The sequence below is a fragment of the Ceratotherium simum genome, chromosome 21 (assembly GCF_057802395.1).
Source record: "Ceratotherium simum simum isolate JZ-2026a chromosome 21, ASM5780239v1, whole genome shotgun sequence".
Classification (NCBI taxonomy): domain Eukaryota; kingdom Metazoa; phylum Chordata; class Mammalia; order Perissodactyla; family Rhinocerotidae; genus Ceratotherium; species Ceratotherium simum.
In genome coordinates, this window is record NC_141920.1 from 30,529,321 (window position 1) to 30,597,958 (window position 68,638).

Sequence of the window (68,638 nt, forward strand, 5' to 3'; positions counted from 1 at the left end):
GGGCCAAAGGGTACCCAGATATTTGGTCAAACACTATTCTGAGTGTTTCTGTGAGGGTCTTTTTGGATGAGATTAACATGTAAATTGATAGACTGAGTAAAGCAGATGGCTCTCCCTAACGTGGGTGGGCCTCATCCAATCAGTTGAAGGCCTGAATAGAAAAAAAGACTGATCTTGCTGTCAGAGAGAACTCCTCCTGCCTGACTGCCTTCAAGCTGGGACATCGATTCTTTTCTGCCTTTGGGCTCAAACTGAAACATTAGCTCTTCTTGGGTCTCAAGCCTGCTGGCTTTCAGACTGGAATCAACCATTGGCTCTCCTAGGTTTCAGGCCTTCAGACTTGGACTGGAATTACATCCTTGGCTCTCCTGTGTCTCCAGCTTGCCAATGCACCCTGCTGATCTTGGGAGTTGTCAGCATCCATACGTGCATGAGCCAATTCCTTATAACAAATCTCTTTCTATAGATCGATCGATCGATTGATCTATCTATCATCTATGTACCTCTTATTGGTTCTGTTTTTCTGGAGAACCCTGACTAATACAACCACCAATGACCCTTGCCCTTATAAAATCCCCTTCTCTTGGAGTGTGGATAGAAACTGTGAATGTGATACCACTCCCATGATTCTGTTACATTATATAGCAAAAGGGAGATTATTCTGGGTGGGTCTGACCTAATCAGGTGAGCCCTTTGACAGCAAAGACATTTCTCTGCCTGGTCACAGTAGAGGAAATCAGAAAGACCTGCTCTGGCTGGCCTGGAAGAAAGCAAACAATCATGTTGTAAATTGTGTGTAGGGCCACTTGTCAAAAAACTGTGGATGGCTTCTAGGAGCTGAGAGCAGTCCCCAGCTGACAGCTAGCAAGAAAACAGGGACCACAGCTCCACAACTGCAGAATTCTGCCAATAAACCGAATGAGTTTGGAAGAAAATTCCAATCCTCAGATGAGAGAGCAGCCCTGGCTGACATCTTCATTTCAGCCCTGCAAGGCCCTCTGCCGAGTCCAGTTAAGCTAAGCCTAGATCTGCAGAAACTGTGAAATAATAGATGGGTGGGTCTTTCCATTTTGTTTTGGTTTGATTTTTTCAGAAACAGAGTTTCATTTCACATACACAAGGTCATAATCTCAGGATATTCCTCCCATACTGGAAAATACAGACTTGTTGTATTTTGTTACTACTCAAGTTAAAGGGGCCCAGCACATTTTCAAACACACCCCTTCCTCCATTCTTTAAAGGAAAGTGTACCCCTCCAATTTTTGGAATAGAATTAAATGGAAAAAGAGAATGGAACAGCCAAAAAAGAAAAAGAATAAAGAAAATAAGGTTATTTTTTTAATTAATTATTTTTTTTATTGAGGTAACGTTGGTTATAACTATATAAATTTCAAGTTGTACATCATTATATTTTGACTTTTGAATAGATTATATGGTGTTCATCACCAAAAGTCTAGTTACCATCCAAAAATAAGGTTATAACTCTACTTGTGGTAGGTTCTCTTCATCAGGTTAGTGGGCTGCTGCACACGCTAACCTAGAATTATACTATACAATTAGATTGTATAGGTTTTTTTTAATTGAGGTGAAATTCACATAACATAAAATTAACCACTTTAAGTGAACTATTCAGTGGCATTTAGTGTGTTCACAATATTGTGCAACCATCACCTCTATACAGTGCTAAAACATTTTCATCACCCAAAACAGGAAGCCCATACCCATTAAGCGGTCCCCCTCCCTCAGCCCTTGACATCTGTCAATCTACTTTCTGTCTCTCTGGTTTTACCCATTCTGGATATTTCATATGAAAGTAATCATGCAGTATGGGACCTTTTATGTCTGGCTTCTCCCCCTTAGCATAATGTTTTCAAGGCTCATCCATGTTGACCATGTATCAGTACTTCATTCCTTTTGATGGCTGAATAATATTCCACTGTACGCACATCCCACAATTTGTTTATCTATTCATCCGTTGCTGCACAGTTGGGTTGTTTCCCCCTTTCCACCACTGTGAATCATGCCGTCATGAATGTGGGTGCAGACATACTTGTTTGAGGATCTGTTTTCAATCTTTAGAATACACACCTAGGAGTGGAATTGCAGAATTGCAGAGTCGTATGGCAATTTTATGCTTAACTTTTTGAGGAGCCGCCCAACTGTTTCCCATGGATGTTGTTTTAAACTGCTGTTATGCAGAATTACAAAACAAATATAACTTTCTTTTACCTGAGTTTTTAAAAATTTACATTCATGTCTCCAGATAACATGCTCTCAATAATTCAATTATTGCTTCTTTATTTTTCAGAAATACTGTGACAATAGTCCAAGCACTTCCCACCATGGAAAAATGAGGATTAAGTCCTCTTAATTCCCAACAGCATCACCTGAGTACAGCCTTCCCATCCTCATCCTCCCCCAGATTATGTTGTAATTCGGGTTAGATTATTATGTGGTGCTTACAGTACAACGTCCATGTAGTTAAACCATGCTTACTTTTTTTTCCTGCACAGATTTTATTTTCTCTGGAGTTTTTGATTTAAAGTTTATGCTTTACTATTTACTGTTTCAAAAACTAAACAGTTTGCCAGTTGTTGAAGCAGCCTCTCAAGATTTTGAGACGCCCCAGGTAGTCTGTCCATCTTAACATGCTGGAGAAGTTTCTCTCAGTGCCTCTGACCTGCTGTCTCTGACTGGTTGCTCCTTATGCCCATTGCCCAGCTGGAGTCCTGGGGTTTCCCTTCTGGATCATGCTGGAATCTGCCTCTCATCTATGTTGGAACTCTGGTTTCCTGTATCACATATTTTCTTCTTACCTGGCTTCCTCCTTCTTTTATGTTGCAAGATATTCTCCAGTAATTTCCCAAGAAAGCATCCCCAGAGGTAAATCTTTTGAGATCTTGCCTATCTACAAATTTTGTTATTTTACCCTCAGATTTGGCTTATAGTTTGGCTGGGTAGAGAAAACGGGAAATTATTCTCCCTCAGAGTTTTCCGCAATCGAGTGTTATTTATTCATTTATTTTTAGTACATAATGACTATATTTAAAGACTTTGGTTCAAGCAAAAACTTGTACAAGAATGTTCAGATCAATATTTACAATAGCCAAAAAGTGGAAACAAACCAATGTCCGTCAAATAATGAATGGATAAACAAATACGGTAAATCCAAACGATGGAATGTTATTCAGCCATAAAAAGGAACGAAGTATTGATACATGCTACGACATAACGAAAACGTTCTGGAACTAGATAGTGGTGATGGTTGCACAACATTGTGAGTGTACTAAATGCCACTGAATTGTACCCTTTAAAATGGTTAAAATGATGAATTTTATGTTATGTGAATTTTACCTCAATTTAAAAAAAAAAAGACTTTGAGATGTTTTCCCAAGTTTGGGATGTTGCAGTCTAGTGTTACTGTTGAGAAAAGTGAAGCCACTTCCCTTCTCAGTTCTTTGTATGTGATCTACTGCTTTCCTCTGGAAGCACGTAAGACCTTCTCTTCGTCTCTAGTATTCTGTAATTTTACAGGGCTTGGCGAGTGTCTGTATTCATCTGTTATCCATTCTACTCGGCATTCAGTGAGTCCTTTTGGTCTGGAAAGTCATGTCCTTTGGTTCTGAGAAATTTTATTAAAATATTAGACTGATAATTTATCTCTCTCTCTCTCTCTTTATCTTTTTCTGAAGCTCCTATTGCTCAGATATTGGACTTTATGGACTGGCCTTCGAATTTTCTTTTCTTTTCTTTCTCACACATACTTGCTTATTTTTCTTTTTACACTATGTGCTTGCTAAGTAATATCTTCAGCTTTATTTTTCAAGACTCATATTCAAATTTTTCATTTTTACTCTCGTATTTGTAGTTTCCTACAGCCTTTTGTTTGTTTTGAACGTTTCTTTCTTTTTTTTGTCATACTTTTTTATTTCATGGTTGCAATGCCTTTTCACAGTGTTAAAGATATCATGAATAGTGTATTTTCCTGATATTTTTCCCCTCAAATAGGCTGTTTCCTCCAAGGTTCTTGTTTTAGTATGTTTATTTTTTCCCTCTCTCTTTCATGTTAGAAATTTTCTTAGATGCCTGTCAGTTCCTGTCTGTTCATTGTTAAGGGTGAAATAAAGCACTGGTTGGACTCAAGCACTGATCGGAAGCCCTGAGAGCCTAGGGGAGGCTTGTGGACTGAGGGCATCATGGTGGGGTGACTGCTCGGGGCTGTTTAGTTGGGGAAACTCCAACTCAGCATCTTTAGGTCTTTGGTTCTGAGCTGGTCAGACAGCTGAGAGGTGTCTCCTCCCGCTGCCAGTATCACGGGTAGGAAATGTGAGAAGAAGGTGGAGGTGGGTGGGCCAGCATCTCGGCATCCAGTATGTAAATAATCCCTCAGTATTTCTATTTTAAGTGCCCCAGCCCTCAACTGTGTGTGCTGTGTGTCAGTCTCTGCTGTATTTTCCCCAAAGAATAAAGCTTCAGAATTTACTGGGCAGGGGAAGGAGAAGTCTTTCAGCTCACAGAGTTGGGGAGGGGCCTGGGACTGACTCCTTCATAAACAGACTTTCAACCAAGTCTTATTTTATCACCACAAGCCCTTCCACCCCAACCTCCATTTACAGAGGTGTCTGGTCCTGTCAGTTCCAGGCCCTTTAGGGGACTCTGAAAGGACCGTTGGGTTGGTTTTCACCATTGCCTGGCTTTCTCCATTGCCAGGTTAGGAATAATGTTTTTCAAATCTGCTAGTTACTTGCCATTCTTCCCTCCGCTTTCCAGATTGCAAAGTTTTGCTGCCGTTAGAACCTTCTCCCTGGTTCTCCCATTCTTGTGCCTTTATGCTTTTTTTGCATGGAAACTCCTTCCTGCCATTCTGGTGAGGTTTCAGGAAATGACTGTTTGTATTCACTCCGACGTCTTTTCCTGAATGTCCTCTGCCGCCCCCCTCTCTGTTCCATGAAGCTCTCAGTGAGGTTTGGGGGAACATTCATGTCTGGCTTTCTGGAGGGACCAGCCTGAGGACCATCCAGAGTGTGCTGGCCTGGACACGGTCAGAGCCAGAAGACTCTCCCTCCTAGTTGTTCGTCGTCTTCTTCCTTTTCTGTCTCCCTTGAGAGTGGGAAGAATGCTTTGGGGCGGGAAAGACTGGGAATTAGGTTGTGAGAGTAGTTTTTCCAATGGGTTCTGTTTGAAATTTAATAAAAAAGCGCTCAAGATTCACAAAGGAACATCATTCTCCCAACAGAATTAAATTACTTTTATTGTCTTCCAGGAAACTTTTGCTGGAAATGGCCTCTCCCAGTTCTGAGCTAACCCATTCTCTATTTGTGCATTTCTTAGGAATCATCCGTTTCTACCATGCATTACAATTATTTTGTCTATTTGTGTTATCTTTCTTATAAACATTGAGTTGCTATAAGGCTAGAGACTCTGTCTTGTTCATTTTTATCTCTCCGCTGCCCCTTCTCCCCATTATCACTTTGTCAGGAGCAGGTGTTAAACATTTTATAAATGATTGAGTGAATGAATGAATGAATTGAGGGATTCTGAACAAGGTAACATTTGGTAGCAGGAGTGCATCTGACTCCTTAATCATCCACAGAGCCTTGCCCAACGTAGGCACTAATATGTCTTCTGCAGCTGGCAAGAAGAAGTGGGGAATCTTGAACAGTGATAACTAGACCAGAGAGGCAAGAGCATGGCAATCTGCTTGCACTCCTCCTGTACCTATCCTTGCCCAGTAAATAGCACTAGCTATCTACTGAAGAGATGTAGTAACAAAAGAATTGTCGTGAGGCTGGAAGTTAATTCACTGCAGAACACCATGGTTAAAGATAGAGGCTCTAAACTCAGGCTGCACAGGTTCAAATTTTGACTCCATCAGTATTTAACTCCTTGACCTTGAGAAGTATATGTACCCTTTGTAAGCCTCAGTTTCCTCCTCTGAAAAGTGGGGACAACATTGGTGCCTAACGATACATGAGAAGCAGATTAGATGAGTGGAACATAAGCACACAGTAAATGGTAGCTATTATAATTGCTCAAAAGGGTAAAGAAAATACGGCTTTTAAATTTTCTATCACTGATCTAATCTTCATGACCCCTGGTCCTGCTGAGTCATGGGAACAACACATTTTAAACTTGGGCCAATCATACCTTAGACTCTTCCAGTCTAAGTGGTGATGACCACTGATGACCTAGCCTCTGCTTGATGAATGCCCAGCCTCTCAGATCTCCTTCCCCTCTTCCTGTTCCTTTCCAGGACTGCATCTGGGGGTCCTGGGCTGGGGGCTTATTTGAGGGAGTCCTGTGTTTATAGAGAGGCTTATCTGGTCTGCTCCTTGACTGGTGATGGCTGACATCTACCTGATCCTATCTGGCCTTTGGGGAATTGGACTGGCTCCAGGACTGGAGGCTGTGGTCCCAGCCATGTGCCTCCAGTTGAGAAGTCCTTGCTCTCCATAGCTTCTGGTCAATCCTAGGCCACTGCGGGTCAATCAGCTCTTTCGCTATCCTCCTTGGTCCTCTCTGAGCGACTGAGATCTGTGGTTTGGTGTCTGACTAATTTGGGGAAATTCTCATTCATTATTGCTTCAAATATTTCTTCTGTTCCTTTCTCTCCTTCTTGTATTCTGATATTCCCATTGTATGTATGTTACACCTTTTGTAGTCGTCCCACAATTCTTGGATATTCTGTTCCGCTCTTTTTTCTCTTTGCTTTTCCGTTTTGGAAGTGTCCATAGACATAACATCAAGCTCACTGATTCTTTCCTCAGCCACGTCCAGTCTACTAATGAGCCCATCAAAGGCATTCTTCATCTCTCTTACAGTGTTTCCAACATTTCTTTTTGATTCTTTCCTAGGATTTACATCCTTCTGTTTATATTACCCATCTGTTCTTGCATATTGTCTACTTTTTCCAATAGAGATTTTAGCATATTAATCATAGTTATTTTAAATTCCCAATCTGATAATTTCAACATCTCCAACATATTTTAGTCTGGGTACAACGTTTTTCTGCCTTTTCAAACTGTGTTTTTGCCTTTTAGTATGGCTTGTAATTTTTTGTTGAAAGCTGGACTGGGTAAAATGAACTCCAATAAATAGGCCTTTAGCAATGCAATGGTAAGGTGTAGGGGGATGGGAAGCCTTTTATAGTCTTGTGATTGGGTCTCAGTCTTTTAGTGAGCCTGTGTCTCTGGGCTGTGACCTTCACAAGTGCTTCTTAGTACCACCCCCCCCAACCCCCACCACCTTTGGTGGATCAGGATGGCTAGAGTGGATATTTCCCTTGCCACAGATGAGTTAGGCTCTAATAAAATCCCAGTAGGTTAGGGTCTGCTAAAATAGTTTCTCTTAAGGACAGCCCTCATTAAGAACAGAATGCTCTAGTGTATTTCAAAATGGTTCCTTTTCCCGTCTTCCTGCCTGATGCAGGAGGGAATTTTCCTCCAATATTGACTGTGAGAATCTGGTAGGGCTCTTGGAGGTAAAACTCACACAAGTGTATGGGTCTCTCTACGACTGGGCCACCTGCAGTATTTAACCTCAGTCTTATCCACACTGAGCCTCCAGAAATTCGTCAGTCACAGTTTAGCTTTTCCTATCCCAGACTGGTTCCCATGGAGATTTCTACTCGTGGGTTTCTGCTCCTGTAAATTGTCATTCTCTGTATCTGGTTGTCTCTCCAACTAGGGGGGAAGTGGTTTGCCCCGTGACCTCACTTCTCTGACATATCTAAGAAGAGTTGTTGATTTTCAGTTGTTTACTTCTTGTTGGGACAGCATGAGGACTTCCAAGCTCCTTACATGCCAAACCTGGAACCTGAAGTCCTCCTCCACTAACCTTTCAGCTTCTCCACTTCCCTGGGGCATGTGGGGACATCTGGATCCCTTCATTACATAAAAGAGAGTTGGTTCAGGCCCACCTCTCAGGCCTCCTCTTTCTGCAACTGCTGTTTTCAACAGAAAATGAGCTTATTAAAAAATAAGGAGGACCCACAGAATCATCAGGAGCACTCAGCTTCCAGGAGTAATACCCAGAACCTCACAACTGGCCGGAAGAGGAAACAGCAGCTGCTACTGATGCTCCTGGCCCTGCCTTGCCAAAACCACCTCTGAGGCAGGAACTCATCCTTGCAATGTCTGGAAAAGCATAAGCACCATAGAAGCTGGTCTCTGCCACCACCCGTGCCAGCAAACACAGTTGTGCAAGGAGTGAGTGTCATCAGATTGCACACTTCTGTGCTAGAGTCTGGGTGCGATTTGCTGAGTGCAGTTCACAAGCCTGTATCCCAGCTGCAAAGGAGGCTGGGCTTTGAGTTTTCTGTGTTCTATCTTTGGATACTGGGACTCTTAAGGCTGGAAATTAACAAAACATAGCAAGGGCATTCAAAAGAGGCTTGGCAGTTAGACAAAATGACACCACATGGAGCAAAAACCCTTCTTCATTTTTTTACGAAAATTTTCAAACGTACAGTAAATTTAACAGAATTTTATAGAGAATACCATATACCCACTGCGTAGACTCTACCAATAACATTTTACTATACTGGTCTTATCATACATCTGTCCTTCTGTCCAACTTACCTTCTGGTGCATTTCAAAGTAAATTACAGATATTGGTACACTTCCTCCCAAATACTTGAGCATGCCTATCATTAACTAGAGTTTGAAATTTGCTTCCAGCTTTTTTTCTCTTGGATGTTAAATTCACATACAATGAAATATAAAATCTTAAGTGTACATTTGTTGAAGTTTAACAAATGCCTGTGGAACCATCACCCCAATCAAATTGTCACGTCGGAAAGTTCTTTCATGCCCCTTCCCAGTCAATCCCTGTCCCCCACTCACCCCTAAAGGCAATGACTGTTCTGATCTTTTCCCACCACAGGTTAGTTGGCAAAAAACCCTTTGATTTTGGCTTTTCCCTCAAACTATGTAGCTACCAACACCTCACCACGTGCCCTTTCGCCTCTCCAGAAATTTGGTCCAGAGGGATGAGGTCAGGTGGAGAAATCTGCCTGTTTCTCCTCCTTCCATCTCCCTTCTCCTTCCCACCATCAGCAGAGGTGGACTTCCTTCACTTTCCCGGATGGAAAGGATTTCTCTTAAATGGTATGTCCAGAGATCTCTGGCCCTGGCTTACAGTAACCTTGAGGGTCAAATCCATTAGGCCTGGTTCCTGATTGTTATTGGAAGTTTAGAGCTTACTAAGCTCTTTCTCCACAAAGCCTAGCTTTAAAGGTCCTGGTCTTGTGAGGGACAAAACAAAACAAACAGAAACCAGAACACCCAATTAGCAGCGAACGCTGGACAATAGCCCATTGTTCTTGCCTCCTCCATCCTTTCCCCAAAGCCCTAAATCTTTTGGATTCAGTGGGTGAGGCGTTCCAGGGCAACATAATTTACAGGAAATACAACTGAAAATACTTCGAAAACTCTATCCCTATTACAGAATCAGTGAACCAATATGAATACTGGGGAGGATTTAGAATCAGATGATATCTGGACATTGACAGGAAAAGTGTCGCAACCCCTGATGAGTCTGTAGGCTCCACAGTGATTTGTCCTTTAGTGGACACGAAGTAGTGTTTGTTGAATGAATTTTAGAAGGAGCGACTGGATGAAGAATGAGTGTAAAGGTATATGAAAGGATCATGAGCAGCCAAAACAAGAACACAGTAAGCTCTGAACGCTTTGTAGCTTCATAGCAGCTTCCAGGTCCTGATGTTTGATAGATGGGCAGGTGGATGAAGAGGGTGACATCTGGACACTAGGGGTGAGGATGAGGCTGCCTCTAGCCTCCTAGCTTGCCCCACGGCTTCTGGCCCACACACAGTGGACAATAACAAGGTCTGCTGACAACAGTAGAAGAGCGACTTGCCTTCTGGCTGGGCAAGCGCCTCCCTCCCAGAGTTTGAATGCTGTCTATGTCACCGTGTTGTTACTCTCAAAACGAGGTGATGTAGAGATGAGTTAGAGCTTCACAGTCTTTTATTAGTTGCCTAATAATTTCGCCCAGTGCGGGAAAGGGAGCAGTATCATCTTCCATTTTACAGCCCAGGTTAACAGAGTCCCAGAGAGGGGAAGGGACAGCCTGCCACCAGACCAGTTCAGTCAGGTCTAGCTTTGGTGGGTCCTTCTGACTCGTTGTCCTGTGAGGTTGAATCCTCAAGACAATGTAGGTGACTCCCAGCCCAAGGACATGGGAATCATATGTCCAGCTGGCTGCTCAGACTTTGGAATTCGCCATGGGCAGCATGAGGCCTGGGGATGCTGGAGCCACAGGGCTCTGGAAATGAGGGTTCCCAGCCCCGGAGGGCTCTATGGGCTGCCCTCTGCAGAGCACAGCTGCCCCTGGATTTTTCTGGCACATGACCTCATCTTTACTTGAGGCCACAGCCTTGGGCCCCCACCCCTGTGATCTGGATCAGCCTGTGGTTTTCTCTTGTGTAGACAGAACTGGAATTCTAGAGATGAAGCACATTCTAGGCCAGTTCTCAAACACTTCAGTCTCAAGACCTCTTTACACTCTTAAAAACTATTGAGAATCCCAAAGAGCACTTGGTCATATGGATTATAACTATGGATATTGATCAATTTGGAAATTAATACTGAGAAACTTACAAAATATTTATTCACTAACTCATTTAAAAACTAATAAACCCATTGCATCTTAACACAAATAACATATATTTATGAAAAATAATGACCTTTTCCAAAACAAAAAATAATATTAGTAAGCGTGGCATTGTTTTACCTTGTTTTTGCAAATCTCTTTAATTAAATAGAAGGCTTAATAGAAAAATAGCCGTATTCTTGTATCTGCTTTTGCATTCAAGTATTTGCAATATCACATATCATTTGGCCTCTGGAAAATGCCACTGTACACTCATGAGATAATGAAAGGCCGAAAAAAAAAGCATTGATAGTATTAGGAAAATAGTTTTGACCTCACAGTTTCCTTAAAAGAGTCTTGGGGACCCTGGACCTCCCGTTGAGAACTGCTGCCCTTCTCAAACTTTAAGGTGCATGCGAATCACCTGAGAAACCATTAAAATGCAGATCCTGGCTCAGGGGGTCTGGGGCCCAGGACTCTGCACTTCTAACCAGCTCCCAGGGGGTGCCGATGCTCCTGGTCCGAGGACCACAAACTCATGGGTTCATAGCTCTGCCCCTGACACTCTCCGAGGGCCAGAGAGATGCCCTGAGTCCTGAAAATGTCATGGTGCCCTCCCAATCCCTATAATTCAAACAAGAGTACATTTGAAATTACGAAAAACCAACAAAATTCTTATTTTTTCCCCAAGGTGATCACTTTGATTTTTTTTATTTTAAATTATTTTTTAAAATCATTTTTGGTGCCCACATTTTGCTGGTCTTAAGCATGTGAATAATCCATTACTGCCTAAAGTAATGAAACAACCTAAAATCCCATCGATTTGGGAAGGGTTAGCTAAATTATGTAAATTCACACAAGAGATGCTGCTACTGATGACAGTGCGTATCTATACTCTGTGATTTGAAAAGGGAACACAATATGTCACGATATGTGGTTAAGCACAAAGGGCAGGTTACAAACCAGCTTCTCCAGACAATGGGATTTACGTAAATTTATTTACATATATTTGCAGTGATACGCACGTGTACTTTCTTCTATCTCTATGTTGTCTGGATTTTCTACATAAGTGGGCATTATCTTTACAGTCAGAAAAACCATTAAACTATTTTTAAAGCATCTGTTTATTCCACAGGCTCGGATTCTAATTTGCGAGGCACCCACTGCACGCCGGGCATTGGCCCAGGTGCTGACATTGGAATGTCCCGAGTTTCTCCGGTCTTCAGCTCCCACCCACCATCTCTAGCCAGACCATTTAGAGTCAGACAATGCTGGGACCAGCAAGACCTAGTCCGCAACCTTATTAGGCACTGAGGCCCAGAGAAGGTAGGTGACTTGCCAAGGGTCACATAGCCAGTTTGGCCCAAAAGTAACAGAGTCCAGTCTCTTGGCTCTCATCCCAGGGTTCTACTGCCAGACTACACTGCTCTCCCCTAAATTTGAGTATGAATTGTTGTTTGGAATTGTTGGAGTGGGTGCTTTTGAATGCCCCATCTTCTGGGAGCACCAGTCCAGGCAAACCCAAGATGAAAGATAAAAGGGCCCAGAATGAGACTGTCATTAGTGGGGAGGAGGCAGGCAGAAAAGCAGCTTCAGTAGGGCCCAGGTCTGCCCGGCCACCAGGGCAGCCGGCTGCAGGGCAAGAGGGAAGGAGTGCCCTGGGCCGGTGCCAGGTGCCAGTAATTAAAGGCAATGCAGGCCTGCAGATAGCCCATTAAAGATGTTTGCCCTGCACCAAACCGGCAAGCAGAAGTCAACCCTATGCCACTTTCTATAAGAAATTCGACCACATCAAACACCTGGAGTTTTATACATTTTCCTGAATGCTTGTGGGGTGGGGTCCCAGGGAGCAGGGGTACACAGCACACACAACCGCCTGCCCCTCCTTGCCCCCGTCTGGGGAAGTCTAGCCCCTCCCACTCCCCTTTCCTCGCTGGCCCAGCCCCACCCAGCCTCGGATGGCCCCACGTCACCCCCTCAAGGAATTCCCCAACAGAGAGAAACTTCCCTCCCAGGTTCCGTGAAAATAAAATTCCCTCTATCTAGAAGCTTTGCAGTCCAGAGTCTTTGAGCTCTGGAATCTTAGACTTTGGGCTAGAAGGGCCCTTAAGAATACTTCAGCCTGGTCCTTTTAGTTCACAGGTGGAGAAGCAGGATTCTGAGAGGGGAGAGGTCTTGCCCAAGGTCACGGGGCACCAGGGGGCTTAGAGACCAGGGGGCTGCCAGGTCTCTAAGCTTCAGGCTGGAGCCAGCTCACAAAGTCGAGGGCTCACAAAGTCTTTGAACCAGAGAGCCATGCCTCCCTTTTTCTTATTCACCTCCTCCCAAGAACCTAGATTAACATCATTCCTGGCAGTTAGGTTGTCACAGGGAGGCCCTGCAAGAAGTTCAAAGGACAGAAGACCCCACAAGGAATCAGGCTGAGGGTGTCCTCCCAAATTGCAAGGTCTGAGTGATGGCAAAAGAGGAAGGACGGGTGAGTCAGCCTCCGTTGAGCAGCCAGGCTCTGTCCTTGAGCCATCCCAACCACCCCCTTAGTGGCCCTGTAAAGAGAGGTCACTATCTTCATTTTACTAAGGCTCAGGGAGGACCACAGACCTAGCCGGGGTCACAGGGCGACCAAGGGCAGGAGCTGGCCTTCAAACACAGGCCTGTGCAAGTCTAAGGTTTGTTCCTCTGAAACTCAGGGCTCCTCGTCCAAGGCCGAGCCCGCTGGTGGATATGCGCAGGTGCTCAGGGGAGGGTGGGGCGCAGTGGGGGCATGGCCCCAGAGAGGACCGTGGGCCTTTGCCCCTGTAGATGCCTCTGGAGCCCACAAAGAGGAGAGAACTGTGGTTCTCGGAACTTCTCATCTCATCTAGGAGGGGAGAAGACAGTCCCATACATATCTGGATGCTGTGAGACCTGGGTCCTAATCCTCACCCTGCAGCTTATAATCACGTACCTTCAAGGTCTCTTCTCTGAGCCTCCATCTTATCATCTGAGGGTGGCTGTGAGGGCTGAGAATGCCTGACCCTAAACCTGGTTCCCTCCTACTTTCCTCTCCTTCCTCCACTGCTTCTTACCAGGCTTGTCATCTTTCTGGGCCTCAGTTTCTCCCACAGCTCTCATGCCGGGCACCTTCTTCTGCCAACCAGGGCAATTACTGGGTGATTAGACGTCTTATAGGTGTCGCTGCTGGGGTGAGAAGGACCACGCCTCCCCTCGCTTCTGACTGCCCTGCCTAGGAGTGTCCAAGATTTGCCTTGTTGGCGCTGGTCTGGCTGGCTGCTCCCACATGCCGTCCTGAAAGTCCACACACCACCGTGCAGAGAAGCAAGGAGCCGGCCGGCCCAGACATGGCAGGTGAGTGGGCAGGGCCTGGAGACGTCGGGCACAAGGGACCCTGAGAGGAGCTTCAGGAAACGGGATGTCTGTGGAATGAAACTCGGATCATTGATTCTTAGGATTTTAGGGCTGCATGGTCCATGAGGTGTTCCCTCATGTTCATGAGAACATGGAGGCCCAGAGAGGGAACGAGCTGGCCCCAGACCACCCAGCAAGTCCGCTGCAGAGCCTTCCTGGGCGGGGCCGGGCCTTCCCCACATGCCTGGATGGACTGGAGGAGGGGGAGCAGAAAGGGAGGAAGAGAAGAATGGAAATTTTCTTGTACCCTGTGTATGTTATTACATGGATCCAGATGCCTTTCTGGGCAGAGTTGGGGATTGGGGGCGGGACAGGGGAATGGCGAGGAAGAAGCTCCATGGGCTGCATCCTCTTCTAATTCCCATACCAAAGACTCGAGGGCAAGAACAGTTCTGTCTGATGTGAAAAGAGCTGTGTGAACTTGAGCAAGAGAATGTGCCCTTGGTGCCTCCATTTTCCCATCCTAAAATGGGGACTATAATGCAAATCATCTCACAGGCCTGCTGTGAGGAATAATGAGACCAAGTGTGCTGAACCACCCACAGTATCTCATGTGGGGCCTTGTAACCAGTAGACTCAGAAAATGTGCCTCCCCCCGTGGCCCCAATACAGTGAGGGGCAATTCCCCTCCCACCCTGAGAAACTGTCCATTAGTAGACAATTACGTATTTCACACCCACTCTGTGCCAGGAGCCGGGGTCCAGTGATGAGCAAGTCAGCAGAAGCAGGGGTCCTGCTCTCACAAGTCTTTAAAGGATGTTTCTGATTCTGTACCTCCTATTGTCAATTGTCTGGCATCACGTGACAATTATATTAGTCAACTCTTGTTTATTTTTTGACTTTCAAAGGCAGGTATTTTAATTTCCGTGTCATGTTTGAACTCCCTTCTCTTACTCCCCCTGACAGTTCCTATCATTACTGAGTATCCTGGGCCCTGCTGGTGGGTCTGCTCCCTGAGGCCCAGGCCTTGCTGCCCCAGCTTACTCCCCAACTGCTGTTTCGAGAGCTGGGGTTGGTTCTCCCTGCTAGCCCGGGGTTAGAGACGGCTGGCTTTGCTTCCTTCAGATCTGCTCTTTAGGGCTCACCTAGAGGCCCCCTTCCCTAAGTATTTGATATACTATCAGTCTTAAACTTGACCAAGTTTGATTGCCAAGAAAGGATGCTTCTAGGAGCAAAGTCAGTGATGGAGGAGTTCCAATGTCAGGTCTGTTACTAATTTGCTGGGTGACCATTCCTCTCTCTGGACCCTCGATTTCTACATCTATAAAATGTCAGAGTTGGATCCAGCATGCTTAGCATATAAACCGACTATTAGTTAGGTTGAATTCAATTCCCCAGTCTTCTGGGTCTTCCTGGCTTCTTGCGGACCTACTCCTCAGAGGAGGAGACTACTATGCAATCTGTGCGTGAATGACTGAGACGTCAGCTCCAGGATGGAAAGTGTGTGGCCTGTGTGCTGTTCCCCTGCTCCTTTTCCCTCACAAGGTCCATGGCAGACATTGCTAATTGACCCCAGAGCTCTTCTCTACAGAGCCTAGATGTAGCCCCAGAATTCTCCCCAATATAGTTCTTCAAGTAGCCCCTACCAGTTGGTCAGTGTTAGCAAATGCAATGAGACCCTTTCGCCATTGTTGAATTATAATAATCTTTAAGATCAGAAATTCTGAGAATCAAGAATACTCTGTGCAGGGTTGGCTCTGGCTGGAACATTGTGTTAGAGTTGATGGACCACTGCCTGCTGGTGAGAGGGAGGCCAGCAGCTTCCAACAGGACCAGGCAGGAAAGAGAGATTGGGCAGTGGCTCCAGGCAGGCCCCAGAGGCAACTCCCCAATTAATCATTTAGCTGCGGAGGTCAGGCGCCCATGATACATGCTAAGGATAGAGTCATAATGGGATCCATTCAAAACCAATTACACCGAGTCCAGAGTCTGGGAGATGTTGCTGGCTTCAGCAGAGCCTCCTCCTGGGCTCGGCCCCACTGGGTGCCAACCCTGGGGCTGGGACAGAGAACTGGGGAGGAGAGCACCATCAGCTCTTTGGTGTCATCCAACGGCAGGAGGAGGAACAGCTGGGGTGAGCTAGGCTGGGGTGGGGAGGGTGGTGAAGAGTTGGGTGGGTGGGAGGCAATCTTCTGCACGGAGACCCTTCCCTCCAAGGACTCTTTCTTAGGCTGATCTCCAGGGCCAGCTAATGAGCAAGTGAGCCAAAAGGAGAAGAGGAGATTGGCAGGGAGGGGAGTGGTAGGCGGGGCCAGATTGTGAGGGACTTTGAATGGCAGCATAGTGGTTGTGGATCTGTCGGTTCTTGGGCAGGGGAAATGATGTGCTGACCCTCGTGCAGTTGGGAAAGTCTCTTCCCCCGGCTGAACCTGTTTCTCCGTAGTAATAGGATGGATTGAACAGGATGAGCTGAAAAATGTCCTGAGGCTCTTGGGGCCACGCAGTAATTTAAGGAAGAGATGAAAAGGGGAGAGTGAAAAGAAAAACCATGTGTGTAAGAATTGGGTGGAGAGGACAGGAGAGGGGAGGTAGGTTTGGGGAGAGGTGAGAGTGACGGTATAAACCCCCATCTATGGAGCTTGTGGCTGAGGACCTTACAAGTGGGGGGACCACTCGTGCTGGCTGAAGCTTGTTGTCCTGGAGTGTTCATTAATGGCTTGTCCTTTCACTCTCGGAATTTCCAGACTGAGAAATTTTCACATTTTCTCATCGCCCTGTTTATAACCATTGCCTCTTCCTCCCCAAAACTCTATGAGGAAGGTATTATTATTATTGCCACTTTTCCAGAAGGAAATCTGAACCTCAGAGGGCGCCACTAACTTATCCAGAGCCACACAGCCAATAAGTGGAAGATTCAGGATGGCATTAATTGGCAGAACACTGGAATGGCAGCCAGGAGTTCTTGTGCAAATACTGACGATAATAATATGATTAATAACATGCACATTTACTGAATACGTAATATGTGCCAGGTACTGTTCTAAGTACCCTATATGAATTGTTTCCTTTAATCCTCACAACTCGAGGAGGTGGCTACTATCATCACTCCCGTTTTCACCAGGAAAGTGAGGTTCAGAGAGATTCAGCCACTTGCCTCAGGTCACTCAGCCAACAAGCGACAAAGTCTGCATTTGAACTCAAGCGTGTGCCTCTGAAATCAGGCTCCCAGTCGCTGTGCAGGGTGGAAAGGAAGGCCAAGAGAGGAAAGTGGGAGGAGACGGGAAGGAGGGCAGCAAAGCTGGAGGGGCTGTGGGGCTTGGGGTGATAGAGTAGGTGGAGAGAATGCTCCTGCCACATCATCCCTCTTTCCCTGTGTCTGGTGGGCACAGCTTGAGGCCTCGGGTCCATGGGCCTTGAGCTCAGGGCTGGGAGCTCACCCCACATATCCCCAGGGTGGAGGGCAGGGGGCTGACACTGTCCTCAGGGTCCCAGGTGTGCTATCAACCAGAGGGGTCCCAGATGGGACACTGCCTCTCCCATCTCTTCCCTGGTGCCCACCACGTGCTGTGTGATAACCTTCATGTCAGTGCACTCTGGGGGTGGAGGGCAGGTGTTGTGAGGAGGGACCAAGAGGAGTCCTCGGAGTATCAGAGGTGCTTGATTCAGCAAACCACAGACTATCCAAACCCCAATAGTCCTTCTGGGTCATTTCACACACAAGAAAACTGAGGCCTAGAGAGAAGAAGTGACTTAGCCTGAGTCCCACAGGGAGCCAGTGGCAGGTTGGCCTGCCTGGATCAGAGGCCACACACTCCGCCCATCTCCTGGGCACCTGAGTGTGGAAGGAAGGAAGTCAGGAAGGAAGGGCAGGTTTTGAAACGTGACAGCTTGAGAGAGAGGGATTATGGGTGGGTAGGGAGGCTGGGGCGTGGGCGCTGATCCTCCAGGGCGCTCTGGGAAGCTGATGAGCATCAGCTCGCCTTTTCACACCTTCGTCCCAGCCAAGGGACAGGGAGGGACATTCAGTCAATCCATCCAACCAACATTCACGGAGCATCTACTATGCCCAGGGCCCTGAGCCAGGCTCTAACAACCCAGAGACTCATAGTCTAGTGGAGGAGGGAGACAGGGAAACAAACAACTGGAACCCGGCTTCCTTGATGACTGATTAGGGAAAGAGCCTTAGTCTCAGGGAGCAGAATTCAAGCTGGGCACATGGAGGAGGTGATATTGGGTTTATTTTGATAGGGGGTCCAGAACACATCCCACATGCACATCTATCTCCTGGCCTTGGGCTGCCCTAGCCATAGGCTACCCTCCCCTGTGCCATCAGTCCCCATCAGGGCAGGGGAGGATGCCAGCTGGGACAGAATTGGGCTGTAATCACCAGAATAGTTGCTTTCCCCCTGCAGGATCCTAGCCTCCAGCCCTGACCATCACCCTATAAACGCCAGGTCATGGGGGTGTGATGCTGACAAGTATAGTGACAGATCCCCAAAGGAGCAGCTCCGGGGAAGCTCCCACAGGGACCAGAGCAGTGACCTCCTGGGTTAGGGCGGGTGTAGAGATGGTGGCGGTGACAGGCTGGGATGTGCAGCTCTGCAAAACCATCAAGGGGCAAAAGGAACACGTGTTCTGTGAGGGTCACAGAGAGGCAGAGTGGGGACAAATGGGGAGAAGCTGCAAGAGAAAAAACCTTGGTTCAGTAAAAGGATGGACTTTTTAACATCTGGGAGGAGAAAGAGCTGTGTGTCTGCAGGTAAGCAGGCTGCGACTATGATCGAGTACCACTGAGAATGCGGCTGGAGGATTCGGCCCCGGGCAGGAAGTCGTGAGAGAGATGGTTCCCGAGATTTGGGGATAATGATGATAATGACAGTTTTGACTCATCGCACCCTCTCTTGACCGGCTGTGACAAGGCTACAGATGCCCAGAAGGTGGTGGGAGCTGGTTTGGGCTGTGACAGGGAAAGGGGAAGCCAAGGTAGAATCCTCAGGGTTGAACCCATGACCCAGGGTCCAAGAACCCTCATGACCTCCTAAACCCCCCTTCTAAGCAGCCCTGGGGCATGCCGAGGCTGAGATAATTACCACCCAATAACCTCATCCCCTCTCCTGACTCATCCCTAAAAGAAAACAGTTACATCCTGTCTGGCCTGCCCCCACATAGGTTGTGGCTTGACTTCGTGGGCTACAGACCCAGTGTGCCCGCAGGCAAGAAGTCCCTGTCTTCCCATTTCTGGATCTCAGTGTCTGTCAACAAAATGGAGACTTGGGCTTCTAATGGCCCTTTCAGCTCTGCGGCTCTCAGATTAGACAATCCTACGTACAAGTGGGGTTCCAGACTGTGTTTTCAGACTACACAGAGGTCGACTGAGCTCAAAGTTCTGGGACTTGAGAGGTCTGTTCCTGCCAAAGACCTACTGGGGCTAACTCGGTGTGAAGACTTTGGTTCTACTTTCAAATATGAGAATTAGCAAGCCAATGGGGACATACCCCTGGCACTATTGTTCTGGCTACTGCCACACAGGGTTGCTGTTGAACACTCGTCCTGCACAGTCTTTGTTTACCCACCACAGCAGTGGCTGTAGGGGCTCCCAAGCTTGGGACACATGTGTCAGCTGTGTAAGTTCCCATTCACGTGTTCAGCCATTATCCCCAAATCATGATGCCAGGCTAGGGCTTCCAGCCTAGGCCAAACTAAAAGTAGCCTTTTCCATGAATCTCAGGCCTGGGTATTGAGACCATGGTACCAGCCATCTCCTCACGAGTGGAGACCAGCTAGAAGGCTGTTGCAGTCCAGACAAGAGAGATGTCCGTAGCTTGGCCTAGGGTAACAGTGGAGATGGAGACGTGTAATGGATTGGGGGCAGGTTTTGGAGGTGGTGCCATTTGGACCTGATGATGGATTGGAAAAGGGATGTGAGAGCAAAGGGGAATCAAAGAACATTGCTTGGTTTGGGCCTGAGCACGAGGGTAGATGGGGCGCCATCTACCAAGATGGGGAAGAGCAGGGATTTGGAGCTGGGGTGGGGAAGAAATCGAGAGTTCTGCTTTGGGCACGTTAGGTTAGATTTGCCTAGAAGACCATCCAATGGAGATTTCAATTAGAGGGTTCAATATATTACTTGGATTTCAAAGGAGAAGTCAGAGGGGAGTTGTAAACCTGGGTGACAGCAGCAGCAGACCTCAGTCAAGGCCACTCCATCTTATCAAAAAACTTCCAGTAATTTTGGACGTTGAAAGGCAAGAGTTTAGGGGCCCCATTCTTTTCCTTCTGAGATGCTCCTTATATAAAAGTACCCACCTCTTTCCCAGTTCATATACCCAGCAGGACTTGGAGGAGCTGCCTTTGCCAGGCCACAAAGGTCCTGTTATTTCTCAGCCCAGAGAGTGGGCACCTAGTGTCCATGGACGTAGGTAAGTAAAGGATGCTACTCAAGGGATTTTTTCTCCAAATAAAATCTCTTCTAAGCTGACCTGCACTCTCTACCTCGTGAAGTAGAAGCTGGTATAATTTCTGAAATTCCACCTCACTGTGGCTGCATCAAAAAACCACCCCACGATGCTGACTTAAAGCAATAAGTCATTTATTATCATTATCACTGACAGTTCTGACACTGGAGTCGGCTCAGCCAGGCGGCTCCTGCCCGGGGTCTCCCCACCATTGCAGTCCAACTATGGCTGGGGCAGAATCATCGCACAGGTTTCTTCTTGCCCATGTCTGGTGCCCGGTGTCCTCAGACGTCTCTATCTCGGTCTTTCCTCATGGCCTCTCCAGCACGGTGGTTTCCATGTTGCCGCGCTTTATCAGAAAGACAGATAGATAAAGCTCAGGGCTCCAAAGTGCTTTTCCTGAGAGAGAAATAGCCAGGCAGAAGCTGTATCCTGTTTCTATCTTAGTGTCGGAAGGCACGTGGCAGTCACATTCTGCTGTATGTGTTGATCAGAAGAGTCCCAAGCTCCTGCCCGGAATCAAGGAGACATTACATAGACCCCACCCCTCAGTGGGAGGGGTTTCAATCATATTATAAGAAAAGCATGTAGGATGGAATCCGTCCATCTATCATCTATATAAATTAGTGAAGCCATCTTTGAAAACTACAATGTTCCACATTCACCTTGTGTATTAGTCAGGGTTTTCCAGAGAAACAGAACCAACAGCATGTGTGTGTATATAAATATATAAATAAGCAGTGGTCCCCCCTTATCTGCTGGGGATAGGGCCCAAGACCCCCAGGTGATGCCTGAAACCACAGATAGCATCAAGCCCTATGTTTTTTCCTGTACATATGTACCTATTATAAAATTCAATTGATAAATCAGGCACAGTAAGAGATTAATGACAATAACTAATAATAAAATAGAGTAATTATAATAATATATACTATAATAAAAGGTAGATCTTAGCAACCTCGGCATATGATTTTTTTTTTTTCCTTATTAAGTCGAGAACTTTCACCTTTTCACTTAAAGGAAGCACTTTACAGGTTCTCTTTGGCATATCCAAATTGCCAGTATTGTGCTTTGCGGCCATTATTAAGTGAAATAAGGGTTACTTGAACACAAGCACTGCAATACCTCAATAGTCGGTCTGATAACCCAGACGGCTGCTAAGTGACTAACAGGTGGGTAGCATATTCAGCGTGGATATGCTAGACAAAGGCATGATTCACGTCCCAGGTGGGACAGAGTGGGATGATGCGAGATTTCGTCACGCTTCTCACAACGGCGTGCAATTTAAAACTTATGAATTGTTTATTTCCAGAATTTTCCATTTAATATTTTTGGATCGCGGTTGACCGCAGGTAACTGAAACTGCAGAAAGCAAAACCGTGAATAACGGGGGACTACTGTGTGTGTATGTATATACTGTGTGTGTACATATATATATAGAGAGAGAGAGAAATTTGTTTTAAGTAATTGGCTCACGTAATTATGGAGGCTAGCAAGTACAAAATCTGCAGGGTAGAATGGCAGGTTGGAGACTCAGAGAAGAGTTGCAATTCAAATCCAAAGGCAGTCTGCTGGCAGAATTCCTTCTTGCTCAGGGGAGGTCAGTCCTTGTTCTCTTAAGGCCTTCAACTGATTGCATGAGGCCCACCCACGCTGTGGAGGGTAATCTGCTTTATTTAAAGTCCACCTGTTTAAACATTAATCTCATGCAAAAAACGCCTTCACAGAAACATCCAGAATAATATTTGACCAAATATCTGAGCACCATGGCCCAGCCAAGTTGACACATAAAATTAACCATCACACCATGTAACAGGAGAAAAAACAAAATGGACATTTAAGGAGCCAAGTGCTTTTCACACGTCATCTTATTCAGTCTCACTACCAACGCTGAGAGAAACCATTCTCAAACCTGTTTTATGGACAAGAGAGGTTAAGTAGTGCTGAAGGACACAGGAAGCGATGGCATATCTGGGATTCTGACCCAGGTCCAAGTGACTCCCAGATTTGCTCCTCTAGGATCCAGGGATGGGAAGATGAGAGGGAAGGTGGGTGAGTAACTGATTGGAAAGTGGGGCAAGCCTCCAAGTGGAGGCCTCAAGAACCAGGCTGAGGAGCTGAGACTTTTCCTTGGGGGAGAGAAACACCCCAAGGGGTCACGGAAGCCAACCCTATTTCCCAGGGTGGAGTGACTACATCTCCACCGTTAACAACCGACTGTGGCTGGTCCGTAATCGTCAGACACTGGTGAAGAATAGTCCTGGGGCCAATTCCAGCTATGGTGGAAGGCTGGGAAGAGTGAGTTACAGGGCCTTCCTCAGGGCTCCACCTGCACAGAGGACTTGGCCTTGGCCGTGGGAGGAGGCAGAGGTAAGCAGGAAAGGGGGCAGAAGTATATGGTGTCAGAGTGTGTGTCCCACCTCCCCAGAGAGATGAAAGAAAGGGACATTTGCTGAGTGCCTGCTATCTGCCAAATGCCACACCTCTGGATTTCACATAGGGGCAGACTTTTTAGTTGAATCCTCCCAAGAATCCTGTGAGATAGGTGCTATCATTATCTCTATATTTTAGATGAGGACACTGAGACCCGGGGAGGTGAGAGGACTTGTCCAAGGGCACACAAGAGATGGCACAACTGGGGTTAGGGTCCAGGAGCATCTGGCTCCAGAGCCTGTGTTTTCTCCATTCCACACCCCGACGACTCAAGATTTGTAGTCTTAGCCCATAATCATCAGAAAGGCAGGATAGCATAGAATGTTGGTACCGCCATTACTAGCTGTGTGACCTTCGTCAGGTTGCTTAACCTCTCTGTGCCTCAGGTTCCTCATCTGTAAAATAGGGAGCAGAGGGGACAGTGTGAGACTCATGGTAAGTATTATACATTAGCTATTCATCATATTATTCTTATTATCATAGTTGGTGGCAGGGCGGCTTTCACATCATCTGGGACAGCCTTACCCAGCCTCTGAGTTAGGGTTTGCATGTTGGAAGGAAGAGCGGAATGTTATTACTGGAGAAGGATCCTAAAGATTTATCCAGATATCAGAGTTTCACGTTGAAAAGTTTAGCAGGTATGAATTGACAACCCAAATTGGATGCAAAAGACGTGTCACATTTACTGATATTATTTAAATTAAATCTAACTTTGAGTCCTGAGCCCACTGGGCTTGTCAGAAAATTCCATCCCAGTTATTACTGGGGCTCCCTCCGTGGTTCAGTCATCTATCGCTGTGTAACAAACCTCCCCAACACTTAGTGGCTTAAAACAACAGCAACACTCTCTCACTCGCGAACCTGCAATTTGGGCACAGCTCGGCAGGGACAGCTTGTTTCTGCTTCATTTGGTCTCAGCTGAGGCAGCTTGACTGGGGGCTGGAGGATTCGCTTGCCAAACGGCTCATTCCCATGGCTGCCAAGTTGGTGCTGGCTGTCAGCTGGGAGCTCGGTGGGCTGTGGGTTGGGGGCCTTGGTTCCTCTGCACATGGGCCATTTAGGCTTCTTCATGGCATGGCAGCTGGATTCCAAGATCAAGCAACTCAAGGGAACCAAGCAGAAGCTGTATCAACTTTTATAATCTAGCCTTGGAAGTCACAAAATCTCACTCTGTTTTAGCTACAAGTCCTCCCAAATTCAGAAGGAGGGAATATATATCCCACTTCTCAATGAGAGGAGTATCAACGTCATGTTGTAAGAAGGGTATGTGGGATAGGAGATATTATTGCAACGTCTTTGGAAAATACCGTCTGCCACTCCCTTAACTAAAAGGTCCTACCTACGAAAATTCTAGAGTCTTTAAAAAGCCAAATATTTCGGACAGCTGTCTCTAGACCTCGGCCCAGACAAGCCACTGCTCTGATGTGCATGGTCCAAGCCCGTGTTGTGTTTTGGAGTCTGGGGGTTCTGGGTTTCTGACTCCTGTGGGGTCAAAGGTAAGGCAGCATAGCCTAAAGGTTCCATACAAGGACAGGCTCGGGAGCCAGACTCCCCACTCCGTCACTTACAGGCTGTGTGACTCTGGGCCTCAGTTTCCTCATCTGTGGAGTTGGGATAATAGTACCTTCCTCATATGGTTTATGAAGATTCAATGAGATAATATTTAGAAAATATTTAGAAAAGCGCTTGGTTCATAGGAAGTTTCTTTAAATAAAACCTATCCAATAGGCCAGCCAACAATTACTGAGCACTTCCTGTATGCTGGGCACCAAATAAAATAGAGCCAAGATACAGGATCACGTTAGTAACAAACTGCAGGATCACAGGATTGTTAGGAAGCATCAACATTTGAATACATGCAAAGCTTTTATTATTGTTATTTTTATTATTCCAAACCTAACAGTTGCTTAAAGAAAGGAGAGACGAACTCTGGTGCAAGAGCACAGATGCCTTCTCAGAGGTCGAGCTGAGGCACCCTGCCAGAAGGGGCCTCAGGAGAGACACAAGGCAGGAAAGTGATGCTCAGGGTGGGCGTGCTCAGGGGTGAGCAGGTTGGGGGCACAGCTCTAGGGAGGCAGCTCGAGCAAAAGGTAACAGAGCTGTGAGGGGGCAGTGAGCTGGAGGGGCGGGGCAGACAGCAGTGGGATCCTGCGGAGCCCTTTGTCCAAGACAAAAGAGTTTAGATGGGTTTGGCAGCAGATGTGTGACAAGATCAGAAAGCAGTGTGAGGAAGAGCATTCCTTCACATCCTGGAGCATCTTATCAGGTATCGATAATCATCCTCCACTCCGCACCAGGGCCATCTTCCCAAGGTGCCGATCTGACCGTCACGCCCCTGCTGACAACACTCTGTTGACTTCCCCCCGCCCCTTGGGATAAACGTCAGACTCCTCATCCCCCTCCAAGCTTGGTGGTCTGGCCCTGCGGATCCTCCAACTTCATTGCCTTCTCCATGCATCGGCTTTCTCTTAAACTTTTTTAGAAGTCACCAGGCTCCCTCCTGCCTCTGTGCGGCCATGGGTCCTGCCAGGGTCCAGGGCTGCACAAGCCCCGTGTTGCGTGCTCCTGGGGCTCCCTATGCCTCTCCTAAGGGAACTTTTCAAAGCTTGCTCTTAGACACTTGAAATATATCTGCTTAATGCCGACCACTGGACGGTCAACAGCCTGGCGGCAGGGCCGCAGTGTATTTCATGGACTTTGGGTCTGCAGCACCCAGCACAATGCCTGACACCTGAGACAATGAACCCCGAATAGATGGAGGGAGAGGATGCTTTGTTGAGGCTGGATATGCCCCCCACCTCTCCCTTGGCAACACCCCATCCAATTCAAGACTCAGCCTCAATGCCGCCTCTGGTCTGAAGCTGCTGGTCGCCCTTCAGGCCAGGCCAGCTCCTCTGTCATATGCTCCTTCAGCTCCGTGTACTTGTCTTTGACAGCACGTATCCAGGTGATAATTAGCTATTTGTGGCCTCATCTATTTAGGTGTCACCCTTGCTCGTCTGGAACATAATAACTAACACTTACTGGGTTCTCACGTTCTAAGGGCTCTAAATGATAGCCAGTTGTCCACAAGGTGTTATTATTCCCGCTCTTTGGAAGGGGAAACTGAAGGACAGCCAGTAGATGACCACGTCAGGATTTGAACCCACGTCAGCTGACCCGAGAGACTGAGCTCAGAACCACTGAGTCACCTGGCCTCACTGTGTGTCTCTTCAGGGCCAGCCCACATCTGTCTTGTTCACCAGTATATCCCAGGGCCAGACACCAGCCTGGTACAGAGAGTATATAGTCGATCTCAGTATTCACAGATTCTGTGTTTGCAAATTGGCCTACTTGCTAAAATTTATTTTAAACTCCAAATCAATACTCTTGGCACTTTTGTGGTCATTAGCAGTCAGGTACAGACAGGTGAAAAATAGAGTCGCCTAACACGCATGCTCCCAACGGAAGTCGAGCAAGGTGACACTCTGCTTTCTTGCTTCTGCTCTCAGATTGTAAACGTGTCCTCTCCCAGTCCCTTTAATGCCATGTTTTTTGCATTTTTGTCCTGTTTTTTGGTGATTTTGCTGTTTAAAATGGCCCCAAGCACAGTGCTGAAGTGCTGTCCACTGTTCCTAACCACAGGAAGGCCGTGATGTGCCTTACGGAGAAAACGTGTGTCAGATAAGCTTCATTCAGGCATGACTTGTAGTGCTGTTGTCCATAAGTTCAGTGTAAATGAACCAACAGTACATTAAATTAGGTGTCTTTAAGCAGAAACACACATAAAACAAGGTTACGTATTGATCTGTTGATGAAAATGGTGTGACCAGAGGCTCGTAGGAAGCCAGCCCTGTATTTCCCCTCGAAGCACTGGTTCAGTATTCGCTAATTCAGTGTTCACAGAGACTGTATAGAACATAACCACCACGAATAACCAGAATCCACTGTAAGGGGTAAACAGGGGCTGCATGAGCAAACGACCAGCAGGCTGAAGCAGGTGGGAGGGCAGCCAGGCGTGGATGAGAAGTGAGCCGAGGGCTTGGCCTCATCTCCCTGTCCTCTCTCTGCTCAGGGATCAGAGTCATCGAGGTGGACTGGCAGCGGCTGAGGAATGGTGCTGCCCACCACACCCAGGAGTACCCCAGCCCCGAGCTGGTGGTTCGCAGGGGCCAGATGTTCACCATCACGCTGGAGCTGAACAGATCCCTGGACAGTGAGGAGACCTTCATCTTCACTGTGGAGACAGGTAACTGGCTCGCCAGCGCCCTCCGCTGGTCTTCAGTCAGAAAGATGCCTTGTCACCAGTGACCTGAGGTCCTGTGGTCATCAGCGCAGACTTCAGGGGAAGCAAGACCCTGTAGGTGGGCTGAGCCCTGAACCCTGGAGGCTTTTGATGACAGCTTTCTGAGGATGGTTGGAAGGTGCTGCCAGCAGGCAATGGGACAGATGAGATGACAATTCTGGAATGCTAAGCATACCGAGGAATCTATGGCTCTGGAAGAGTATGGAAATTCATTAGGCACTTTTGGACCCCAGGCTTTTCTTTCCTGGCCATACATAAGGCAGACTTATGGTTTCAAAGGGTCCTGTCACTTTCTCCATGATCCAGAGTGAGTGGGAGTCACCCCCCTTCAGGGGGTGAAGGCTGGCCTTCCAGGCCTGTAGCTTTTTCACTTCTGTACGCTTAGGTTTCCTAGGGCGGCTAGGTCTCCTGATTCCCTCTCCCGTCCTCCAGGACCCCAGCCTTCTGAGGCCCTCCGCACCAAAGCTGTGTTCCAGACATCGACGTCGGAGCTGGAGGTAGGCAATGCCTGGTCAGCAGTGAAGGAGGCTCAGATGGAGAACACCCTGACCACCAGCCTCGCCAGCCCGCCCAGTGCCGTCATTGGCCGCTACCTACTGAGCGCCAGGGTTTCCTCTCGCCACAAACGCAGTGACTGGAAGCTGGGCAAGTTCGTTCTCCTGTTCAACCCATGGTGCCCAGGTAGGAGCTGCCAAGTCCAAGGCAGAGGTTTTCCCAAAAGCAGTCCTACAGGAGGGCCTGCCCTTAGATGGAGCCTGGGAGGCAGGTTAAGGGACAGGGAGGTGAATGCCAAGAGCTTGGCGAGAGCCGGGCCTAGGCGGAGGTGGGCACTGAGCTGAGGAGCCTGGTAGCAGGTGCTACAAAGGAGCCTGTGACAGAGAGGCAGGAATCAGTGGGTTCTGGTGTGCGGAGGCCAGGGGGCAGGGATGGAGCCTGACGGCAGGAGAGGCCCAGGAGTGGCTAAGAGCCGGGCTTTAGCCATCAGACAGCCTTGGTTAAGTCTCAGCTCTGCTAAGTTGCTTCCCTCTATCAGTCCGTTCTCTTGTCTGTAATGTGGGGATAATAATGTGCCTACCTCTTAGGGTTATGGCGAGAATTCATAGCACTTATGCTTGTAATGTACAAGGCACATCTCAAGGGGTCCTAGGGTCAGTACTCTTATTAAGGGGTAAGGAAGTGAGCAGTAGCCTGGGTTGGTATTCTTATTAATATTTAAGAAATATGAGGCTGCTGTTGGCATCAAGTAGAGTTACCCCTAGTGTCAGGACACCTAAAATCCCTCAGTCTTGGGCTTGGGGTCGGTCCCTGTCTGGGGAAAGACCACCAGGAGGAATGGGGCTTGGCCAGGAGGCAGCCTGGGAGCCCAGCAAGCCCCTCTTGCCCCCTCCTGCCCTTGGCAGACTCCAGGCACCATCCTGCAGCTGATCCCTGATGCAGCCCCTTCCCCAGGCCGGCAAGGCCAGAGCCCCAGCCCACACTGGGCCTGACAACTACTTTTCAGAGGACGACGTGTTTCTGGCCTTGGAGGAGGAGAGACAGGAGTACGTGCTCAGCGACAGTGGGATCATCTTCCGAGGCGTGGAGAAGCACATCCAAGCCCAAGGCTGGAACTTCGGGCAGGTCTCCAGAGGCACAGGCCAGAAGGGGGACGCGGGCTGGGGCATGGGAAAAGTCAGCTCGGGAGCCCTTCCATCTGCTCGCTTCTTCCCAGGAGGGACTGGCTGGGCTGACTCTTAGAGCAGACCCATTCATTCACTCACCTCCTGTTAGTCGTGCCAGGGCCTGTGCTAGGTCCATGGGAGGGAGGTGCTTTAGATATAGTTTGGAAACAGAGCAGGTGGGTTCTGTCGTGAAAGGGTAAATAGCTTAGATCAGGGGTTCTCAGTCTTGAGTGTGAACCGGAATCCCATGGAAAGCTCGTAAAAACACAGATAGCTGGGCCCCACCCCCAGAGTGGCTGATTCAGTGGGTCTGGGGTGGCGCCTGAGAATCTGCATTTCTGACAAGCCCCCAGGTGACGCTGATGCTGCTGGTCCACAGACCACACCGTGAGAGCCACTGGCTTAGATACATAGTCACAGTACAGGTGCGATGGGAGGAGGAAAGTCAGAGTGGTAGAGGCGGCAGCAGAGGGAGCTCAGAAGAGAGTGAAAGGAAACCCCACCTCCGGGATTGCGGGGGCTTCATGATATTGGGGCTGGGTGTCCAGAGTTGGGCAGGATCTGGACAGGCAGCAGGAAGTGCAGACAGAGCAGTGTGGAGGCAGGCAGTCAGGGAGTAGCTGAGGTTCTGCTAGAGGAGTTCTGTCTGCCTGGGCCACAGGGGCGCAGCCAGAAGAAGGTCTGCCAGGTGGGTTAAGGACCTTGACTGTCAGGCTGAGGAGCTGGGGGTGAGAAGCATTTGTGGCTCAGGGGCTGTGCAGGGATGACACACTGGAGGATTTAGGGCCCATCTAAGAGGTAACCGCTTCTCAGCACCCACCTCTTGTTGCCATGTGGCTCCCAGACCTTCCAAATATCTTAATTTGTATGTAAAACTCCCCTAGTTTTTAAGTGTTGTCAACTAATTTGAATGTATTTGAAAAAAATCATGTAAACCAAACGAGTATACCATGGGGTGGATGTGGCTCTGGTTTTCCACAATCTCTACTGTGGGTAGTGCGGAGCCATGGGGGACTAGTGAACAGGGGAGGGATGTGATTAAGGATGAGCTTCTGGTTCCTGGGTGACTCTTGAGGAAGGGTTTCTGAGACTTGGGGATGCTCTGTGGTGTCCCTGGGAGTTGGGGGGCAGGTGTAGGCAAACTCCCCTGCATGACACAAGGGACTGACGGGGTGAGGGTGGTGGGACGGTCTGGAATATGGGTGACACTCTGGCCTCTAAGTACAGCCTCTCTGGGGACAGTTTGAGGAGGACATCCTGAACATCTGCCTCTCCATCCTGGACCGAAGCCCCAGTCACCAAGATGACCCAGCCACCGACATGTCCCGCCGCCACGACCCCGTCTATGTCACCAGGGCCGTCAGCGCCATGGTGAGGAGCCCCACCATTCCTGCGTACACACTCCCTCGTGGATCCCCAGGCCAACACCAGGGCCATGCCCTATGATTTTTTGCCAAGTCATCTCTTGTTTTAATTCTGTATTTCTGCATAACAAACCACCCCAAAACTCAGTGGTGTAAAGCAACCATTTATTATGCTTATAATTTTGCAGATCAGGGACTTGAGCAGAGCACCATGAGGATGGCTTGTCTCTGCTCCAAGATGCTTCCACAGGGGGTGTCTGAATGGCTGCAGATGTCTGGGGTGGTTTGACGGGACCATATATCTGGGGCCTTGGTCCTGGCAGTCAATGGTTCCTTGGTTCTCTCCCATGCCATGTCTGCTAGAGCTGGAATGTCAAGATGGCTTGCTCACTCTCATGTCTGGCTCCTGGGCTGGGATGGTTGGAACAGCTGGGGCTGGCCAGTCATTGCTCTCTCTCTTCCTGCAGCCTTTTCACATGGTTGCTTGGGCTCCCTCAGAGCATGGCAGTCTCAGGGTGATCAGACATGGCAGCTGGCTTCTCCCCAGTCAGTCCAGAAAGAGCAAGTGGAAGCTGCCAGTCTCGTAAGGTCTGGGCCTGGAAACTGGCAACGTACCACTTCCCCCACAGTCGTTGGTCTAAGCAGTCACGAGCCAGCCCGGATTTAGGGAGAGGTACACAGACCCACTTCTCCACAAGAGGAGTGCCATCTTTAATCTATTACACACCTTAGTGCTTCCTCCTCAAAAGGTAGCCAGAAGGCCTACTAGCTCTCTCTATAGCAAGCAGGTGTTAAGATAGGTGGGTTGGTATCTGTGATTCCAAAAAATGGACAAAGCTGTTCTTCTCGTATTTGATACTCTCCGCTCCTCGAGACCTCAGAGATATATCGGAGCACAGAGAATCAAAAGCAGTGACCAGTTCCAAACTGTAGAGTGATAACAGCCTGTGGGACAGCAGAACAGGCTCCCAGTCAGAGTCCTGAACTTGGGGGTCACCCACACCTTTTGATAACTTGCTCTGTGTTTTGGGCAAGTCCCTTAACCCCTCTGAATCTCAGTTTTCTCATCTGAAAAAAAAGGGAAAATAAGAGAACCCACTTTAAACAGGTTAACATAGTATACACAAAGCCCTTAGAACAGTGCCCAGCGCAGGCGGCATTTAACGAACGTTAGCTGTCTCTATAACTGGTACAACACCTGCAGTCCCCAAAACAGATCATTTAAAACAGGAAATGCTCTAAAACCATAGATGATTTTCAACAACTGAGTATCCCAAGGGAAGGTAATTGAAAATGATAAATGGTACCAAAAAGTAGGTATTTGAAGAAGCAAATGGCCCCAATTTTCAGACCACTTAAAAGCAAGAGGTAGTCCCAGATGATTAGCCGGTCCAAAGTTGGAGACGATTTTCCGATGGCGAGGCTCCTGAAGAGGGAAGCCCCGCCTGGTGCTGGACCGTGGCCCCCTCTGCCCAGGTGAACAGCAACAACGACCAGGGCGTCGTCCAAGGCCAGTGGCGGCGCAGGTACGGCGGCGGCACCAGCCCGCTGCTCTGGCGCGGCAGTGTGGCCATTCTGCACCAGTGGTTCAAGGGCAGGTGCAAGCCAGTCAAGTACGGCCAGTGCTGGGTCTTCGCTGGAGTCATGTGCCCAGGTACCCAGGGAAAAATGTGCCCAACCCCCAGTGGGTCCCTCATTTGCATTTATTTGCATATATTTACATAGACACACACAGTCTTTATTGGTCATGGGGAAACAGAAGTCTGGTTAATGAAAAGAGAAACCAGACTGCACATTTACATGACTTTTGATCTTTTATTTTGCAGAAGGAGTCCCATCTCCCTCTGTCTTGAGCTCACTGAGTGCCCTTGGGGGAAGTCCTGTGGCCCCCCGGGCATCTGGTCCCCTCAGGAAAATGAACTGGCTGTTACATGGCTATCACATAGCTTCCCGCCAGCCTCAGAGCCTGTCTATTCAAATGGAGGTGGTAGTAGTGTCCCCAGAAGTCCCCTGAGGGGATGTTCAGGGGATGGAGGTGTTTCTGAGAGTGGAGACAGGAGTCTCAGCCCAGGCAAGATAGACAGACAAAGACAGGGAGGGGCTGTGGCTGGAAATGAGGCAGGCAGCCTGCGGGAGGAGACCAGAGCCCTCCCTGAGTCTAGGGTCCTGCCCACTCCTAGAGGCTCACGAGCCTCCTGCTCTTCAGTCCTCAGGTGCTTGGGGATCGCAACACGGGTTGTGTCCAACTTTAACTCGGCCCACAACACGGACGGAAGCCTGAGTGTGGACAAATACGTGGACTCATTCGGGCGGACCCTGGAGGACCTGACGAAAGACAGCATGTGGTGGGTCCTAGGCCTGCTGGGTCCCAGGGGCTCTCTGAGGCAGACCCAGATCTGGAACCTGGCTCTCCTGAGTCTGAGCCTGTTCTGGAGGAACTGAGAGGCACTCTGTGGAAGGGTTGGTCCTAGGCAGGGTGGCTCCTCTTCTGAGATGCATGGGTCTTTGGACACGTGACTCAGAGGTCACGAGAGGGACTCAAGATTTGACTGCCTTGGACCCCCACCTCTCCCCTCTTGGGACTCTGAGCCCTCCGTAAGCTTCCTGTGACTGGGTGGGGTGCCGAGACTCCCCCCACATAGTTACCTCTATATCACGCTCCTGCTTCTCCATCAGCTGCCTGTGTGCCCTGCTGAGTGTCTTGGGTGGGAAACAACCTCCTTTCCCAGCTCAAACAAAATTCTTTGCACAAAGCTTTAAAAAATTAATTTAATTTTTTAAAATAGGAAATACAGTTATATGCCGTAATATTCAAAAGGTACAAAATGAGGTACAGTGTTAAGTCTCGCTCCTTCCCAGTTCCAGCCTCGCCATCCTCCTCCTGGAGGCAACACAAGGCCGAGTTTCTTACACCTGCTTTCAGAGAGTGGCTCTGCAGATACGAGAACATACACATACATCGTCCCCTCGCACCCCCACTTTTTACCCACTTACTGTTGGCAGCGTAATGTAATCCCGTTCATCTTGCTCATACATTTAACAATTCCATATCAGTACATACAAGGTGTCCTTATTTTTTGTAGTGTTTAAAAAAATAATAACAGCACGCTTACGGAGCACCTAGTCTGTGCCAGGCCCGGCTCTAAGCACTGTGCATATATCAACTTGTGTATCCCTGCAAACAACCTCGTGAGCAAGTTAGTATTATTATCTCTATTTTGCCGATGAGGAGACTGAGGCACAGAGAAGTTAGTTAACTTGTCTAAGGCCACACAGCTAGCGAGTAGTAGAGCAGGGGTATGAACCTGGCCTGCCTCTCAATTGTATGGAAAGACCATCGTTTACCTAACCAGCTCACATGGCTGGACCAGACATTTGCTTTTACAAACAAGGCTTCAGTGAATAACCCTGCCCAAATGTCTGTTCATATGTGTGTGAGTTGTCACACAAAGCCAACTTTCTAAACAGTAGGGAAAATGGCGAAGATCATACAATGCAGAAACACAGACGGCCTCAGCGTCCCCATCCTTAGAATGTCCTCAGCCACCCCCAGGGGAACACGTCCAGGAGCCCTTCCCCCAGCTGGTCTCCAGCCTCTTACCATCGTCTGCCTCTCCTCTCCCCTTTCCTTCTCCGCTTTTTGGTCCTCTCCACTCCCCCTCCCTGCAGGAGCACCAAAACACTTACCTTCTTCCCCTTTCCTCCTGCAGAATGCACAGACACTTCTTTTTGACATTGGGACCTCTGTTACCATGCAGGCTCTCAGTGTCCTCACTTTTACCCTCAAATGCCTATCCAGATATTTTCCCCACCAAGACTGTTACCTCCGTGAGAGGAGTTCTGAGGCCAGCGTAAAGATGCCAAGTCAGGCAAACCAGGGGTCTCTGCTGCTTCCTTACCGTGTGACCTTGTGCAAATGATGTCACTTTTCCTAGTCTCCTTCTCATCTTTCACACAGGAAACTTCAAATAAAGCCCAAACTCCTTTCCAAGGCCCACAGAAGTCTGCAAGATCTGAACCCTACCTACCCCCATGTTTGCTGTAGCCCAGAGATACTTACGTACTTTCTGTTCCTCGAACACACTAAGCTTTTTCTTGTCTCAAGAGCCTTTGTACATGCTGTTCCTTCTGCCTGGACACTGTTCCCCTCACTCTTCCTATGGCTAATTCTTTCCCTTTAAGTCTCATCTTAGATGTCGTTCACCTAGAGTAGGTCTCCAGCAGTTATCCTCTATCTCAAGCCCCTCTCTTTGTTCACAGCATTTATGTTACTTCCATTTTTTTTTAATCTGCTTACTTAAATTTCCCTGTCTTCCAATCTGTCATCTTTGTTAGAATGTCAGCTGTGTGAGGGCAAGGATCTTCTGTCTTACTTGTAGTTGTATTCCTGGCACCTTGAATAACAGGTTCTTTTTTTTTTTTTTGTAATTTTATTTATTTATTTATTTTTTCCCCCAAAGCCCCAGTAGATAGTTGTATGTCATAGCTGCACATCCTTCTAGTTGCTGTATGTGGAATGCGGCCTCAGCATGGCTGGGAAGCGAGCGTCCGTGCGCCCCAGGGATCCGAACCCAGGCCGCCAGCAGCGGAGCGCGCGCACTTAACTGCTAAGCCACAGGCCGGCGGGAATAACAGGTTCTTGATATATATACACACACGTGCATATCCACGCGTATATGTATATATACACATATACATACACATATACATACACATATAAACGATATCTGCTCATCAACCCAGTTGAATGAGTGGTTCACAAGACTCAGCCCCAGAGCACCACCCAGGGTCCGGCTGACAGTAGGAACCTCCCCTCCCAGGGCCTCTGTGCTCACTGTGGCCACGCTGCCCCGTCCTCTCCCTGTGGCAGGAATTTCCACGTCTGGAACGAGAGCTGGTTTGCCCGGCGGGACCTGGGCCCCTTTTACAACGGCTGGCAGGTTCTGGACGCCACGCCGCAGGAGGAGAGCGAAGGTACGGGCTCAGCCGGGCGAGTCGCGGCCCCCGCTTCTCCCCACCCTCGCTGCTCACGCCCCCCTCCTGCCCAGGCGTGTTCCGCTGCGGCCCGGCCTCGGTCGCCGCCATCCGCGAGGGCGACGTGCACCTGGCCCACGACGGCCCCTTTGTGTTCTCGGAGGTCAACGCGGACTACGCCGCGTGGCTCTGGAATGAGGATGAGAGCCGGGAGCGCGTGTACTCCGACACAAAGATCGGGAGGTGCACCTCCACCAAGGCGGTGGGCAGCGACTCCCGCGTGGACATCACGGGCCTCTACAAGTATCCGGAAGGTAAGGGCAATATGCGGCCTCTACCGGCCTCCCCAGCTGCGGAGGGGCAGCCGCCGGGGCCAGGCCCTGTCCCGCGTGTCAGGATGGTGACAGCTTCCTCTAGCCAAGTGCCTCCAGCTTGTACGAATAGCTTCCCCCGTTTGCTAAGGAGAAGATTTCCCCATAATAACAGCTACATTTCCTGAACACTTACCATGTGCCAGGCGCTGTATTAGGTGTGATCACATATGATAATAATAATTGCTACTAGTAATAGTGATGATAGTAGCGGGTAATATTTATTGAACACCTAGTAAACATAGCACTAGACACAGTTCCAGATAATAATAATAGCAACTCCTATTTGTCACCCGTCTAAGGTCACTATGCCATGGTCACTAAGTTTTAGTCACTGGTTTATTGAGGAGCGTGTGCTTGTTTGGATACAAAAACAAAACACGTGTGTTTTTTCTAGTAGCTACCTCCAGCTACGGACTTTAAAGGTCACCCTTTCCCAAGGAATAGCAGGTCCCTTAGCAATGCCCTGATCTGATCCATATGTTTTCAGCCATTTCTACTTGTTAAAACAATGTTATTTGAGTAATGAAGACTTCAAGTTCAAACCTGAATCAGAGCTTGTCTCCTCCCCTCCCCGGAGCACAAGGCAGAGACCCCAGAAGGTTGCTGTGTAGATGGGCACAGTCTGCTCTGGACGCCTCCACCCCGCCGTTGTCTGCTCTGTGGCGCAGTGGTTTGCAGCCCAGCTTGCACACTGGACTCCCCTGGGGCGCTGTTTTAGTTATATAGATTGTTACAATTATTTATCTGCTCAGGATCTTGTGGGGCAGCAATTTGGGCTGTGGTCAGCTGGGATGGCTCATCCCCTCCACATCGCGTTGGCTGGGATCTCGAATATGTCTGGGGCCTCAGATGGGGCTGCTGGGTTGGCTGGGCCCCTCTCCCCACTTAGCCTCTCATGCTCCTGCCCTGGCTTGTCCACGTGGCGGCAGCATTCCCAGAGGGTGAGAATTGAAGCTGCGAGGACTCTCGAGGCCTCACTCAGAGTTTGTACCACGTCACTTCTGCCTCATTCTATTAATCACAGCAATTTCTGAGGCCACCTTAGATTCAAGAGGTGGGAAGCAGACTCCACCTCTTGACGGGAGGAGTTGCAAAGAGAGTATTATGGCCGCTTTTAATCTGCCACAGCAGCCCAGACTGCCCCACTAACTCCCTATAGAGAGTGACCAGGCATCGGGACTTTTAAAAGCTCCCCAGGCGATTCCAACTGCAGCCCATGTTGAGAACACTGGTCTAAGTCTTCTGGTGTGTTGGGCTGAGGAGGAGGAGAGAAGAGAGCAAATGCCTTTGACTTCACTGGGCGAGGATTCCATGTCCCTAGGCAGGCGGTGCTGCTGCCCTAGTTTACTCTCATGCTTGACAAGGACAGACGGTGGCTCCATTACAGCCTGCTGCCATCAGGACTCGCTCCTGTGCTGCTTGCTCCCCAGGCGCTGCTGATTTCTTGAGACATTTGGCCCCCTCTTTCAGTGGATCTCCTCCCACCCCACTGGCAGCCACACAGCTTCCCTCTGGTTCATGGTAATCTTTGCCCCCAGGCTGTGCAGGGGATTTACAAGGCTGTGGGCCCCACACTCATCTCTACTCTGTGCCCCAACTCAAAGGCTGGGGGCAGAGCGGTCTTCCACCTGCGGTCTCCGGTCAATTCTCTCCTCCCTGCTCTGGTAATACTCGGTTCAGAAAGCAAGACAGGATAGCAGACCTCCCACAGGGAGGAAATGCCAACTTCCCCTTCCTGTAGGCACCCCCAGTCTTTGCCAGCCAGCTCTTCCTTGTTGCAGACACCCCCAAACTTTAACATTGATTGTTGTAAACACCCTCTCCCCCCCACACACACACACATGCACTCACCTCACCAACACTCCCCCAGTGCCTTCTCTAGAAACGTGGCACTTCCATGACTGTTGATGACCTCGTCCCCTTCAGTCCTCTTCTTACAGTCTCAGGGAGGGCAGTGGATAGGGTGGTAGGTGGTAAGGCCTCTTGAGCTGGCATCTCTCTCATAAGTCCTATAGGTTGATATCTGGTCCCAACTGCTGGGAGCTTCTGGAACTTAGAACATGGGGTCTTTGGGGTTTTGTCGTGGCCACAGGAGAAACCAACATCCTGTTACATGATGACAATATTAGCAATCACCATCACTGAGCACCTGCTGTGGACTGGCCACTTTCATATGTTAGTTAGTTCTTTTATTTAACAAATGCTAATAAAGCACTTACCACGAGCTTGTAAGGCAGACACTGGTATAGCATTCATTCTACAGAGGAGAAAACAGGGGTGCAGCGAGGGAAATGGACTCGTCAAGGGACAGAGCTAGTGAGCAGTGAATCTGGATCCAGAGCCCATGCTCTTCATTCTCTCCTTTGCTGCCACTATCTAATTATAATATCATCTATTGCCGATTGACTGCCTGTTGTACGTCAAGTGATTTCACATCCAGATTAATAATAATAATAATAGGACCTAAAATTTGTTAGGCATGGTGGTAAGCAATGTCCAACTCAACAAATTAAGAATAGAAGTGAAATTCCTCAGCCTGATGAAAGTCACCTATGAAACAACCACAGCTAACATCGTATTTAATGGTGAAAGATTGAGTACTTTCCCCCTGATCAGGAACAACACAAGGCTGTCCACTCTGCTACTTTGACTCAACATTGCAATGGAAGTATTAGCCAAGGAAATTAGGCAAAAAAAAAAAGAAAGAGAGATATTTTCAACAAATGGTGCTGGGAAAACTGGGTGTCCACATGTAAAAGAATGGAATTAGACCCTTACCTTATACCATATTCCAAAATTATCTCAAAATGGATCAAAGACCTAATTGTAAGACCTAAAACTATAAAATTCTTAAAAGTAAAAACAGGAAAAAAGCTTCATGACGTTGGACTTGACAATGACTTCTTGGCTATGACACCAAAGGCACAGGCAACAAAAGGAAAAATAGACAAATTAGACTTCAAAATTTGGAACTTTTGTGACACTACCAACAAAGTAAAAAGGCAGCCCATAGAATAAGAGAAAATATTTTCAAATCACATATATGATAATAGGTTAATATCCAGAATATATAGAGAACTCCAGGCACTCAACAGCAAAAAACCAAACAAGCTGAAAAAAATGGGCAAAGGACTTGAATAGACATTTCTCCAGAGAAGGTATACAAATGGCCAAAAAAGCACGTGAAAAGATGCTCACATCACTGATTATTAGGGAAATGAAAATCAAAACCACAGTGAGACCACCTCACCTCCATTAGGATGGCTACTGTCAAAAAAAAAAAAGAAAAGGAAAGAAATGTTGGTGAGGATGTGGGACTATTAGGAAGACCTGTGCACTGTTCCTGGGAATTTAAAACGGTGCAGCCACTGTGGACAACAGTATGGAAGTTTTTCATAATATTAAAAACAGAATTATCTTTTGATCCAGCAATTCCAACTTTGGATATATACCCAAAACAATTGAAAGCAGCGACTGGAAGAGATGTTACACTCATGTTCACAGCAGCGTTATTCACAGTATCCAAAAGGTGGAAGCAATCCAAATGTCTATTGATGGATGACTAGATAAACAAAATGTGGTATATATGTACAATGGAATATTATTCAGCCTTAAAAAGGAAGGAAGTTCTTGGCCGGCCCCATGGGCTAGTGGTTAAGTTCAGCACACTCTGCTTCAGTGGCCCGGGTTTGGTTCCCAGGTGCGGACCTACACCACTTGCTGGCAGCCATGCTGTGGCAGCAACCCACGTACAAAATAGAGGAAGATTGGCACAGGTGTTAGCTCAGGGTGAATCTTCCTCAGCAAAAAAAAAAAAAAAAGGAAGTTAGTTCTGATATGCTACAACATGGAGGAACTTTGAAGTCATGATCCTAAGTGAAATAAGCCAGTCACAAAAAGATGAATACAGTATGATTCCTCTTACATGAGGCACCTCCAGTAATCAAATTCATAGAGACGGAAAGTAGAAGGGTGGTTGCGAGTGCTGGGAGGAAGAGGGAATGGGGAGTTACTGTTTAATGGGTACAGAGTTTCAGTTTTGCAAGATGAAAAGAGTTCTGAAGATGGATGGTGGTGACGATTGCACAACAATAGGAAGGTACTTAATGTTACTGAAGCATACACTTAAAAATGGTTAAGATGGTACATTTTATGTTAAGTATATTTTACCACAATTTTGAAAAATAAAAAGAAGGAAAAGAAAGGAACAGAAGGAAGGAAAGAAGACAAAGAAATAGAGGAATTTCCAAATTGGAAAAAAAGAAGTAAAACTCTCTCTCTGTTTGCACATGACATGTATATATAAAATCCTTAGGAATCCACTAAAAAGCTATTAGAACCAATAAACAATTCAACAAGATTATAGAACACAAGATCAATTTATAAAAATTATATAAAATATAAATATATAAATATATAAAAATTAATTGTATTTCTGGACACTAACAATGTATAATCTGAAAATGAAATTAAGAGAACAAACCCATTTACAATAGCATCAAAAAGAATAAAATACTTAGGAATAAATTTAACAAAAGAAGAGCAAGACGTATGCTGAAAACTACAAAACATTGTTGAAAGAAATTAAAGACCTAAACAAATGGAAAGACATCCCATTTTCATGGATTGCAAGACTTTATATGGATAAGATGGCAATGCCCCAAAATTGATCTACAGCTGAATTTTTCTACAAAATTAACAAGCAGATCCTAAAATTCATTTGGAAATGCAAAGGACCAGAATAGCCGAAACAGTCTTGAAAAGGAAGAACAAAGTTGGAAGGCTCATACTTCCCAAATTCAAAACTTACCATAAATATACAATGACCCAGATGGTGTGGTACTTGCATAAGAAGGACACATAGATCAATGGAATAGAATTGAGAGTCCAGAAATAAACCCTTAAAATTACACTCAATTGATTTCAACAAGGGTGCCATGACAATTAAATCCAAAAGGGGAAAGAAAAAGAATAGTATTTTCAACAAATGATGCGGGACCACTGATTATCCACATGTGAAGGAATGAAGTTGGCCTCCTACATCACACCATACATGAAAATTAACTCAGATTATAGACCTACATGTAAGAGCTAGAAGTATAAACTTTTAAAAGAAAACATGAGTTAATCTTCATGACCTTGAGTTAGACAAAGCCTTTTTAGATATGACGTCAAGAGTACAAGTTACAAAAGAAAAAATTGATAAATTGGACTTCATCAAAATTAAAAACTTGTGCCACAAATTATACTATCAAGAAAGTGGAAAGATAGCCCACAGGATAGGAGAAAATATTTGCAAATCATGTATCTAATAAGGGACTCATATCCAGAATATATAAACAACTCCTGCAACTCAATAATAAAGACATAAATAATCCAATTTAAAAATGGGCAAAGGATTTGAATAGACGTTTTTCCAAGGATGATATACAAATGGCCGATAAATACATGAAAAGATGCTTAACAGCATTAGTCATTAGGGAAATGCAAATCAAAACCACCACAACATACCACTTCACACCCACTAGGGCTGCTATGATCAAAAAAAGAGACAATAAGTGTTAGTGAGGATGTGGAGAAATTGGAACACTCATACATTGCCGGTGGAAATGTAAAATGGTACAACCACCTTGGAAAACAGTTTGACAGTTCCTCAAAATGCTAAACACAGAGTTACCTATAACTCAGCAGATGCACTTCTAGGTTTATACCCAAGAGAAATGACAACAAACATCCACACAAAAACTTATACATGAACATTCATAGCAACATTATTCAAAATAACTAAAGGATGGAAACAACTCAAATGTCCATCAATGGATAAATAAAATGTGGTATACTCATACAATGGAATATTATTCAGCAATAAAAAGGAATCAAGTACTGATTTATACTACGACATGGATAAATCTTGAAAACATTATGTTAAGTGAAAAAAGCTAGTCACAGAAGACCACACATATCGTTCCCTTTATATGAAATGTCCAGAATAGGGAAATTAGGAATTAGATTAATGGTTGTCTAGGGCTGGGATTGATGGGGGAGGAATGGGAAGTAACTGCTGATGGTTACAGAGTTTCCTTTTGGGGTGACAAAATGTTCTAAAATTAGATTGTGGTGATGGGTGCACAACTCTGTGAATATACTAAAAAATATTTAGTTGCATTCTTTAGATGGGTGAATTGTATGTTATGGAATTATATCTGAATAAAGCTGTTAAAAAAAAATCAGATGGTCAAAGAAGGCCTTCCTGAGAAAGTGACATTAGATTCTTTGAAGGGAAATGAAACATTTTTTTATCATTTTATTGAGGTCATAATAGTTTATAACATTGTGAAATTTCAGTTGTACATTATTATTTGTCAGTCACTATATAAATGTGCCCCTTTACCCTTTATGCTCACCCCCCTTCCCCTCTGGTAACCACTAAACTGTTCTCTCTGTCCGTGTGTTAGTTTATCTTCCACATATGAGTGAAATCATGTGGTGTTTGTCTTTCTCTGTCTGGCTTATTTCACTTAGCATAATACCCTCAAGCTCTATCCATGTTGTTGCAAATGGGACAACTTTGTCTTTTTTTATGGCTGAGTAGTGTTCCATTGTATATATACACCACATCTTCTTTATCCATTCATCAGTTGGTGGGCACTTGGGTTGCTTCCATGTCTTGGCTATTGTGAATAATGCTGCAATGAACATGGGGGTGCGTTAAGTCTCTTTGAACTGTTGATTTCAAGTTTGTTGGATAGATACCCAGTAGTGGGATAGGTGGATCGCATGGTATTTCTATTTTTAATTTTTTGAAAAATCTCCATACTGTTTTCCATAGTGGCTGCACCAGTTTGCATTCCCACCAGCAGTGTATGAGGGTTCCCTTTTCTCCACATCTTCTCAAACATTTGTTGTTTTTTGTCTTGGTGATTATAGCCATTCTAACAGGTGTAAGGTGATATCTCATTGTAGTTTTGATTTGTATTTCCCTGATGACTAGTGACCCATCTGTATATCTTCTTTGGAAAAATGTCTGCTCCTATCCTTTGCTCATTTTTTGATTGGGTTGTTTGTTTTTTTGTTGTTGAGTTGTAAGAGTTCTTTATGTATTTTGGAGATTACCCCTTTTTGGATATATGATTTGCAAATATTTTCTCCCAGTTGGTGGGTTGCCTTTTCATTTTGTTCCTGGTGAAACATTTTCATAGTAAAAATATATAATGAATACATTATGGAGTAGGGTGCAAAATTCACACACATTTTACTAATAATGTTAAAGAACCTTCAGGTCCACGTGGGTCCCTTCAAGCCTCAGTCACACAGTATTGAAGTACTTCACAGAAAATATTTGGGAAGGAGCAGTGTGGGAGATTGCACACCACAGGTTTCAAACAGGGAGGTGGAACCATCAGAGTTGGATTTGGGGATGATCAGGGTGGAAAAAGGACTGGAGCAGGGGTGGAACCTGCATTCCCAGGAAGGGAGAGGACATTCTTGAGCATTGTGCTCAATGCCCCACCTGTGAGCCTCTCGTCCCCACTTCACAGATGGAAAAACTGAGGCTCGTAGGAGGCTAAGTAATGACAATAGTAAGAAAATTCCACAATATCTGGTGGCGAACTGACCTGATGGTGAGGCGATTTATACAGTGGTCTGATGGGAGAAGAGAGAATGGAGAAGAAGGCAGATTCTAGAGATCGGTGAGGATGCTCGGCAGGACTTGGTGACTGATCAGTTGTGGGTGGTGAGGGTTTGGGAAGAGTCAAGGACACTCCCAGTTTCTGGCTTGCGTACGTTGGGTGAATGGTGGAGCTGTTTGCGGAGTTGGGAATGCTGCTGGGTGGAAGATGGCATGTTTCGTTGGATCTGAGGCACCTGTGGGACATCGGGTGGGGTGAGGGGCTATCCAGTTGCAAGTATTGGTCTGGAGGTCAAAAGAGAAGTCTGAGCTACAACAGGGAAAGTGGGAGATCAGGGGTCCTAAGCTCACATGTTTACAGGAGCCTTGCAGATGGCACCCCATGAGTGCAGCAGGCCAGTGGGAATTACAGGGTAGAGACCATGGAGACCCAGAGAATACATTCCCTCCCAGAGAGAGCAGCCATTACTCAGCTCTAGACCCTTGTCGCTGTGTAGAGAGTGGGAAGGGAGCGTGATTAAGAACATGGAATTTGGAGCCAGACTGCCTGAGTTTAAATCACCGCTCCCTACAAGCTGCTTTACTTCTCTGCGCCTCGGGTTCCTTGTCTGTAAAATGGGATGATAATAGTACCCACCTCCTAGGGGGAAAAATACAGCACCTAGAACTATAGTGCCTGGCACATAGTAAGTCTACAAAAGTATCAGCTATTATCATATGACTTCAGACCCAGTTGTCAGAGAAGCTACAAATCTGTATTGTTATGTGAAGTTTCCTGATCTGAAGTTGTTGGCAACTGATTGAAAATTTATTTAAATAGTCTGAGAACCAAACACGATGCACATGGCTGAGGTCTGCATGTGGCTCTGGGGCTGCCAATTTGAGACCTCCGACAGCAGCAGTAAATTACAGTGGTGAAGGAGTGGTGGTTTTGCCTAGAGAAGAGGGGAAATGAGAAGAGATGGGCCCTGGGACAGGCAGAGGAGGAAGAGGGTGCCTGCCTCACAATGCCCGATGCCCTGCAGGGTCCCGGAAGGAGAGGCAGGTGTACAGCAAGGCCGTGAAGAAGCTGTTCAGCGTGGAAGCCTCTGGGAGGAGGGCTGGAGTCCACAGGGCCGGCGGCCGAGGTCTCTGGCGTGATGACCTCCTGGAACCCGCCACCAAGCTCAGCATCACCGGCAAGTTCAAGGTGCTAGAGCCACCCAAGCTGGGCCACGACCTGCGGCTGGCCCTGTGCCTGGCCAACCTCACCTCCCGGGCCCAGCGGGTCCAGGTCAACCTGAGTGGTGCGGTGCACCCGCAGGCGGGTGGCAGAGATCCTGCACGAATCCCACACATTGCGGCTGGGGCCGGAAGAAGGTAAGAACACGAGGCTTGGTGGGACCTGGCCAGCCTAATCCCCTTCCCATGAGGGTTGGAGCAGGACCGGACTTCCCAGGACCCTATATTCATTCCCAGGAAAGAAGAGGATATTCCTGAGCGTTTGCATGGTGTCTTGCCTCTTGTCCCCACTTTACAGATAAGAAAACTGAGGCTCAGAGGGGCTAAATAATGAGAATAGTAATAAAAGTCCATAGTCATCTGGTGGCAAACTGACCTGACAGTGAGGTGATTTGTAATCTCTACTTATCCCAATTAGTATGAATATTTCTATGCTGAATAAACACCTGCTGGGAGCATCTCCTAATATATGGAGTATGCCTTGTGTTACCTGTCTAAAATCCAGCAAATTCTGGAGCCCATATGGTTTTCTGTAGGGAGGGACGGACCAGTAAGGGATGTTTATTAAGTGCTTACATGTACCAGGCCAGGTCCTGAGAATTCTACCTGCATCGGCCGGAGTCCCCACAACCACCTCTTGGAGTACAATGTAGCTCAGTTTCTCAGAGGAGGAAACTCAAAGTCACACAGGCATTGTGTGTGGTGGCAGGACTCAGCCTGGCCTTAGAGACACACTCCTGACCAACGGCCCACAGCAGGGGAGGGACAGAGCCAGGGTTCACAGCCAGGAATGTTCGACCCCTGGGCACATTCACTCAGCTGATTCAGTTGCCTGATTACGGGCCTTGGAGTGGGCCGTGGGGTCAGGACACACCAGTTACACTTAATGTGCCTAATGGTACATTTGCCTGAAATGTACCCTTAGTATTTCTCACCAAAATAGAATGGCTTCAGTCCTTTTGAAGGTTTTTGCATAATTTTAAGTGACTTTATTCCAACTGATTTTTTAAAAAATATGTCAAGGATTTTTTTCATGATCCTTAAATATGTAGCACTTCATATATGATTTACTAAATGTATCCCATTTGATTATTCTTCTGCCTTTTCCTACTCTCCCTCTCCCTCCCTCTCTGTCTCTCTCTCTTTCCCCCTTTGTCTTTGTCTGTCTCTCTGTCTCTATCTCCCCTCCCCTCCAGCTCCTCTCTGTCTCTCTCTCTCTCTTCACATACCTACCTTCTGAACTCTAAGGACTCAATTAAACAAAGAAGTTGTTCCTCTGGGCCGGTTTCTGGTAAGTGAAGCTTGTGTATCTTGACAGGGCGTGAAAACATGTGAAGGAGATGTCACTTGGTTTTCACAAAATCTAAATCACAAAATAACACTTTGTAATGAAATGATTAACATGCACTTTCTCCTGGCTTTTAGCAATTTTTTTTCGTATTGAAGATAATACATATTCATTAAAGATTTAGAGAGCACAGGAGAAAGATCACCTTCGATCCTGCCACCCATCTACAAATTAACATATTTTCCTTCCAAATTTTTAATGCTTATTTGCTTTTTGAAAAACATAGTCCTAATTATATTGCAAATACTCATTAGTGCTCTGATTTTTTCACTTTACAATGTAAATTAAATATTTTTATAAGCTCTTCAGTAACATTCTTTTAATAGATGTGAATCTTTAAATAAATATATGGTGATTTATTTTATCTTTTTCCTTATTTGAAATAGTTATCAGCTTATTGCTATTTTACAAAACCCTAAAGTAAACATCTTGGTGCAAAAAATATTTTTTTGTCTGGATTTTGGAGTGTTTTGTTAGAATAGATTCACAGAAGTGGAATTACTGAGCCAAATGGTATGGCTATTAAAATGTATAATTTATTAAAATCTATCATTTTTAAAATTAATAGGCTATTTTTTTTAGCAGTTTTAGGTTTACAAAAAAACTGAGTGAAAAGTACAGAGACTTCCCATATACTCCCTCACCACTTTCCATCTTCCCCTACTATTAGCATCTTGCGTTAGTGTGGTGCATTTGTTCCAGTTGGCGAGCTAATATTGGTACATTATTTTTAACTAAAGTCCATAGTTTACATTAGGGTTCACTCTCTTGTACATTCTATGGGTTTTGACAAATGTATGACATGTGTCCACCATTGGAGTATCATACAGAATAGTTTCATTGCCCTAAAATTTCCTGTTTTTCACCTCTTTGCTCCTCTGCCTCTCCTCGAACCCCTGGCAACTGCAAATCTTTTTACTGTCTCCGTAGTTTTGCCTTTTTGAGAATGTCAAATACTTGGAATCATACAGTATGTAGCCTTTTCAGATTGGCTTCTTTCACTTAGAAATATGGACTTCAGACTCCTCCATGTTTTTTTTCATGGCTTGATAGCTCATTTGTTTTTAGTGCTGTATGATATTCCACTATATGAATGTACCACAGCTTATTTACCCATTCACCTACTGAAGGACATCTTGGTTACTTCCAAGTTTTGGCAGTTGTAAATAAAGCTACTATAAACATCCATGTGCAGGTTTTTGTATGGACCATTTTCAACTCATTTGGGTAAATACCAAGGAGCATGATTACTGGATAGTATAAGAGTACGTTTAGTTTTCTAAGAAACCGCCAAACTGTCTTCCAAAGTGGCTGTGCCATTTTGCATTCCCACCAGCAGTGAATGAGAGTTCCTGTTGCTCCACATCCTCTCCAGCATTTGGCCTTGTCAGTATTTTGGATTTTTGCTGTTCTCTTAGGTGTATAGTAGTATCTCATTGTTTTAATTTGCAATTCCTTAATGATGTATGATGTTGAGCATCTTTTTGTATGCATCTGTACATCTTCTTTGGTGAGGTGTCTGTTCAGGTCTTTTGCCCATTTTTTAATCAAGTTGTTCATTTTCTTATTGTTGAGTTTTAAGAGTTCTTTGTATATTTTGGATAAGTCCTTTATCAGATAGGTCTCTTGCAAATATTTTCTCCCACTTTGTGGCTTGTCTTCTCAATCTCTTTACAGTGTCTTTCACAGAGCATAAGTTTTTAATTTTTTTTTTATTTTTTTGCTGAGCAAGATTCGCCCTGAGCTAACATCTGTTGCCAATCTTCCTCTTTTTGCTTGAGGAAGATTCACCCTATCCTAACATCTGTGCCAATCTTCCTCTATTTTGTATGTGGGTTGCTGCCACATCATGGCCACCAATGAGTGATGTAGGTCCACCCCTGGGAACCGAACCTGAGTTGCCAGAGCAGAGTGCACCAAACTTAATACTAGGCCAGGGGGCCGGCCAGAAGTTTTTAATTTTAATGAAGTCCAACTTGTCAATCTTTTCTTTCGTGGACTGTGCCTCTGGTGTTGTATCTAAAAAATCATTGCCATGCCTAGGATCATCTAGGTTTTCTCCTATGTTATCTTCTAGGAGTTTTATAGTTTTGCAGTTTACATTTGGGCTTATAATCCACTTTGAGTTCATTTTCGTAAAGAGTATAAGGTCTGTGTCTAGATTTATTTATTTGGTTTTTTTGTTTGTTTATTTACTTGCATTTGGATGTCCAGTTATTCCAGCACCATTTATTGAAAAGAATATCTTTTGTTTTATTTCCTTTGCTCCTTTGGCAAAGATCAGTTGACTATGTTTGTATGGGTCTGTTTCTGGGCTCTCTGTTCTGTTCTGTCGATGTTTTTGTCTGTTCATTCACCAAGACCACATTGTTTTGATTACTGTAGCTTCATAGTAAGTCTTGAAGTGAGGTAGTCTCAGTCCTCCGATATTGTTCTCCTCCTTCATGATTGTGTTCTGGATCTTTTGCCTGTCCAAATAAACTTTAGAATCAGTTTGTTGATATCTGTAAAATAACTTGCTGGGATTTTGATGAGATTTCCTTGAATATAGATCAAGTTGGGAAGAACTGACATCTTGATAATATTGAGTCTTCCTATCCATGTACATGGAATATCTCTCCATTTATTTAGTTCTTCTTTGATTTCTTTTGTAGTTTTTCTCCTACAGTTCTTGTACATATTTTGTTAGATTAATGCCTAAGTATTTCATTTTGGGGGTTCAAATGTAAATGGTATTGTGTTTTTAATTTCAAATTCCACTTGTTCATTGCTGGTATATAGGAAAGTGATTGACTTTTGTATATTAATCTTATATCCTGTGACCTTGCTGTAATCACTTATTAGTTCCATGATTTTTTGTTGTTGATTCTTTCAGATTTTCTATGTAGATGATCATGTCATCTGTGAACAAAGACAGTTTTATTTATTCCTTCCCAATCTGTGTACCTTTTATTTCCTTTTCTTGTCTTATTGCCTTAACTAGGACTTCCAGTACAATATTGAAAAGGAGTGGTGAGATAAGACATTCTTACCTTGTTCCTGATCTTAGTGGGAAAGCTTTGAGATTCTCACCATAAAGTGTGTTGTTAACTGTAGACTTTTTGTAGATGCTCTTTATCAAGTTGAGAAAGTTCCCCTCTATCCCTAGTTTTCTGCAATTTTTTATCATGAATAATTGTTGGATTTTATCAAATGCTTTTTTTGCATCTATTGATGTGATCATGTGATTTTTATTCTTTAGCCTATTGATGGTATGGGTTACATTAATTGATTTTTTAATGTTGAAGCAACCTTACATACCTAGGATAAATCCCACTTGATCATGGTGTATAATCCTTTTTATACATTGTTGGATTCAATTTGCTAATATTTTGTTCAGGATTTTTGCATCTATGGTCATGAGAGATATTGGCCTGTAGTTTTCTTTTCCTGTAATATCTTTGTCTAGTTTTGGTATTAGATTAATGCAGGGCTCATAGAATGAGGTAGGAAGTATTCTCTCTGCTTCCATATTCTGGAAAAGATTGTAGAGAATTGTACCATTTCTTTCTTAAATGCTTGGCAGAATTCACCAGTGAACTCAACTGGACCTGATGCTTTCTGTATTTGGAAGGTTATTCATTATCGATTCAATTTATTTAATAGATATAAGCCTATTCATATTGTCTACTTCTTCTGTGACTTTTGGCAGATTGTGTATTTTGAGGAATCAGTCTATTTCATCTATGTTATCAAATTTGTGGGCATAGAGTTGTTTATGATGTTTCATTATTATCCGTAGAGTTGTTTATGATGTTTCATTATTATCTTTTTAATGTCTATGCAATCTGTAGCGATGTCCCCTCTTTCATTTTTGATATTAGTAATTTGTGTGATTCTCTCTTTTTTTCTCATTTAGCCTGGCTAGAGGCTTATCAGTTTCATTGATCTTTTCATAGAACCAGTTTTTGTTTCATTGATTTTCCCTTTCAATTTCTTGTTTTCAATTTCATTGATTCTGCTCTAATATTTTTTTAATTTTATTTCTCTTCTTTTGCTTGCTTTGGATTTAATTGCACTTCTTTTTCTAGTTTCCTAAAGTAGAAACTTAGATGATTGATTTTAGATCTTTCTTATTTTCTAATATATGCATCCAATGCTATAAATTTCCCTCTATGCACTGCTTTTGCTGCATCCCACAAATTTTGAAAAGTTGTGTTTTCATTTAGTTCAAAATATTTTTAAATTTCTTTTGAGACATCTTCTTTGGATCATGTGTTATGTAGAAGTGTGTGGTTTAATCTCCAAGTATTTGGGGATTTTTTGGCTATCTTTCTGTTACTAATATCTAGTTTAATTCCATTGTGATCTGAGAGCATACACTGTGTGATTTCTATTCTTTTAAATTTGGCAATGTGTTACTCATGGCCCAGAATGTGGTCTATCTTGGTGAATGTCCCATGTCAGCTTGAGAAGAATGTGTATTACGCTGTTGTTGAATGGAGTATTCTACAGTTATCAGTTATATCCAGTGATTGATAGTGCTGTTCAGAACACTGTTCTAGGAAAAGGGACTCAGCTTTTATAAGATTATCAGTGGAATCCATCACCCAGAGGACTTCAAGATGCCTTGGTCTGAACATTGTAAGGGACAGTCTTTCTCCCATGGGGAGAGGGACCCTTCTTCCATGGTCTGAACTAATGTTCAAAGCTCTGTCCACGTGCATCTTTAGCGGCATCTGGTGGTTCTTCACACTGGAGCCTGAGAATTTGCATTTCTAACAAGTTTCCAGGTGATGATGATGCTGCTGGTCCCAGGACCATATTTTGAGAACCACTGGTCTACCATCATGCAAGGAGTAAATGATATAACATACATAAAGTATTTGGCATAACTCCTACTACTCAATGAACATCTAATTTATGGTAGTGATTGTCAGTATTATTGATATTACTATAAGTTGGAGATAATAATACTTGTTCATGGAATTGTTGTGTGGATTAAATGAGTTAATCCATGAATGTGCTTCCAAGTATTCAGCACATTTTTATCCCTCAGTAAAATTTAGCTTTTATAATTATTAATTATCATTATTATTATAGTAAGTGTTCTCCCAGTAATGACCTACTGGACTAAGGGAACCCATAAAACAAGGTAGAACCTTGGCACAAGGATCATCCTACAGGCATTCAGGAAGCATTTACAGTATGCAGCCTCTGGGGGAACAGAATGTGTGAGCCAAGTTCAAGCCCTTTAAGGACCATTTCCACAGGTTGAAAACTCAGATGCCTTCATGGACAGGAAGGAAACAGAAATAAAAGAAGTAGTGGTGCTAGAGCAGTAGCAAATGGTAGGGCCAGGGACAAAGTGGAAAGGACATGTTGTACCTAAAAGAAAAAAATATATGGTGGTCAAAAAAAACCCAAATATGACTGACAGTCAGATGTGGCCTGTGGTGACTCCTGCTCACAAGAAGAGAATACGTACGTAGGGTGTTCGTGGCTGATGAGAGAGAGAGAGGTGGCCAGGATCACAGGAGCTCAGAAGGCAGAGAGCACAAGGTCACTGGGTGGGGATATTAGTGAAGGTTTTTCACCGTTGGTGGGGCTGATTAGGACTGGGCCTTAACAGGGTGGGAGGATTTGGAGAAACTGCGAGAAAGATGGCCTCCTCACTTGATTGGAAGCTTGAGGCAGACCTTTGGCCTCCCTCTTCTCTGCACCTAGTACTAGTTAGGTGCTCAATAAATAGTGAGTGAATTCCTGATGAGATGAATGGTTGATGGACTGAGAGATTTCCATCTGGAATGATTAGAGAAAGTTTAAACACGTCTCCAGGAGCTCTTGGAGAGACAATCTGGTGTCATGGTAGCTGACTGGCCTGAATTTGAATCCCACCTCATCTTGGCTACTTGATTTACTAGGTATGTGACATCAGGAAAGAAATTACCTTCTCTGAGCCTTAGGTTTCTTCATCTGTGAACTGATGATAACAATTCCTGTCTCAGTTTGATTGTAAGGACCAGAGAGAGTATAACTATGAATTGAGTCTTCCTTTCCTCCTTCTAGGTACTGACAAAAAAAAATCAGACCCCCAATTCCCATATCTGCTTTCCCCTCCAGAGAAAAAGATCCCAGTCACAATATCTTACTCTCAATATAAGGAAGAGCTGACAGAGGACAAGAAGATCCTGTTGGCTGCCATGTGCCTTGTCACCAAAGGAGAGAAGCTCCTGGTGGAGAAGGACATTACTCTGGAGGACTTCATCACCATCAAGGTGACTCCTGTTCGCATCCACCCGCCATACCTAGCAGGCCCCTTCAGAGCTGAGGGGGGGACATCAGAAGCTGGGGGTTTTGTGCTTTTAGCTCCAACTTCAGCTCTCTAGGGTGGGGAGGAGTGGTGTGGATGCGGGGGGATGGGCGTGATGCCGGAGATCAGTAACGAGGTACGTGGAAGCAGGAGGTAGACATGATTAATGCCCTATCCTCTGACCCAGCCAGGACCACGGGTTTCCTGGGGGAATGGGGAAGAGAAGGGATGACTTATGGGTGTTGCCCCTCCAGGTGCTGGGCCCGGCCGTGGTAGGGGAAGCAGTTGTGGTGGAAGTGATGGTGGTCAATCCCCTCTTGGAGAGAGTGGAGGACTGTGTGCTGATGGTGGAGGGCAGTGGCCTTCTCCAGGGACAGCTCAGCATCGCGTAAGTGCCAGTCTAGTGGTGGTGAGTGAGGGGCTGCCTTCCTTATAATATGAGCCATAGAGAAGCTGTTGGCATGGGGGTGCGGGAGAGACTCTGGACCCCCAGGAACCAGCCCACTGCTTAGACATATCAGCCTTCATTCATTTATTCATTCCTTCATTTACTTAATCATTAACTTAGTCATATAACTCATCCACTCATATCATTCATTTATATTTTCACTCATTTATCTATTTACTTATTCATTTACTCACTCTTATTCATCTGCTCTCTTTCACTCATTCATTCACTCACTCTTTATTCATGTTTTTACTCATTCAGTCACTTATTCATTCATCGGCTCAACTCAGTTTTGACTGATTCACTCACTCATTCATTCCTTCTTTAATTTGGTCACTCATTTAGCTATTCATTCACTCATTCGTACATGTTCCATTCATTCTTACTCATTTATTTACTTACTCATTCTCAATAATTCACTCACTCATTCATTCTTTCATTCACTCACTCACTCACTCACATGGTCCTTGATCACACTGACTGTGCTCTAAGCCACACACATCAACTGTTAGGAACACCAAGATGAACAAATCGGGTTCTGGATCTGGAGAAGGGCTCTCATAGACAGATGGCCCTTCAAATGAGGACAGTGTGATTTGTGCAAACAGAGGGATGGATCCCCAAGGTCCAGGGGGTCAGAGGCAGCCTGTGGGAGTGGGAGTAGGGTGTGACCAGGGAGAAGCCCCAGTGGAGCTGATATTTGATCTGGGCTTTAAATGATGAATTGAGAAGCTTTTCCAGTATAAAGGAGGATGGAAGGCTTCCTAGTCAGAGGTCTCCATGGCTGGTAGTCACGGAAGGTATCCTGGAAGAAGAGAAACTTCATCTGGGCCTTGGGTATGGTTGGAATGGGAAGGGCATCCTAGGTGGGAGGAACAGTGCAGACAAAACCTCAGAGTGAGGAAGTGTGAGGTATGTTCAGGAAACAGAGAGGAGACTAGCCTGGCGGGTTGGAAAGAGTGAGAAGTGGTGGAAGGAAGATTAAGCTAGAAGCGTATTAACAAGGCTTGAATGTCAAGCCACAAGGTGTGACCTTGATCCTGAGGGCTCTGGAGAGCCATGGACTGGCAGGCCAGGCTCAGGAAGGAGAGAGGGCTAATGGTCTGCCTTTTTCCCATCCTCTTTCCCCAGTGTGCCCAGCCTGGAGCCCCAGGAGAGGGCCTCGGTCCAGTTCAACATCACCCCCTCCAAGAGCGGCCCAAGGCAACTGCAGGTGGACCTCGTCAGCCCCCGTTTCCCGGACATCAAAGGCTTTGTGATCATCCACGTGGCCAAGGCCAAGTCATAGGTCATGAGGGGCTGTGAGGGGAGGAGATGGCCCCTCTTCCCCTCCTGTCCACCCCCTTGCCCCTCCCGTGTGGAAGCCAGGAGGCCTGGGTTCCAGTTCTGCTTCAGCTTCTGCCCCACTGTGTGAACTTGGGGAAGTCCCTTCCTTTCCTGGGCCTCAGTTTCCCCATCTGTAAAATGAAGTGTTAGACTCAGTAATCCTTAAACCTCTGGACAATGATGGATGATATAGGGAGCCTCTACCACCATCATCTATCACCCTCATTGCTAGGAGGCTGATGGACCAAGCATCACAGTAACCCTGGCCCACCCAGCTCGGCCACCTCCTGCCCGGCCAGTTCACCATCACCCCAGCTGACCCCTGGGCTTTCCTTGCTTCTCTCTCAGCTCTTCAATGCTCTGACCATATCCATACCCAAGAACCTTCTCCCTGAGCTCTGAGAGAGAACCCCAAAGTGTTAGAGCTGACACCTAGGCCTCCTCAGCACTCCCATTTTACACAGAGGGAAGAGCCTTGCCCGAGGCCACCAGGCGAGCTGGAGGAAGAACTGGGGCCTGTGTGCATACCGTTTACACCATCTGAGTTCTACTCAAAGTCATGTTCCTGAAAATCATTAGATTTGAAGCAATGGGCAATTTTCCCTCAGTGAAGACACAGGCCCAGCCTCTGAGGGGCTTCTGCTGCCTGGAAGAAGCTGAAGATAGAGGAGGAGCCATCAAGACTGGATTGCATCTGGCGATGCAGCCCCAAATCTGGTCTAGTTGTGGTCATCAGGGATCTCATACGACCAGCCCAGTGTTGAGTGACTTCTTTGGAACCAGAACAGTGTTGAGTCTGCAAAACATCCCCAGCAGCTTACACTACACACAGTCGCATCCTTAGCATCAAAACAGGGCAGAGACCTTTGGGATGAGGACCAGAGTGGAGACCACCAGGCCCTGCAGATAACTGCGCCGGACATGGAAATCAGCTCAGAAGTGTTCTAGATAGCCAAAGGAATTGTGACTAATCGTGTAATTGAAGTAATCTGAACAACAACAAACCAGGCTCATCTGCAGTGAGATGCCTCCTGGGTACAAACTGGAGTGGGAACAACATATGTAGTGGGTCTTGTGAAAAGGGGGTCAGACAAACACACACACAGTCTTTGTTGGATGATCCTTGTGACCAAGGCCTCAGTGAAGGCACTTCTCTGGTGATTCTACACAGCATGGGGACAGCTTGGAGAACCCAGATGACTGGATGCATTGAATGACTGAGGCCCTTGGGCTGCCTTGGCTCCAGGACCCCCCGTCCAAACTTAGGTTTTGGATGCTCAGGGCTGAGGAGCAGAAGGAGCACTGAGGGCCGAAGACAACAGCAGGTGAGAGATCTCCCACTCTTAGTAAAAGGGATGCTCCTTTCAGGAGGGAGACTACTAGGTCTCCCCTTGCAGTGGCCCCGGACATCTCATTCTTCCAGCAAATGCCAGCTGCCTGTCTTCCTCAAGCTCGGCTGTCTCCGGTTGAGCCTCCCAGGAAGCTGACTCTGAGATGGGGTTTTGGGTGCAGGACATTTACCAAGGAATGAATGACCTGAGGATCAACACCGGTGGAAGGGAGGGGGAGGCAGCAGGAGGGGGCAGAGGGAGGAATCGAACTATGATGCAGGCCCAGTGGCAGCCTGGGCCCACCCCACGCTCAGCTCCGGAGCTAGAATGGCCTGCCAGCGTGTGCGTGTGTTTGACGAAGGGAAAGTAGCTGGAGGTGACGAGGGCCACCTGCCAGGTAGTTCTGTCTCCCCTTCAACCCCCTCGCCCCTGGCGCCGCTCAGCTAAGCTGAGGTGGCACTTCTCTGGAACAAAACTCACCCCACAGCTTCTCCCAGCCGCTGCTGAAAGCAGAGGCCACCCTACAGCCAATGAGAGCACCGTGGTTGGGGATGGGAGAAGTGGGGACACTGAGAGAAGACAGCACAAAGCAGAGCGTGGATGGAAATGTGGCTTTGGAAGCTGCAAAGAAAAAGATACAGGTAGGATTACCTTCCCATTGCTCTGGCAACATGCTAACAATGCCCTCCACAAAGGAATGGCAGAACAGTATTCACGACTGAGCAAAGCCTTAGAGTTGGCTGGCCATGCAGACCCAGAAGGACGCCAGCAACAGGGCTCTACCTCAGACTCAGGCCTCCCCTGCTTCTTTTGAGTCCCCTTGGTCTCTTAAACACCACTGTGACCTTCACGGAGGCTTTTGACACTGAGCTAGTTCAGCAATCTGGGCTGTCACATGCCAGAGGGGCCTCCGGGCCTTTAGAAGAAGGACTGGCAAACTTTTACGGTCGAGGCCCAGAGAGTCAATATTTCAGGTTTTGCAGGCTGTACGGTCTGTGTTCCAACTCCTCCACTCAGCTTTTATAGCATGGGAGCAGATGATGGGTAAGCAAATGAGCGTGGATGTGTTGCAAATAAAACTTTATTTACAAAAACAGGCGGCAGGCCGGGTTTGGCCCCCAGGTTGTGGTTTGCTGATCCTGCTGCAGAACAACGTGCTGACTCAGCTGCTTGCTCTAGGGCTGAGAGCTGACACCAGGCTGCCTCCCAGCCTGGGATCAAGCCCGAACCTGGGCCGAGGCCAAGACCGAGCAGGCCCCAGGCAGAAACTCAGATGAGTTTCCGGCTTGTGCTTGTGACCCCAGATAAAGCCAGTACTCAGAGCCATGACTGGCCAGACTGGGTCATGACCCTGATGCTAGAAAGAGCCCTAAACCTTGGCCTCACGCTAAGTCCTGGCTCCTACCACAGCTAAAGCGTGACTTGACCCTGGCTCTAGGCTGAGCTCTGAGTCCATGCTGAGCCCTGATCCAGACTCAGACAGTCCCGACCCCAGACTGAACTCCAATCCTGATCTCTCATTGAGTCCTGAACCTGGGCTGAGCCCTGATCCCAAACAGAACTCTAACCCTAGACTGTCCTCTGACCCCACACTGAGCCCTGATCCAGCCTCATTCCGAGTCCTGACCTCAATCAGACCCCAGATAGGGCTCAAGTCTTGGCTTTGAACTTCTCATCAAGATCTGAGCTTCTCCAATGCGGGCCACACACCCACTTGGCATATTGATGTCACCGGGTAAACACAACCTGTCTTCCTGGACCAGGGTCTGAGCTCACCTTCCTTTCCTTTTGAGGTACTTGGGCAGAAATATTTGAGAAGCCTGGTGAACCCCTGGATCCTTCTAGCTCTGTCATGCTGTGAGAGTCTGCATTCACAGCCCAGTTCTCCAGGATTAAATATCAAAGCCTGGCATCAGACCAGGGCCCTCTCCTCCACTCAAGTGCATTCACTTCTCCTCTTATGCCTTTGCCGAGAGTGGAAGGAACTGTGCTAAGCGCCTGCCACCAGAACAGGAGGGAATCTATCACTCTCAGTACAAAGGACACTCCTTTCAGCAGGGGGCTCTGTATGTCATTCGAGATGGTCTCCTCTTGTGGCGGCCCCAGACGCCTCATTCTTCCAGCAAATGCCAACTGCCCGTCTTCGTCCAGCTCAGCTGTCGCAGGCTGTCTCCCAGGAAGCTGACTCTGAGATGGGGTTTAGGGTGCAGGATGTTGATCGAAGAGTGACCTGGAGATCAACCCCCATAGAAAGGAGGGGGCAGAGGGAGGAATCGAACCATGATGCAGGCCCGGTGACAGCCTGGGCCCACCCCACGGCCAGCTCTGGAGCCAGAATGGTCCATCAGAGTCGTCCCGGGTTGGGCTGAGATGGCTGGGTCTTTCTACGCCTGCATCTGTCACTGGTTCACCCCAGAAGGGGCGTGACTTTGGGCGAGATAACTCTCCACTGCTGGGGCCAACCGCGAAGCAGCTGACATCTGAGGGTCATTTGCTGGCAGCGCTCCTAGCAGATGGGGCAACAAGCCCTCCATTGAAGGAAGGTCTGGACAGTGCATCTCCACATCCACCACCCTGCAATCTGTTCAACTCAGGACAGAGCAGTGACATTACAAGTTCCCTATACTCACGGGGCTTACCTTCTAGCCGCTGGACACAGGTATTCAATCACAACATTTTAAAAGGTATAAAAAGTAAAATGAGAAATAAAAGTAAACAAATTCATGAATAAATAATTAAATTTAGTGATAAGTGCCAAAAAGAAAATATTTGCCCTCTAGGATGCCAGAGAAAGCCATTCAGGGTGAGGTTAAATCCCCAGAGGCACTCTGTTACAAAACTGCCCAAGACGGGTACCAGGGGAAGCAGCTGGCCACTGGGTGCTGATGGCCACCGTGCAGTGCAGGAGCCGGTGCTAAAGAAGCCGTCTTCCCTGCAGAAGCCACCGGTGCTGAGAGACCACCCAGGCTGTGGGAGCGGGCCCTGGGGACGCTGTGCCAGCCGCAGAGAGCACACAAGAACCAGAGCAGGAAGCCCTCTCTTCCTGCAGTGTCTCTCCAGCGCCCTCTACTGACAAACCTTACCATCATGCCAGCTGACAAAAAAATATTTTGAGTCTAGCCACAGAGCAGGCACTGAAGGCTGCGTTTGGAGCTGAGACATGATAAACTGGTAACTGGCACTGTGACCCTCTTGATGTTCTCTGAGCTTTCAATAAAGGACGCTGCCACCCCAGTGCCTTTCCAGCTGCTGTACCCTCTCCCTGGAGTCCTTTTTCTCCATCCCCAGCCATATCTGCGTGGCTTGCTCCCTTACTTCCAAAAGGTTTCTGCTCAAATTTCTCTTTATCTTTATAATTAAATAGCACCACACTCACGGCACTTTCCATCTCCCTCTTCCTGAGTTCCTTTTCTCCATAGCAATTATTACCGTTTGACATCATTTACATGTTTATTATTTATTGTCCATCCCCCCTTCTAGAATGTAAGCTAATCAAGTGCAGAGAGTTCTTCCATCTTGTTTGCTCTTGTATACCCAGCAGAGCTGAATAGAAGAGTGCCTCGTACATAGTAGACATTCCATAAATACTTATTGGATGAATGAATTGTAGTAAATTAGGAGCATACAGGGAGGGAAGGGAAACTCCAGGCAGAGTCTCATCACCTAGACACCACCCCAATTAACATGGTGGTAAGCTTCCTTTTAGATTTTGCCCAATCAGGTAGTTGGTTGGTTTTTTTTTTTAAATAGGGGCTTAACATACACACAAAAATATATTCATATCAAAAGTGTGCACCTTGCTGAATTTTCACAAACTGAACCCACCCAGGTCACCAGCACCCAGATCAAGAAATAGAACATTACCAGCACTCTAGAAGCTCCTTGCGTGGCCCCTCCCAGCGTAACCATTAGCCTAGATTGTAGAAGCAAAGGTTAGTTTTTGTGCTTTATATGAATGAAAATACACAGTATGTTTTTGTGTTTGGTCTTTGGATTCTGTGTAGAAGATTCATCCACATTGCTGTGTGTTATTGTAGATCCTTCATACTCCTTGATGTGCAATATTCCAGTGTGTGGATATACAATTTATCCGTTTTACTGTTGATGGATATTTGGGTAGTTTCCAGTCTGGGGCTATTACAAATAGAGTTGCTATATATACTCTTGTACATGTATTCTTGCGAACACATGTCAGCATTTCTCTTGGGTGTATATCTAGGAGTGGAATCACTGGATCATAGGATACACATATGTTCAACTTTACCCGCCGACCTCCCCACTCCACACCCCAGGGATATTCTCTTTCATTCATGTCAGTCAGCATTCCCTGACATAACATATATGAAGCACCCAGCACCGTGCATTCTGGAAATGGGCATGTTCTTTCTTTGACTCATTGTGAAACACTGTACATGGTCCAGTGGGAAGAAACAGAGACAAGCCATATCACAGGTTAGAGTAGCCAAACCCCATAACTATAGGTCTCACTCCTGAAGAAAATATTCTAAGGACATATTCAACAGAAAAAAACTCTCTCTTTACAAAGTTAGAATTGAAAGACTCAAGAATAACAACAATAATTTAAAGACCACTTCCATGGGCCGGCCCCGTGGCTTAGCGGTTAAGTGCGCACCCTCCGCTGCTGGCGGCCTGGGTTCACATCCCAGGCGCGCACCGACACACCGCTTCTCCGGCCGTGCTGAGGCCGCGTCCCACATACAGCAACTAGAAGGATGTGCAACTATGACATACAACTACCTGCTGGGGCTTTGGGGGAAAAATAAATAAATAAAATTATTAAAAAAAAAAAAAAAAGACCACTTCCTCTGGGCTAACCTTATTATGTATATTAATGATCTCATTTAATCTTCAATGAGGTGAGGGTCTATCACCCTGTAATACAAAGTCTGACTTCATCTTTTATGTCTGACTGCTGACAGCTGTTGGGCCCACTTCTCCCTGTTCCCCATGGGCCCACATCTGGGCAAGCCCATAAGAAAGCCCAAGGGCTCCCTCCCTGGCACCTGTGGGAAGTACAAACCATGCAAGCCCTGGCCCTCTTGCGGGACCCTCACCACAGCCCTACCCCCAATGAAATGGGCCAGTCGCCCTCCCTGCTCCCTCAAGCCATTTTCAGACCTGCTTGGGATCCTGCCCTGCTCGCCCCAGAAAGCCTCATTATGTCAATAATAAATCCTTTGATATCCTCTTGATGAGTGTATAGGGTCATCAGTCTCAGATATCCAAACCAAATTTGGAGGAGGGCTCAATCCTGCCCCCCATGAGGCAACAATAAGACACATCCCCATTTTACAGATGAGGAAAATAGAACCCAGAAAAGTTCTTTGTCATTCATTCATTTAACAACAGGTGTTGAGTGCACAGAGCAGGAGAAATAACATGGATGGATCCCCTGCCCTCACTAGCATGGGGGAAGTAGTTCACAGAAAAATAAATATAAATTGCTTTTAAATATGTGAAAACATAACTAGTGTCCCTCATAGCTAAATATATACTAATTAAGAAGGAGATATTTTTGTTTGTTTGTTTTGTTTATTGCAGTAGCATTGGTTTATAACATTGTAAAAATTTCAGGTGTACATCACTACACCTCCACTTCTGCACAGATTACATCATGTTCACCAACAAAACACCAACTACAACCCATCACCACACACACGTACCGAACCATCCCCTTCATCCCCCTCCCTCCCCCCTCCCCCCCACCCCCGGCAACCACCAATCCAATCTCTGTCCCTATGTGTTTGTTTATTGTTGTTATTATCTACTACTTAATGAAGGAAATCATTCGGTATTTGACCTTCTCCCTCTGACTTATTTCACTTTGCATAATACCCTCAATGTCCATCCATGTTGTCACAAATGGCTGGATTTCATCGTTTCTTATGGCTGAGTAGTATTCCATTGTGTATATATACCACAGCTTCTTTATCCATTCATCCCTTGATGGGCACTTAGGTTGCTTCCAATCTTGGCTATTGTGAATAACGCTGCAATGAACACAGGGGTGCATGTACCTTTACAAATTGGTGTTTTCCAGTTCTTTGGATAAATACCCAACAGTGGAATAGCTGGATCATATGGTAGTTCTATCCTTAATTTTTTGAGGAATCTCCATACTGTTTTCCATAGAGGCTGCCCCAGTTTGCACTCCCACCAGCAGTGTATGTGAGTTCCCTTCTCTCCACATCCTCTCCAACACATGTTGTTTCCTGTCTTGTTAATTATAGCCATTCTGACGGGCGTGAGGTGATATCTCATTGTAGTTTTGATTTGCATTTCCCTGATAGTTAGTGATTTTGAACATCTTTTCATGTGTCTGTTGGCCATCTGTATATCTTCTTTGGAGAAATGTCTGTTCAGGTCTTTTGCCCATTTTTTAATTGGGTTGGTAGTGTTTTTGTTGTTGAGATGCATGAGTTCTTTATATATTTTGGAGATTAAGCCCTTATCAGATGTATGGTTTGCAAATATCTTCTCCCAATTGTTAGGTTGTCTTTTCGTTTTGTTGATGGTTTCCTTTGCTGTGCAGAAGCTTTTTAGTTTGATGTAGTCCCATTTGTTTATTTTTTCTATTGTTTCTCTTGCCCGGTCAAACGTGGTGTTTGAAAAGATGTTGCTAAGACCGATGTCGAAGAGCGTACTGCCTATGTTTTCTTCTAGAAGTTTCACAGTTTCAGGTCTTACATTCAAGTCTTTAATCCATTTGGAATTAATTTTTGTGTATGGTGTAAGGTAAGGGTCTACTTTCATTTTTTTGCATGTGGCTATCCAGTTTTCCCAACACCATTTGTTGAAGAGACTTTCTTTTCCACATTGTATGTTCTTGGATCCTTTGTCAAAGATTAGCTGTCCATAGATGTGTGGGTTTATTTCTGGGCTTTCGATTCTATTCCATTGATCTGTGTGTCTGTTTTTGTGCCAGTACCATGCTGTTTTGGTTACTATAGTTTTGTAGTATATTTTGAAATCAGGGAGTGTGATACCTCCGGCTTTGTTCTTTTTTCTCAGGATTCCTTTAGCTATCCGAGGTCTTTTGTTGTTCCATATAAATTTTAGGATTCTTTGTTCTATTTCTGTGAAAAATGTTGTTGGAACTTTGATAGGGATTGCATTGAATCTATAGATTGCTTTAGGAAGTATGGACATCTTAACTATGTTAATTCTTCCAATCCAAGAGCACGGAATATCTTGCCATTTCTTTGTGTCTTCTTCAATTTCTTTCAGAAATGTTTTATAGTTTTCAGTGTACAGATCTTTCACCTCTTTGGTTAAGTTTATTCCTAGGTATTTTATTCTTCTTGTTGCAATTGTAAATGGGATGGTATTCTTAATTTCTCTTTCTGCTACTTCGTTGTTAGTGTACAGAAATGCAACTGATTTTTGTATGTTGATTTTGTATCCTGCAACTTTACCATATTCGTTTATTACTTCTAAAAGTTTTCTGGTGGATTCTTTAGGGTTTTCTATATATAAAATCATGTCATCTGCAAATAGTGACAGTTTCACTTCTTCCTTTCCAATTTGGATCCCTTTTATTTCTTTCTCTTGCCTGATTGCTCTGGCTAGGACTTCCAGTACTATGTTAAATAGGAGTGGTGACAGTGGGCATCCTTGTCTGGTTCCTGTTCTTAGAGGGATAGCTTTCAGTTTTTCACCATTGAGGATGATATTATGATATTAGCTGTGGGTTTCTCATATATGGTCTTTATTATGTTGAGGTACTTTCCTTCTATACCCATTTTATTCAGAGTTTTTTATCATAAATGGATGCTGTATCTTGTCAAATGCTTTCTCTGCATCTATTGAGATGATCATGTGATTTTTATTCTTCATTTTATTAATGTGGTGTATTACGTTGATTGATTTGCGAATGTTAAACCATCCCTGCATACCTGGAATAAATCCCACTCGATCATGGTGTATAATCTTTTTAACGTATTGTTGTATGCGATTTGCTAGTATTTTGTTGAGGATTTTTGCATCCATGTTCATCAGTGATATTGGCCTGTAATTTTCTTTTTTTGTGTTGTCCTTGTCTGGTTTTGGTATCAGGGTAATGTCAGCTTCGTAGAATGAGTTAGAGAGCTTCCCCCCCTCCTCAATTTTTTGGAAGAGTTTGAGAAGGATAGGTATTAAGTCTTCTTTGAATGTTTGGTAGAATTCACCAGGGAAGCCGTCTGGTCCTGGACTTTTATTTTTGGGGAGGTTTGTGATTACTGTTTCGATCTCCTTACTGGTGATTGGTCTATTCAAATTCTCTACTTCTTCTTGTTCCAGTTTTGGAAGGTTGTATGATTCTAAGAATTTATCCATTTCTTCCAGATTGTCGAATTGGTTGGCACATAGCTTCTCATAGTATTCTCTTATAATCTTTTGTGTTTCTGAGGTGTCTGTTGTAACCTCTCCTCTTTCATTTCTGATTTTACTTATTTGTGCCTTCTCTCTTTTTTTCTTGGTGAGTCTAGCTAAAGGTTTGTCAATTTTGTTGATCTTTTCAAAGAACCAGCTCTTGGTTTTATTAATTTTTTCTATTGTTTTTTTGGTCTCTATTTCATTTATTTCTGCTCTAATTTTTATTATTTCCCTTCTTCTACTGATTTTGGGCTTGGTTTGTTCTTCTTTTTCCAGTTCCTTTAGGTGCATTGTTAGATTGTTTATTTGAGATTTTTCTTGTTTGTTGAGATAGGCCTGTATTGCTATAAACTTCCCTCTTAGAACTGCTTTTGCTGTATCCCATAAATTCTGGCATGTAGTATTTTCATTTTCATTTGTCTCCAGGTATTTTTTGATTTCTTCTTTGATTTCTTCGTTAACCCAGTCATTGTTCAGTAGCATTTTGTTTAATCTCCACGTATTTGTGGCTTTTCTGATTTTCTTCCTATAGTTGATTTCTAGTTTCATACCGTTGTGGTCAGAAAAGATGCTTGGTATTATTTCAATCTTCTTAAATCTATGGAGACTTGTTTTGTGGCCTAATATGTGATCAATCCTGGAGAATGTTCCACGTGCATTTGAAAAGAACGTGTATTCTTCGGTTTTTGGATGGAATGCTCTGTATGTATCTACTAGGTCCATCTGTTCTAGTGTGTCGTTTAAGGCCAATGTTTGAAGGAGATATTTTTTAATTTGTCAGATTGAACAAGATCTAACAATGTAACAGTACACTGTATTGGCAAGGATGTTAGCAACAGGCACCTGTGAACACTATTGTTAATGGTGTAGGATGATACAGTTGGAGGACTATTTGGTACACCTATCGACATTTTAAGTGTAACCCCTTTCTTCCTCAGTAACTCTACTTTTAGGAATTTATATACTTGTACAGAGGTATGGCCCCACAGCTAAAGAGAGGAAGGGCTTGACACTTCCTTCTTTCCTTAGACAAAGTGTATTTTATTTCTGTATAGGTCTTTGTGCATTAAAAGAACAAAACAGAAAATGAGGAAGAAAAATTCTACCCCACAGTCAGAGCACTCATTCATGGAACTGAGCCCATACGTTTACTGCTCCTTCCTTCTAACAGGGCAATGCTGCCTCCCAGTGGATTTATCTGTTTTTACGTACATTCATTATTTCACTATTTTTAAGTTTTTAAATGTAGCTAATTATTTTAACTAGGTAATGCATGCATATGGTTCAATATTTTAAAATTTCTAAATGGCATATAGTGGAAACTCTCCCTTCCATTTCTGTTCCCCTTGAACTAGGTTCCTTTCCCCACAGGCAACCAAACTGGCCAATTCCTTGTATGGAGCCTTCCAGGGATATTTTATGCATGCACCTGAAATCGGTAAATGAGAGTTCCCTTCTTTCTAATGACTGCCTTTGTATCATGAATATTGCTCCTAAAAACTTAGAAAATCTAAAGAAAAAAATATTTCTACACAAAATATTCATTACTGCCTGATTTGTAGTCATGAAAAATCAGAGATAATATGAATTCCCCAAATGGGAAGGATGACCAAGTTAACGTTACACTCGCTAGATACACATCCAGTCATCATTATAAAAACTTAGGTAATAACATGGGAAAATGTCTATCACAAAATTTTTTTAAGACAATACACAAAAGAGGAAATAGATAACTTAAAAACAAACCCCTCCTTTGAAATAAAAGAACACAATGATATATCATTTTCAGCTGTCGAACCAGAAAAGTGTATTTCTTCTTAATGACAATGATCAATTCTGAGCAGCATGTTGCAAAAAGTGAAGTTGTGTCTGTTTTGTAACAGGGCAAATCGACTCAAGTTTTAAGAAAGTTAATTAAAGTGTTTACATCCTTGACTCAGAAATTCTTTTTTAAATGATCTAAATACGGAATAATCATTATGCAAAAATATGATCGTCACATTATTTATTAGTGAAAAAACTAAATAACCAATACAGAGAATTAGTTAAGTAAATAGTAGTATGTGCACTTAATGAGACCCACTAAAGTCATTATAATGTTTACAAAGATTTGGGGATATGATTTTGATGTTAAATAAATAGAAAGCTGAGTATATAATAAGATCACAAAACCCAACACGTGGACAAAAGCTAACATTGAATGTTGCTAACATTGAGTGTTGAAACTCTGAGTATTTTCTTTCCATCGTCATTCTTTAATGAGCATGTTTATATACAGTCATGCGCCGTATAACAATGTTTCAGTCAATGACAGACCACATATACGATGGTGGTCCCATAAGATTAGAACCATAGAGCCTAGGTGTGTAGTAGGCTATACCATCTAGGTTTGTGTAAGAACACTCTATGATGTTCGTACGATGACGAAGTTGCCTAACAACACATTTCGCAGAACGTATCCCCGTCATTAAGTGACGCGTGACTGTAATAAAATATTTTTAAAAGAAAGAAGCCGAGTACACAAGCTATGGCATAGCATGCATGTGGGTCTGACCAAGAAGAATTTAGATTTAAATCCAGCAGCAAACCTAATGCCTTTATTATCTCATTTAGTCCTCACAGCCACAAACCAATTTACTAATAGAACTAATGTTAAAGAGGCTTAATATGAAAACCGGAATGGAGCCAAGTCTATAGGCGGGTCAAAGCACACGAGAATTCTCCACCCAACTTCTATCACCACTAGGGAGTTAGGAGTTATTTTAAAGATACAATAGTTGGAATGCCCAGTTGTCTGATTGTAGGCTTCTTTTTGTTTTTTTAGTTTAGTCAATGGTTCTCAAAAGCAAGTGTGCCTAAGATTTTTCTGTGTAAGGTTGTATACACAGAACCCTATAGACCGTACTTCAAGAGGGTTCTAATGGATTTTCAAGAATAGTTTTGAGCATCCAGGAGTTTTACTTTGCTAACCACTAGGTAATGTATGACTACACTTGTCCTTCGTTGATTATGCTTGTTTGTGTGATAAAAGTAAGAGTCCCTGCCTTTCACCTCAGGCTAGGGCTACAAAACCCTTTGGGGTCACGCCTGACAGATAAATGGGAGGCTAGCCAGAGGGTTGCTCGGCCCTGCTTGCAGTTTGTGCTGCTCAGGATATAGGTTCCTGTGACACTGTTGGAGCCAACCGTTGACTCTTCTGCCAAAAGCTGCTGCCGAGCTCGCCTCCCTGACGATGGCCTAACTCCTCAGCCTTTTCCTCCCCTGGGAATATCTTTCTCACAGAGAGGCCTTGGCAAACTCTTTCTGGGAAGAAACTGTCCTTTCTTCCTTTTTGTAATTGAAGTCAAATTCACATAACGTACAATTAACCACTTTAATTTGACCATTAAGAACTCAATAGTATTTAGTGTATTCACAATGTTGTGCAACCACTAGCTCTCTCTAGATTCAAAACATTTTCATCACCACATAAAAACCCCCAGTACCATTAAGTAATCACTCTCCATTTCCGCCATCCCCATCCCCCTCTCCTGGTAACCTCCAATGTGCTTCCTGTCTCTACGGTTTTACCTATTGTGGATATTTCATACAGTATTTGACCTTTTGTGCCTGGCTTCTTTCGCTGAGCACAATGTTTTCAAGGTTCATCCAAGTGGAGGCATGTGTCAGTACTTTATTCCTTTTATGGCTAAATCTTCCATTGAATGTATATCCCACAATTTGTTTATCCCTTCATCCACTGATGGACAGTGTGTTGTTTCCACCTTTTGGCTATGATGAATGCTGCTGCTACAAACATTCGTGTACAAGTTTCTGTATAGACATATATCTTCTTTTCTCTTAGGTATATTACTTAGGAGTGGAATTGCTGGATCATATGGCAATTCTACGTATAACTTTTTGAAGAACTGCCAAACTGTTTTCCATAGTGGCTACCCCATTTTACATTCTCACCAGCACTGCACAAGGATTCTTATTTCTCCACATCCTCACCAACAGTTGTTATTTTCCTTCCCCCTGCCTCCCCCTGCCCATTAAAGCCATCCTAGGGGGTATGAAATGGTATCTCATTGCAGTTTTGATTTGCATTTTTTTAATGACCAATGATGTCAAACAGCTTTTCATGTGCTTGTTGTCCACTTATATATCTTTTTTGAAGAAATGTCTATTCCTTTCCTGACTCTTTAATTGGACTGTTTATCTTTTTAGAGTTGTGAAAGTTCTTTACATAGCCTGGAAATTAAACCCAAATCAGATATATGATTTGCAAATATTTTCTCCCATTCTGTAGGTTGCCTTTTCACATTCTTGGTAATATCCTTTGATGCACAAGTTTTAACTTGGATGAACTCCAATTTACTTTCTCTTTTGTTGCTTGTGCTTTTGATGTCAAATCTAGGAATCCATCACCAAACCCAAGGCCATGAAGATTTACCCATTGTCTTCTGGTAGTTTTATAGTTTTAGCTCTTACATTTAGATTGTTGATCCATTTTGAGTTAATAAGGGATATATGGAGTGACATAAGGGGTCCAACTTCATTCTTTTGCATGTGGTTATCCAATTGTCCCAACACCATTTGTTGAAGAGACTATTTTTTCCCCAGTTAATGGTCTTCACACACTTGTCAAAACTCAATTGGCTATATATGCAAGGGTTTACTTCTGGATTCTCAATTTTATTCCATTGATCTCTGACAGTTTTGGTGACTGAAGCTTTGTAAGTTTTGAAATCAGAAAGTGTGAGACATCCACCTGTGTTCTTCTGTTTCAAGGTTGTTTGTGCTATTCGGTGCCCCTTGCAGCTTCATGTGAATTTAAGGGTCAGCTTCTCCATTTCTGCAAAAAAAAAAAAAGCCATTGGAATTTTGATAGGGATTGCATGGATTCTATAGATCACTTTGGGGAGTATTATCATCTTAACAACAGTCATCTTCAGAACCGTGAACATGAGATGTCTTTCCATTTATTCAGGTCTTCATTCAGGCTGTTTGTAATTTCCAGTGTTGAAATCTTTCACCTCCTTAAACTGATTCCTAGGTATTTTATTCTTTTGGATGCTATTGTAAATGGAGTTTTTTAAATTTCCTTTTGTTTGTTGTTGGTGTATAGAAATACAATTGATTTTTGTGTGATCTACCCTGCAACGTTGCTGAATTCATTCAT

The 68,638-nt window shown here is 45.3% G+C and overlaps 1 protein-coding gene across 1 annotated transcript; it reads left to right on the forward strand.

The window, feature by feature from the left end:
- Positions 1-23,816: 23,816 nt before the first annotated feature.
- TGM6 (transglutaminase 6) lies at positions 23,817-53,729 on the forward strand. The gene is given in 14 exon segments (XM_087444922.1): positions 23,817-23,856; positions 26,899-27,072; positions 27,562-27,810; positions 28,631-28,749; positions 30,033-30,161; positions 31,631-31,808; positions 32,361-32,499; positions 35,025-35,128; positions 35,203-35,442; positions 44,158-44,425; positions 44,427-44,491; positions 51,804-51,958; positions 52,248-52,381; positions 53,573-53,729. Coding segments are annotated over 14 exon segments (2,151 nt in total).
- Positions 53,730-68,638: the final 14,909 nt, after the last annotated feature.